The sequence below is a fragment of the Cenococcum geophilum genome (genome assembly GCF_001692895.1).
Source record: "Cenococcum geophilum 1.58 unplaced genomic scaffold K441scaffold_29, whole genome shotgun sequence".
Taxonomy (NCBI): domain Eukaryota; kingdom Fungi; phylum Ascomycota; class Dothideomycetes; order Gloniales; family Gloniaceae; genus Cenococcum; species Cenococcum geophilum.
The window spans coordinates 1207731-1279819 of NW_027137587.1; the positions used below are offsets into that span (position 1 = coordinate 1207731).

General features: G+C 35.5%; 9 protein-coding genes across 9 annotated transcripts; 6 read left to right on the top strand and 3 right to left on the bottom strand.

Annotated features, from left to right (window-relative positions):
• Positions 1-15191: 15191 nt before the first annotated feature.
• K441DRAFT_568299 (uncharacterized protein) lies at positions 15192-15485 on the top strand (the record flags this gene model as incomplete). The annotated part of the gene is made up of 2 exons (XM_067643825.1): positions 15192-15326; positions 15363-15485. Coding segments are annotated over 2 exons (258 nt in total), but the record flags the coding sequence as incomplete, so codon positions are not given.
• Positions 15486-16140: 655 nt separating this feature from the next.
• K441DRAFT_495920 (uncharacterized protein) lies at positions 16141-16893 on the bottom strand (the record flags this gene model as incomplete). Its single annotated transcript, XM_067641998.1, has 2 exons — positions 16141-16456; positions 16721-16893. Coding segments are annotated over 2 exons (489 nt in total), but the record flags the coding sequence as incomplete, so codon positions are not given.
• A 1028-nt stretch (positions 16894-17921) lies between these two features.
• On the top strand, positions 17922-18401 carry K441DRAFT_662233 (uncharacterized protein; the record flags this gene model as incomplete). Its single annotated transcript, XM_067649007.1, has 1 exon — positions 17922-18401. A coding segment is annotated over one exon (174 nt), but the record flags the coding sequence as incomplete, so codon positions are not given.
• Positions 18402-18554: 153 nt separating this feature from the next.
• On the bottom strand, positions 18555-21075 carry K441DRAFT_706407 (uncharacterized protein; the record flags this gene model as incomplete). Its single annotated transcript, XM_067653657.1, has 9 exons — positions 18555-19259; positions 19313-19628; positions 19665-19685; positions 19787-19927; positions 20062-20129; positions 20360-20386; positions 20420-20513; positions 20826-20895; positions 21045-21075. The coding sequence occupies 9 exons, from the start codon at positions 21073-21075 to the stop codon at positions 19002-19004; spliced, it is 1026 nt and encodes a 341-aa protein (XP_067502515.1). The 3' UTR covers positions 18555-19001.
• A 546-nt stretch (positions 21076-21621) lies between these two features.
• K441DRAFT_568065 (uncharacterized protein) lies at positions 21622-21910 on the top strand (the record flags this gene model as incomplete). Its single annotated transcript, XM_067643818.1, has 2 exons — positions 21622-21701; positions 21793-21910. Coding segments are annotated over 2 exons (198 nt in total), but the record flags the coding sequence as incomplete, so codon positions are not given.
• A 1386-nt stretch (positions 21911-23296) lies between these two features.
• Positions 23297-24219, bottom strand: K441DRAFT_662235 (uncharacterized protein). The gene is made up of 4 exons (XM_067649008.1): positions 24155-24219; positions 24084-24086; positions 23473-23690; positions 23297-23442 (listed from the first exon to the last, which is right to left on the bottom strand). The coding sequence occupies exons 2-4, from the start codon at positions 24084-24086 to the stop codon at positions 23370-23372; spliced, it is 294 nt and encodes a 97-aa protein (XP_067502517.1). The 5' UTR covers positions 24155-24219; the 3' UTR covers positions 23297-23369.
• Positions 24220-35712: 11493 nt separating this feature from the next.
• K441DRAFT_567754 (uncharacterized protein) lies at positions 35713-35955 on the top strand (the record flags this gene model as incomplete). The annotated part of the gene is made up of 2 exons (XM_067643807.1): positions 35713-35814; positions 35860-35955. Coding segments are annotated over 2 exons (198 nt in total), but the record flags the coding sequence as incomplete, so codon positions are not given.
• An 11571-nt stretch (positions 35956-47526) lies between these two features.
• K441DRAFT_613750 (uncharacterized protein) lies at positions 47527-49305 on the top strand. The gene is made up of 5 exons (XM_067645651.1): positions 47527-47760; positions 47820-47982; positions 48036-48122; positions 48188-48533; positions 48615-49305. Exons 1-5 carry the CDS (start codon positions 47674-47676, stop codon positions 49021-49023), a joined length of 1092 nt encoding a protein of 363 aa, XP_067502519.1. The 5' UTR covers positions 47527-47673; the 3' UTR covers positions 49024-49305.
• Positions 49306-50473: 1168 nt separating this feature from the next.
• K441DRAFT_568282 (uncharacterized protein) lies at positions 50474-50689 on the top strand (the record flags this gene model as incomplete). Its single annotated transcript, XM_067643823.1, has 1 exon — positions 50474-50689. A coding segment is annotated over one exon (216 nt), but the record flags the coding sequence as incomplete, so codon positions are not given.
• Between the last annotated feature and the right edge of the window lie 21400 nt (positions 50690-72089).

Below are 72089 nucleotides of genomic sequence, written 5' to 3' on the forward strand. Positions count from 1 at the left end.
AGCAGGGCAGCAGCAGGGCAGCAGTAGGGTAGTAGTAGGGCAGTAGTAGGGCAGTAGTAGAGTAGTAGGGCAGTAGTAGGGCAGTAGTAGAGTAGTAGGGCAGTAGTAGGGTAGCTGTAGGGCGGACTGAGTTTAGAAGGCCAAAAGCCCGCCGCAGGCGCGAGAATTCCGTTAAAAATTCCGTTAAATTTACCCAAGGAACCAAATTGCTGGCTATAAGTCAGCAATTTGGAAATTTTCCTTGGAAAATTTAACGGAATTCTCGTAGTTACTAGGTATACTTAAATTATTAAGGTATTAATGCATAATCTATTAGCCCTTAATAATAACTGCTAGAGTAAGTATAACTCTATTACTAAATATAGCCTCTAATACTAACACGAAATTGCAATTTATCTTACTAGCTAAGTGTATCCTCTTAGTATCTAATACACGCATAATTATCTACTAGCTGCTACTAATTCTAATATAAAATCTAGACTTATTAAAATTATATTTATCGTATAGCAGAATACCCTATTACTCCTTTATATCTTTATATAAAGTATACTATTTTTATATTATGGTAGGATTATTTATAGCAGCTTATTTAATCTCTATAGGCTTCTACTTAACCTTATATACTATTAGGTTTTATTTAAGGAATTTCTTAGTCTAGTTGCGTCTAAGAATAGGTAGTTTAGTGCCGTTAGGTGCGTGGAGCTTAAGAATATGCTATATATAATTATAGACTTAGTAGAATAACGCGCCAACTCTAAGATAGTCTATTTAATTAATATAGGATAGAAGCATGGCCTCTTATTACTGCCAGGTCTCTATATTTTACTCTTAATGCCATTAACGCGGTTATAGATACGTTTAAATAGCACGTTATATAGGCGGGCTGCCAGTTAAATATTAGGTGTTTTTATGCGTAATAACTCACAAAGTGCATCTTATACGCATATCTTAATAATTTTAGATTCCATAGGCATAGTTATAGTAATTAAATTATATAAGGAAACAGGTAAGGCTTAATCTCGCGTATACGTTCCGTTAAACCTAGTATTCCATTAAGCTGCGTAGGACTATAAGCGTAAGCGAATAGTCCGTAGGGCGGATACCTGTTTCCATTGAATATTACCAACTAAATAACGACGTTGTTGTCATTCTATTTACTACCTATCTAGTGTATATAGTAAGGCTCTAAAGCCTTCTGTAATAAGACAGAGTTCTTATTCCAAATCGTCCGTTTAATAGTTATAAGCCTGGGTTATTTACTATATTATCTTTAATTTAAAAGCCTTTATTCCTATTAATTTCCATTATTATCTTAATTATAGATATCTATAATAATCTCTTAACAAGAAACCACTCTCGTTATTATATTATCCGTTATCCTAGTAAGCCTAAATAATTAGGATAAATAGATTAAGGTTATTAGGTTAAAAGCTAATAATAATAGTCTCTAGAAATATGTCGTCCTATTAATACCTAAGACCGATCTGCCAATACTTAAAGAACCTATTTAAGCCTTACCGACGGATATTAATAGCCAGAAGATAAAGCTTTTAGAGCTAGATAAAGATAAAATGGAAGAGCTTTAAATACTTTAATCTAACTATAGGAATAACGTAAAGCTATATAGAAAATAGCTATTAGCTCTTAATACGTTACGCAGCCACATCTAAAGCTCCATTTCACGTACCTACCTATAACGTCTTGGTGTCTCTTAAGTAGAGAATTACTTTAACTAATAGCGCCTAAAAGCTTTAAGTAGCTATCTAGTATATAAAGCTTAAGAAAGCACCTTAGAACTAGAACTTTAAGGTCTAGTTATAAGAGTAGGAGAAGATATATACTAAGTATAAGGAGCAAAATCTACCTAAGGTAGATAGTAATTATTTAGTAAAAGACTTCGTGTATATAGTTAATTTAACTATACTAAGCTAGTTAGAATATTGGAAGAACTAGCTTAAAAGGCCTAAGTAGGAGAAGAAGACGCTTCTTAGCTTCTCTAAACTAGTTAAAATATACTAAAATTACCGTTGTATAGAGCTTGCCTAGAAGGGCAAACCCCTATAAGGATCCTTTATATAGTTACCTTTAAGGACAAGTTAAGCAAGTTACTAAATTTAAAGCCTAAGGTAAAGTCTAAATTGTTAGTAGATAAGTAGAAGAAAAAAACATAACCGCTACTAGAGTGCCTGTACGGAAAGCGTTATTACTATAATAAATGCTAGTATATAGTAGAGTTAATTCCTCGCCTATTTTAGTTTAAACTAAGTAACAAAATTTAGAAGAAGGTAGATAAGAAGGTTACTAATATAATACCTAAAATTAAAGCCTAAATTAAGCAAATTAAGAAGGACAATTAAGCTAATAAAAAGTTAAAGGATGGTAGTAATTAGAGCTTATAAGAGCCTATTAGAGTCTTTACGGTTTATTAAAAAGGAATCTATAATATAGCTTTAGACTATAAGCTTCGCGATAATATTTTTCTGAACTTAGGAACTAATATATACATCTTTAACAATTAGGCTAGATTTATTAGCGAGATTAAGCCCTTTTTAGACCAACTCTATACGGGCTTATATATTTAAAAAAAATTATAAGATTTAGTATAGCTATAGTTATAATTAACTACCTTAAGGGTAAGAGGCAGATACTGCTTATAGGAGTATCCTTTATACTTAGCTTTTATACTAACCTAGTATATATCTAAAAGCTTAGTAATAAAGACGTCTATTAAAATAATAAAGAGAATACTCTCTTCTATGGCAATAATAATACGTATACCCGCTATAAATACCACTATAATTAGATTACTATTAAATATAATAATTAGCTAAAGAGAGGCTTACTAGAGACCTTATATACGACTTAATCCTTTAAGCTAATAAAGTATTTATTAAAGCCTCTACTAAATTGAGTAGAAGACTATATATGAAAAGAAGTAATTAAGTAACTATTTTAGTTAGTAATGGGCGCGATTCTAAAAGGCCTAATAATAGTAGAATATAAATTATATAGAGTAAGTAAAGCTTATAACGTAATATTTAATAGTTCCTTTCTATAGAATCTACCTTGATTTAATACTAGGAATAGCTGTATATAATAGCAATAAGTACGCGGTATGCTTCTTTAACGACGCGACGCGAATAAATAAAGTAGATATAATGGCTAAAAAGTTATCCCTTACCTAAGCAGTTATTAAACGATAATACGGCTTTAAGGTAGCTATAATCTATATAAATAAAGAGACGTTTTTTATAGCCGAATCTAAAGAATAGGTAGCTAAATAAGGAATTATTCTTAAAAAATTAGCACCTAATACTTAATCGCAGAACGGTCCAGCGGAGTTTTAGGGGGGTAATTATATAGAAGGCTCGGTATATAAGAATTAAGGCCTATTTTTTATTTTATTTTATATCTATTGTATTATACTACGTACAATACTACGCATGCAGCCTCTAGGCTATAGTGCTATAGTCTTATATATATAAATCCTTTCTAGGTAGCTTAATATATACTAGTAGCTATATCCTAATAGTTTATAAGTCTCTAAACTGGGGGTTTACCACTTCCTGGTAAAATACTAGGTTGGTAACAACTATTATATAGTGAAAAAACGGTAGAAAAATAGTAGAAAAATTGAAAAATCAAGTAACCCTAACGCCTGTCCCTGTCCTATTTATAGTTTATTTCTATCCTTTTGCTTTCTATAGTCTATTTATTAGGAATCTTATAGGAGTTACCTTCTTCTAGAGATCCTTTTGCTGTTAGCCACTTTTTAGTAACTATTTTGGTCCTACTTAGAAATAGAAAAAGTGCCCTTCTTCCTTTCTTTGTGCAAAAAAGCTTCTTTAAGGAGAGAGAAGAGCCTATTTGTTTTTGCATTTCCTTTCTATCTTCCCAATATAGTCTACATTCTAGTAAAAGATACGTAGGGGTTTATATAGCGTTACAGTCCCTAAAGCATCTACCTTCTTTATCCCTTCCTATTATTTTAGAGAAGGATTAAAAAAACCCTTTTCCTAGTTTTAGTTGAAGGAAAGCTGACTATAGCTTTTTAGAATATTTATCCTTAGGAGCTTTAAAAGAAAAGGGGTAGTTTCCCTTACAGATTCTAGTATAGTGTTTTCCTTTGCTTTTATTCTGTTGCTAATTGTTTTTCCATTATTCTAGTATATTTTCTCTTGCTTGTCTCCCTAAGTAGGTTAAAGAGGTATAAGAAGACCGCATTTTTCTTTTAGAAAGGTCCCTTTTTGCTAGTTTATCTGCTATTTTATTTCTATAAATTTCTAGATGGCTAGGAACCCAATAGAAGTTAATAGAGATATTTCTACTAGCCAGGTAGATACAGCTTTGCGTAATTTTAAAGACTAGTTCCCGCCCTCCTATAAGAGAATTAAGCTATATTCTTTTAATAGCTACCTGGCTATTAATTAAGACCTATAAAGTAGCTACCTATTTACTTAATTAGACGCCTAGTAAAAGACTTAGGTAGCCGACACCTTTTAAGAAATTCTAGTTAGCTATAGGGCCTATCCTCTTAAGTATAATATTCTACGCCTAAATAAGCTCGCGTTAAGGACATATATAAAAAATCTAGTAGGGTATAATTGTAATAAAGCCTTGTAGGAAATACTACGGTAGACTTGTTAATGGGCTAGGTATATAGGTATAAAATAGTTAACAACATAAATATAACTAGTAAAGTGGTTACCTAATAGATTAACTCTAATTATATTCTAAGATTTACTATAAAGAAGAGAAACTATCTATAGAGACCGTACCTCCTTAAATATATAACTTCTCCTTATAGTAAAGGGTTTAGTACGTCAGTACGTTAGTACGTTAGTACGTTATATTCCTATATTCTCACGTTCCTACATTCTAAACTTATAACGTAACTCGCTACGTAACTTAGCTACCCCTTATCCTATAGCTTAATTAGTTTTAGCGCCTCCTATACTATCTTAACTAACCCGTTTATATTTATCCTTAGTAGTCGCACTACTACCAATATAAGGTCCATAATACTATCCCCCTCCTCTTTATCTTTGTTCTTAAAGATATCTCCTATCTCTAAGTCGTCTATTAGAGGTATAGCATTCCCGTCTTTAAATTAGTAACCTTTATTATTTTTAATACCTCCTATTAGATCTTCTACGTCTAATTATTATAACTAGCTAGTAACGTTTATTCTTTTACTTAGTAAAGTTATACTATCCTATTCTTATTATATAGAGAAGAAGTTAGTATATATCGCAATTACAGCTCCATTTAGTTGCCAACCTTCCTTTTATACTAAGTGTACGTGAGTAAACATATAATCGTCCTGCAATATTTAATCCGTTTCTAACGCTAAGTATATATATCTTATTATTTTTTATAACCGTTTAGTTCCTTATTTAATCTGCTCTAGGGTTACGCGTATTAGTAGCAGCCGAAAAACTAAAGAGTAAGCTGGCTAAGGCCCTTGCTAAGGTTTAGCGGCGTTTTAATAAGGCGTTTTAGGCTCTAAAAGCTTAACTAGATACTTATACTCGCCTAAGCCGTCTAGTAAAGGTTCGCGAAAAGGTGCGCTTAAAGAAGTTGCGTTTAGTAAAGTAAGGTCTATCTAAGCTTAAGGCTAAGGAGGCTAAAAAGGATTCTGGTTAAGTAGAGGTGGAAATAACTAATACGCTGGTAGTAGATCCCTTAGATAATCTGGCTCGTCTATTACCTTTAACTAATCCTTTTATTATTAGCTTCTTCTTAATATTACCTAACCTATTTTCTTTTAATACTTTTATACCTTTTCTAGAGTATTCTTTAGGTTCTATAGTAGCTCCTAGGTAGTTTTATTATAGACTATCCACTTTGCCTTATACTATATTTTGTTGTTAATGTCCTTATAACTAACGATCTTTAAAACTTATTATTTGTCCTCTTCTTATCCTCTATACGTGTTTTCTTTATAGATTAATAGCTTAATATTCCTATATACTAGCTCTAGCATTATAATATGCTATATAGGGTAGCTTTTTATTTTAGCTAGTAGGTTTAACTTAAACGTAACTAGTAAAATTTTTTATATAATTTTAAATAGTCCTAGTCTAACGTAGTCTAGCTTCTTACTTAGTTGTTAACTTTTAAAAAATTTATATAGTGGCCACACTTTATCTCCCTCCTTAAGATCTAGTCCCTTAGATCTCTTAGTATTATAGTACCTTTTTATTCTCTTTTATACCTTNTTTACTAATTCTATAAGGTCTATATAAAGATTTATTAACGTCTTTATTCTTTCTTTAGCTATGCTACTTATTTTCTTTACTTATTATAGTAATAATAATATTCTTAGCTCGTATCTATAGTTTGCCTTAAATAGTAATATACCTATTCCTTCTTATAGTGTTGTGTTATATATAAACTATATAACTAGTAATAACAATACCCAATTATTCTATATATAATTAATATAATATTTTAGATACTATTCTAGTGTCTAATTTAATCTTTCCGTTTAACCGTCTATTTGCAGATAATATACTATTAATATTGCTGCGCGAACTCCTTATTTTGCTAAGAATACCTCCTAAAATGCTATTATAGATCTTAGATCTTTATCTAATATAATCTTACTTAGTACTCTATATCTTGCGAATACTTCTTTAATATAGATTCTAGCGACATCTTCTACTAAGATTTCTTCTATACATGCTATAAAATAGCCCTATTTAGTTAACTTATCTACTATTACTAAAATTACGTTATATTTTTATCTAGTAATAGGATCTCTTAACTTTAGTAATTTTATAATAAAGTCCTATAATATAACCTCCTATAGTCTCTCTAGTATTTTAATAGGTTATAGCCCTCTGTATAGCTTATACCTTATTAGTTTATTCCTTTAATAATCTAAACACTCTTTTATTACTTTTTTAGCTATACCCCAGATTCCGTTAATAATGTATTCTTCTTAAAGTCTTAATACTAAGCCTATTGCTCTATTATGCCCTTAAGTTATTTCCTTATAGAAATTTTCTATAAAATGCTCTGCTATGCTCTTTAGGATATACTTTACTTTTTAATTTTTGTATATATCTATCTATAGATCTTTTAGCTATACTTCTAGAATTTTTTATACCTAAAAGCTTTCTAGTGTTTCGTAAACTCTTTTTAGTTTATTATCCTCTTAAGTTACTACTAGTTTAGGGTAATTATATCTAATTAATCTGTTTTTATCTCTATGTAGTATTAGTCCTAATAGTTTCTTATTATTCTATAGTTTAGCCTTTTTACTTAGCGCATCCGCTCTTGCATTTTTAGTTCCTTTAGTATACTAAATTTTAAAATAGTATTCTATAAGTATTTCTACCTATTTAACTTATCTATAATTAAGTTCTTTTATTATTAGGAACCCTATTAGGTTCTTATAATCTATTTTAACTATAAATAGTTTCTCTACGCCTTATAAGAATGCTCTCTATTTTTTAAATACTATAACTATACCTAATAATTCCTTATTATAGATGTTATAGTTTAACTCTAGTAGTATTATCTTTTAACTATAGTATGCTATTAGGTGCTATATATTCCTATACTTTTATAGTAAGTATACTCTTAGTATAAAGTCTAATATATCCGTTTTTATAACCGTGTCTAGTCCTAGTTAATAAATTTTAAGGATTAGCTCCTAGGTAAATAACTCCTTAAGTTCTTTAAACAGCTTTCTTTACTTATTTCCCTATGCCTATAGTTCCTTTTTCTTTATAAGCCTAGTAAACGATTTAATATTCTTTAACTATTATGCTATAAACCTTTTATAGTAGTTATAAAACCCTAGGAATAACCTTAACTGCGTTACGTTTTCTGGTTCTTGCTAACTTACTATAGCTTTAATCTTCTTTAGGTCTATACTAATATAACTTAGTTTAATAATAAATTTAATAAAATTAGTCTTCCTTATAAAGAACTTGTATTTCTTAATTGCGACTAGCATCTATTCTTCCTATAGTCTCCTTAAAACCTATTTAACATATTCTTTATATTCTTCTTTAGTTATTAAGTAGATAATAATATTATTAAGGTGTTCTCCTAATATACTATTAATTCGTTTTTAAAATATTACTAGTGTATTTATTAACCTAAATTATATAACTAATAGTTTATATAGTCCTTCCTTTAACCTAAAAGCTACTTTTTATTTATCGCCTTCCTTAATTCTAATCTAATGGTATGCCTATCTTAAATCTATCTTTATAAAGATTTATACATTGCCTATTTAATCCTAGATTTCGCTAATTAAGGGCAAAGGATACCTATTCTTCCGAGTGATACTATTTAAATATTTATAGTTAATATATAGCCTAAGTTTTCCGTTCTTCTTTGGTACGAATAGTACTAGATATCCTACTAATAACTGCAATAGTCTAATATATCCCTTTTGTAAGTTCTCTTAAATAAACTCTTTAAGCGCTCTTAACTCCTCTTAAGTAAGTTTATATATTAAAAAGAACCTTAAACTTATTCCTAGTTTTAACTCTATTTTATAGTTCTATGCTATATAATCTACTAGCTTTTTACTTTTTAGGCTCTATAGTTTCTTGCCATACTTATAGTATCTCTTTAGTATATAAATTAAGCCTCACTTAGTCTCTTTATATATTACTCTAACTTAGTACTATACTAACTTAGTCTATTATTACATTCTACGGCGTTAAGTATCCTTAATATTAACTTATCCTGTAATCTAATTAATCTTTAGATTATATTCTTATAACTAAGGCATACCTAATACTGCCTTATCCTGTCCTAATAGTAGGATATTAAAAGATATCTTAATTTATCTCCCTTTAATAGTTATCTAAATAGGTCCTATTTTAAGATTAATAATTCCTCCTCCGTAGGTTATTAGATCTCCTAAAATTATAACTAATAAGTAAGGTTACTCCTTCTGTCTATAAGGTAATCCCATTTATTTAACTACTACTAGTAAGATATAGTTCCTTATTACTTTACTATCTATTAATGCTTTAAACTATTAATCTTACTAATTAATTTATAAATTTAGGTATTATCCTTAAATTCCTTTAAGGGTTTAAGGCTTTACTACTAGCTCCCTTTGGTTCTATAGGCCTCTACTTTTCCTAACTATTAGCTACTTAATCCTTATATACTTAGCTTATTCTTTAGCTAATGCCTAGTTTATTTCTTATCCTCTATATGCTATAGATATATATTCTCTAGGCATTTCTACTACTATTATCTGTTTAAGCATTCTTCTATAAGGAATCTTCCTAGTTAAAGTATTAAGTCTCCTAACTCCTAAACTTCTATTAGATGCCATCTATATATATACTTAGCATTTCTATACTATTGCTTATTTGGCGCCTAATATATCCTTACTAGGTACTTCCGATTCTTTTCCTTTAGATTTTTATATATTTTATATATATTATCTATATATATAATCCATAATAGCGTATAGTATGCTAGGTGCTTTAGGTTAACTCTTAACTTATCTTTATCTTTAAGTTTAAACCTTTACTGCGTTAATTTAAACGTTGCGACCTTATTTATAGGTACTAAGATTTACCTTTTACTTCTCTAGTCCTCTAATTATTCCTCTAGATCCTTTAACGTTATAATTAAGGCTCCTTTAATATAACTTATAGCCTTTTCTATAATAGGGTGGTCTTAGATAACTCGCTTATCTAACTATATATAGAAATCTTCCTACTTATTATTATATCGCTGTCTATACTACTTTTAGTATAGCTATCAAAGTGTATACGGCTTATCCGTAAGGAAGTATCTTCTTATTACTATATTATAACAGCCTTTTATATGTCGTTCTTTAAACCTAGTAGGGATCCCTAGATCCTCTTTGTTTTTTAATTTAATAAGCCATTTTACTCTTAGTGTGCCTATCTTAGGCTTATTAGTAATTCTTTATAGGGGTGCTCTATCCCTTATACAACTTAGTATACTAGTTCTTTAGTTTAGTTTCTGTTCTTACTATACGAGGATTCTCTATCTAAATTCCGTTATAGTTTCTTTTGGTTTTCGCCTTATAAGTAAATTCTTAAAGTCTTCCTACTTCTTAATTTTAGTTTATTTAATAGTCCTTATTTATGTCTAAAAATCTTAGTCCTATAGGATTCTTAATCCTAAGCTTACTTTTATCTTAAGCTTAGCTCTAGCCTTAGTCCAACTAGGCTTTTACAGTGTTCTTATCTTATCTTAAGAATCTTAAATCTTGCTTATCTCATCTTAAGAGTCTTATGCTTTTAGGAAACTTTGTCCTAAGCTTATTTATATATTACTAAACTAAGCCGTTACTCTGCTTTATTGGTTATCGTCTATTATAGGTCTTTAAGCTTATCTTATCCCGTCTTAGGAATCTTAATTATCTTTTATCTCGTTTTAAGAATCTTAAGCCTTTAGCCTTTTACCTTTATTAAGTGCCAAAGTAGTTTACTATCTTACTTCTCTTACGTCTTATAAAGTAATAGATATTATATCTAGTGGGGTCTTAATCTATACTAATGTTCCTTATTCTATAGTGGAATTATCCTCTACCTCTTTTATAACATCTTTAAGGTCTATATACTCCTAGTAAGCTGCCCTTATTACCTTATTGTTACTAAATATTTCGCCTATATTAAATTTATCGTCCTTAATATCCGATCTATAAGATAGTTTATTAGTTCCTCTAAACTTTAATAATTTTAGCTTTTATAGCTAATAGCTTGCGCCGTACTTAGCGTCCTTATAAATTTAGTATATGTTATTATAATAAAACGTAAAACTTTTAATTAAATATTCTTTTATTCCTCGTAGTATTTTATTATCCCTTTATACGTATATATTGTCTACTAGTCTTATTTCTCTTACTACGTAATAACTTTAACCGCTCTTATAGTCTCTAATAAAATAACTTTATTTTCCACAATTTATATAAGCTCCTTTTTTAACCCATTTTTCTTATTATAGAGTCTACCTAAACGTCTTCTGCTACTAAGATCCTTAGTTTGGCCTCTGCTCCTTAGACCTTTAATTACTTAATCCTTATTCTTTAGGTTTCTATAGTTATTTATTCTATTTCTTACTTTCTTTAGTACTACTTAGGTTTATTAGCTCTGCGCTATACTATAGTTTCTAGTTTTAACTTTATTATTGTATGCCTTATGCCTTATATAACTATAGAACTCTATCCTAACCCTTCTTAGTCTGCTCTCTTTAGTAGATCCTATTATTAATCTTAATTACTTAATTAACTAATTCCCTAAGAGTATCCGCATCTTTTATTAGAATAATTATATCCTAGACTTTCGCTTTAAGTCCCTATTTATATTATACCATAAGCGCCTTATTGTTCTATTTAACCTATATTACTAATATCTAAAACTATATCGTATACTCAATTACTAAAGTTCTCTATACTAGGTTTTAAAGCTTTCTTTCTACTATAGTGGTTACCTCTAGGTCTCTAAATATCTATATTAAGCGTTCCGCAAACCCGCTCTAACTTAAGAATATATACCGCACCTCCTAGTTAGTAGTCGTTATGCTATACTTCTATACCTCTATAAGGTAAGGTTTAAACTACTTAAGTGCCCTTCCTATTAAGAATAATTCTGCGTAAGTAACTTAATCTATAGGCGTTCTTAGCTTTACTCCTTTTTATATAACCTTAAAGTGCATTTATATAAGGAATCCCTTAAGCTTTAACTTCTCCCCTAAGAATCGCTTAATTAAGGGTAACTTAACCTTAGCTACTCTAATTCTACTAAACCTTTTTTTAAGTATCCCATTATTATCTATTAATTAATTAACTATTTCCTATAACTGTCTAGCGGTAACTAGTTAAGAGTTAGTGTTTGCTATATTAGTGTTATTACCTAATCCTAAAGTAGTTGCTGCCGTTAACGGCGTTATAGCTACTGCTTTTAGTAGTATATTATTTAACTTCTTTTACTATAACCTTAGTAGTAAATATATAACGAAGCCTTGTAGGAAACACTATAGTAGACTTATTAATAGGCTAGGTATATAGGTATAAAATAGTTAACAACATAAATATAACTAGTAGAGTGGTTACCTAATAGATTAACTCTAATTATATTCTAAGATTTACTATAAAAAAGAGAAACTATCTATAGAGACCGTACCTCCTTAAATATATAACTCCTCCTTATAGTAAAGGGTTTAGTACGTTAGTACATTAGTACGTCGGTATATCGCGTTTCTATATTCCTATGTTTCCATATTCCGAACTTGTAACATAACTCGCTATATAACTTAGCTACCCCTTATCCCATAGCTCGATCGGTTCTAGCGCCTCCCGTACTATCTTAACCAACCCGTTTATATCTATCCTTAGTAGTCGCACTACTGCCGATATAAGGTCCGTAATAATAATTTAACAAATATCTTCTAAATATATATTCTAAGTTAAAAGAAGGTTATTAGAATAAGAGATATAATATTTAATAAGCGGTTACTCTATAATAACTTATGGCTAAATCTTATAAATATACTCTAAGTAAGAACTAACTAAATATTAGAAATTACTAATGTCCGTTAAATATAGGATCTTTAAAATAAATTAGAATTATTATTTAATAAAAGCGATAAGACTTAAATTAAGATTTGAGTTAATATTAAAAGATAAGAATAGGTAGATTCTTGTAAAAATTAGAAAGAGCCTAATATTAAAAGTAGTAAGTAATAAAATTTAAGCTCTAAAGATAACTTAGCTATAGAGCTTTCTATCCTAGATAAAATACTAAAACCTAACGTACTAGAGCCTCTACTACTGTCTTTAAAAACCTTAATAAAAAAGCCGTACTATATTATAGTTTCAACTAATAAAGCCGAGCTAAAGAAGAAGATTAATAGTAATATAGGAGAGCAAAACGTAGTTAAAGGAAAGAGACTTAAAGGGCAATTAAAGGCCTATAGAGGTTTCCTTGCTAACGTTACTAACTAGAGCCTTTTAGCTTAAAGATTAGCCTTTAATATAGGGCCTATATATTATAAAAAGCTATACCGTAATTAGCTCTTATAGCTACCTAGATATTAAAAGGAGCTTTAAGGACATTAATATGAGGAAGAGTTTATAGCTATTGCTAAGAATAAATATATATACCTTTGAAATTAAGGAACGTTTTAAGTCGTTAATAAGACGATTTAAATTAAAACCGTGCCTATTATCTAAGTATTTACCTATAAACCTAATACTAATGGATATCTAACGAGGATTAAGGCTTATCTTTACACATAAGGTAATCTATAAAAGTTAGTTTATAAGAATATCTACACTATAACTCTAGTAGTAAGATTATTTAGAGCCTTAATGGCTATTATTATAATATTTAACCTAGACTGCTAGTAGAGCGACGCTACTAACGTATTTATAAACAGCGTTATTAATAAGGTTGTTTATATTAACTATCTAAATAGATTTATAATTAAAAGTAAGTACTTACTACTTTAACAAGCGTTCTATGGATTGTAATGATTACCTCTACTATAGTATAATAACTTAACTATAAAATTAAAAAAGGAAGGCTTAAAACTAGTGTGGTGGTGTAGATTGGACGTCGCCTACTGTCTTGGCATTTTCCTATATTTATAGAGCCTTCGGCTTCCTTCCTTCTTCCCTCTATTATATATATCACGACCTTACCAGTTACCGGAAATACACTCTTTTCTTTCTTTCTTACTGACTGTTCTACTGACTGACCGACTAACCGACCGACCGACCGACAGACTGACTGACTGACAGCATCGTGACTTTCCTATCTTAGAGAGGTCGTACCCTCCCACACTAGTAGCGGAGAGCCTTGCCGGTATTATAACAATTAGCTAATAGTCTTTTTTTATATTAACGATATTACAGCTACTTATAGGAAGAAAGACCTACTTAGGCTTTAAATCTTTAAGGAGCACCTTATAAAAAGGTATAAAATTAAGGACTTAGGTAACTTTACCTAGTTCTTAAATTTTTAAATTATCCGTAATAGAAATAATAGGAAGCTTTAGCTTAGCTAGGACTTCTATATTAATAAAATCGCGATAAGCTTTAAAGTATAAGATTATTATAAAATATCTATATCTATAAATATTAAAAAACTTAAGCCTAATTTAGAATAAGCCTTTAAATAGGACATCTATATCTACTAGAGGAAGGCTAAATTTATACTCTATATAGCTAATATTACTTATTTAAATATTATAACAAAGCCTTACAGAAAATACTATAGTAGACTTATTAATGGGCTAGGTATATAGGTTAAGGAATAGTTAATAATGTAAATATAACTAGTAGAGTAGGTTACCTAATAGATTAACTTTAATTATATTCTAAGATTTACTATAAAGAAGAGAACTATCTAGGTAGAAACTATAGTCCTTTAAATATATAATACCGCGCCTAAGAAATGTACTAAGTATATTAGTATATTAGTACGTTAGTACGTTACGTTCCTACGTTCCTATATTTTTACGTTCTAAACTTATAATATAACTAGCTACGTAACTTAGCTACCCCTTATCCTATAGCTTAATTAGTTTTAGCGCCTCCCATACTATCTTAATTAATCCGTTTATATCTCTTCTTAGTAGTTCTACTACTGCTAATATAAGGTCTGTAACACTATCCCTTTCCTTTTTATTTTTATCCTTAAAGATATCTTCTATCTTTAAGTTATTTATTAAAGGTATAACATTCCTATTTTTAATTTAATAACCTTTATTATTCCTAATACCTCCTATTAGATCTTTTATATCTAACTATTATAATTAGCTAGTAACTATAATTCTTTTACTTAGTAAATTTATACTATTCTATTCTTATTATGCGGAAAAGAAGTTAGTATATATTATAATCGCGGCTCCATTTAGTTGCTAACCTTTTTTATACACTAAGTATACGCGAGCGAATATACGATTATCCTATAATATTCGATCCGTTTTTAATACTAAGTATACACATCTTATTATTCTTTATAACCGTCCAGTTCCTTATCTAATTTATTATAGGGTCTTATATATTAGAAGTGGCTAGTAAAGTCTAGGATAGAATAGATAATGCGTAAATCTTTATAAAGATAGATCTAAGATAGGTATACTATTAGATTAGAATTAAGGAAGGTACTAAATAAAAGGCAGCCTTTAGGTTAAAGGAAGGACTATATAAACTATTAGTTATATAATTCGAAATTATAAATATACTAGTAATATTCCAGAAGCGAATTAATAGCGTATTAGGAGAACACCTTAATAAATTTATTATAGTATACTTTAGTGATATTATCTACTTAATAAATAAGGAAGAGTATAGAGAGCACGTTAAATAGGTCTTAAAGAGACTATAAGAAGAATAGATACTAGTAGCAATTAAGAAATATAAGTTCTTTATAAAAAAGACTAATTTTATAGGATTTATTATTGAACTAGGTTATATTAGTATAAACCTAAAGAAAATAAAAGCTATAGTAAGTTGGTAGGAACTAAAGAATATAATATAGTTAAGGTTATTTCTAGGGTTTTATAACTACTATAAAAGTTTTATAGTAGAGTAGTTAAAGAATATTAAACCATTTATAAGGCTTATCTTTGCTGATCTGGGGGTATACCCCTTATATCCAGGATTTTGCCTTTGATGTCGTTGATAGAATCCGATGACTTCACATTTAGGATGATAGTTTTACCCATGAGATCCACGACAGATAGCTGCCCGACCCAATAAGAGTATTCTACGATTTTCAATGTATCACCCTTTGTTGGATTAGGCATTGTAGGTGTTGGAGATCATATTTATAGAAAAACTCACATTCTCAACTCGGTTACTTTCCAAAGTCGATGTACCGCCTACTAAGTCGTTAGGAATAGGCAAATAGCGACAAAAATAGCATGCTGTACTAGCTTACTTCCAAGGAGGGTTGCTTTGGCCTCCGAGAATACGGACCCTTTGGAGTCTTGGAAAGGCGAGGCTCTTCGTCGGTAAGTGGCGAGATGCTCATTTGGTCTGAAGGATAGCTCGAAATCTTCCTGGAGCTTATCCATTAGAGTGGAAAGGGAAGCGCTTTTACTTGTTTGACATGCCAAAGTTTGGGGAGGGGAAGCGTTTGTTTCAATTTTGATCACAATCATGTCATCAACAGGAGTGATCTCGAACTGCAGTCCACCGGTGGCTTCCTCTCCGGTGACTTGCCCTTCCACTGAATATCCAGTTCCAGCCGCCATAGCAACGAACTGTCGAACATTTCCATCTCTAGTGGCAATTCCATCAAGCCAAAGCTGATCTGGAACGACAACGTAGTCTTGGATGGACTTAGACTGGCGGAGTAAATTTTGCCGTCGCAATTTTGTTGCTGCGGTCTCTACTGCAGGTTCTCCAGAAATGGCATTGACTCCACCAACATATATCTTGATGGTATATGTACGTGTAGAGTGAAAGCGTATCCACATAGCTTCTCTTTCTATTCAATCGGTAAGGACAGTGGTAAGAATGATACTAGGGAAGTATATGTCATGGCTTGGAAGAAAAGGGAAATGATATATATCAGGATCACTATCGTAACCGATTTTTAAGGTCTCTCGTCTAGAATGGTCTAACTGGTAGAGGGGCATTCTTTCAAGAACCTAGCCTACGACATATGCTAAGGGGGCAGAACTCGACTGATGCCACTCCAGGAACTACAACTATGCTGCCTAAGTAATGTAGAGTGTAGGAGAAGACTTACGATAGAGTGGCATGAATAATCCTCCTTTCGCACTCATGTTCTCTGGTAACTTGTTGACATAGTTCTTGACCTCGTAAAGAGGAAACTCTCCCAGAGAAGGCGGCAAGGCTGAAGTATCCTTGTTATCCGGGACTCGAACTGTGCGCTGGAACGATATCTGTAGATCATCAAGATGGACAGTGTTGTTTGCCAGTCGAGGACTAGGGTTCCAGACAGAAGTGGAAGCCATTTTGAGAGGAGGTGATTGTGAGGGAAGAGAGTTCACAGCAGCTGACGAAATCCAAGTGGAGAAGGCTGAAAGACAGCCTCGCGACGCCATATTATGGTTTTCTGATCGCTGTTTATATCGTTAGCCACACTGAGGACATTGCCAATCTGTGTATGGACTCCAAATATTTCTACTAAACCTTTAAGAAACGTTCTCTAGAGAAACAACACCAAAAATGTCTCCATAGCAATGCCACTATGGACCTTAAGGACCTCTCTAGCAACTGGAAGAAGCTGCAGAGGACGCTCTAAAAAGACTCCCCCAAACCACATGCTCTAAAACCAACCCCGAACCCGCTAAAGCGCTCGACTAAGCATCACACTGTAGTACCCCAGAACGACGTGAAGCTGGCCAAACCTGCCTCTACCACCCTCCCACCCTCCAAGAAACGCAAAATGGAACCCTCTATAACCCCAATCTCACCATCTGCACTCACTAATGACGACGATACTACCACTAACCCGCTTACTCTCCTAACCCCCTCCCCCCACTACCCCGACATCCCAAATGTGGGCCTCTCCCCTACTACTATAGTAAGCAAATACATCGCGCTTAACTGCGAAATGGTCGGTGTCGGCCTGGCGCCCTCCTTCTCCTCGTAACTCGCGCGCGTCTCGCTGGTGAACTACTATGGCCACCAGCTTTACGACAGCTACGTGCAGCCGGTCCTCCGCGTGACCGACTACCGCACGCCCATCTCTGGCATCATACCGCACCACCTGCGCGCCGGTAGCGGCGCGCGGCCGTTCGCCGTTATCTAGCAAGAGGTCGCCGCGCTGTTGCAGGACAGGGTCCTGGTGGGGCACGCGCTGCGGCACGATCTCGCGGCGCTGCTGCTCGTGCATCCGAAATGGTATGTCCGGGATACGGCGCGGTATCCTGGGTTTCGGGCGCTAAGCGTGGGGAGGACGCCCGCGTTGCGGGAGCTGGCGGAGAGGGTGCTTGGGGTAACGATTTAGTGTGGGATGTATTCGAGTGTGGAGGATGCGAGGGTGGCGATAGCGCTGTTTCGGGGGGAGAAGGAGGGGTTTGAGAGGGAGGTTTTTAAGCGGTTTAGGAGGCCGAGGGAGGAGAAGGGGAAGGGGAGTGGGGAGGAGGAGGGAGGGGAGGGGGATGGGGAGGCAAAGAAGAAAAAGAAGAAGAAGAAGAAGAGGAGGAAGGGAAAGAAGTAAGGGAGGGAGTAAAGTGGATATTGTATGGAGAGCAGAAATGCTATAAGACGGAAGTTAGGGTCGAGTCTAGAACTGGATTTTTCGGGACTTTGAGACCGCTAGAGAAAGTTCTAAGAGAATTGGACAAGCAAACTATACCAGAGTTTACGGAGACTAGGAGAAGCACCACAGATGTCTCCGGCGCAGCACTAGTAAGAAGTCGATATTGGGCTATCTGTAACGTTAAGTAGGAGGAGGGGCGAATCTACGCTAAGAGAACTAGAGCTTTATGTTAATAGGAGAAATGGACGGCCGTAAGGTGGATTGAGATTCTGTCTATGATCATGAATAGGGTTACTACGTACGAGATATTAAGGAGCAAAATCATCTAATTAAATAGAACAATTCAACCGCGAGTTCGCGTAATACGCTCCTAAGATCTACTTCTATAATACCAGTCCTCTTCTTTATAGCCGGATACCCCTAGCATCTCTAGCATTCCATAAATTCTTACCCCTTATAGCACTTATTAAAAACCCTAAAGCAAGTCTTAAGGGTGAAGACAATCTAATTCATCACAACGCTCTCTACTACCTCATTGGTATCATCAACATCACAAAGCACATACTCCAGCCGAACTCCAATTCTCACAAGGCCGTCCCTCCACCACAACCGTGACATCCAGCCGACTTTGGGCAAAATCACCAGGACGCCCCCCTCCCCGTCTCGATAAACAACCTTGACTCGGCCCTACGCCACTAGACTCAGCAAATCGCAAATCGCAAGCGTGGAAAGGGCTCTCAGGCGAGAGCGCGAGCAAGAGCAAAAGTCCCTAGGCACGCTCGGTGGGTGTTTAAATTACAACTGCACATCCTCCATCAACTCCGCCACGCCCTCCCTCGTTACAGTAACCACAACATCGCCCAGTGTCCTTGTCGCGAACCCGGCCTCCGAATACGCAAAACAGCACTCCCACTTCCTCCTGAAAACCTCCATGTCCCGCTCCCCCATCCCCGCATGCTCGTGCCGAAGCGCTGGCCGGACCTCCGCGCCGAACTCGCGCAGGAACGCCTCGCGCCACAGCCGCGTCGCCTTCGCGTAGTGCGAGCCGATATTCTCGACGCCGTCGACGACGGGGCGCCGCGCGAGCCGGCCGCGATGGCGGAGACCAGCCGCGTGACGGCGGGCAGGTGGCCGCCGAGGGAGATGCAGCGGCGGATGAAGTCGTCGGAGCGGGCGTAGGCGGCGTGGCGGGCGTTGGGGATCGTGATGCACTGGAAGACCACCACCCCACCGTCGCGCTTCAGCAGGCGGTCGATGCCGGCGAAGTAGGTTTCTAGGTGTGCCGCGCCGACCGCCTCGAGCATCTCGATGCTGATGATCTTGTCATAGGACCTCGTGGTTGGGGTCTGGAGGTCGCGGTAGTCGGTCTGCTGCACGGTGATTCCATCCGCGAGTCCTGCGGCCCGGATGCGCTGCTCGGGGCTAAGCGTTGTGGTGGCTACGGTGCAGCCAGTCTACTACACGGCTTGGGTGGCGAAGCTGCCCTAGCCAGTGCTAATCTCGAGGACGTGGTTAGTTGGCTTGGTGTGTGTATATTAATAAAGCGCTGCAGTTTGTGCCTCTAAGCGTCTTTAAGCGACTTAGTGGCGGAGCGGGGGTCGGATTTGGGCAGCCATATCGGGCACGAGCATGTTATGTCTGGGGAGAGGAAGGCGGAGAACATGTCGTTGCTGTCGTAGTGGGCGCTGACGTTGAGCTCGGCGTTTTTAAGGCTGTTGCTTCTTTAGGCTATTCCTACAAAGCTGTTGCTTATAGTGGAAGTGAGTGTAAAACCATTGGATAGTTGGAAGCGGTTAAAAACGAAAGGTTATAGGGCTTGTAAGCGGTTGAAGCATTACAGCTAGAGTCACAGGACTTTACTTTAAAGAACTCGGTTAGATCTAGATAGAATACTTCTTTAAGTATATAGCTTTCTAAAAAGACCTGCGTTTTATTAGCCTATAATCCAACCATTACAAGGCCTATGTTAAAAGAATTCGTATACTAGATATGCTTTAAAGAGCAGTTATAATAGCTCTAGAAGCAATAGCCACGTCTAAACGTATACCACTGCCTTAATTCTGGTGTTCTCGATTTCCTTTCCGGAGCTATATAGTAATTGGGTACGATTACCGAAGCATTCTAAACATAGAGATGTAGAGTAGCTAATATACTATATTAGCTAAGAGTACTAGTCGAAACTAGAACTTCTTATTGTGAACGCGTAGAAGTACCACCGGGTAACTAGGCTGCGCTTTTAGATTTCCGTAAATGGCTAAAGCCTCTTCTAAATCGCCGTTGTATATTGCTAGACGGCCGAACTTAATACTTTAGAATAAGATAGCACTGCGGTCCTGGATAATAATACAAGAGGTCCCTATGCTTATGCCTAAGCGGAGTTCCATAGCGTTTAGATACGCTTAAAGAGCGGATTAACGAGAGCCATTAGATTGATGTGGAACTTTTAAGAGTGTCAAAATAAAAGATTATAAGGGATAAGGTATACTGGAACGTGTATAAAAGCAAATTAAAGAGCTAAAGAGCGGTGATAAACAAAGAGATGAAATAAATAACGCTCTCTATAAATTAAAAAAGTTGTTACCGGGACCCTCGCAGGTAGTTCCTGTTACTACTACAAACGTTGTTGACGAGGTAATACCGGAAGAGCATAAGCCAAGCAGTGGCTGCCATGACTGCACTCTCGGGTCGACTTACTTGTGGGCTAGTGGAGCGTGCAAAATGTGTTAAAATTGTTTAAGATGCAGAATTAATAACAGGCTCTTCCCCTTCTAGCCATTTGATGACGTTTTTGCGCCTACTGCGAGTCGGGATAGAATATAGCGCGGTAGATGCACGTACGCCGATCGATATTAATATTAATTAGCGGCATTATTGCTGCCGCTTTATGCGACGATAATAAGGCCTATGGGATCTTCCGTTTTCGATTGCAGGGTCTAATGCTCTGGAGGCAGTCGTCGGGCGTCTTCTCCGGCATCTAAATCCCCCACATGTTGCAGCAGTGCCCATTTGACGTTTTCTATGCCTTAACGAGCCCGGGCAATGCTAATTCGCCCTGATAAAGTCCGATATTAGAGTTACATTCAGCCTACTCCATTACGCCCATTTCAGCCGTTATACGAGCTTCGCATCTATATAAAAAAAAAGCTTAGCACGGCTAAGCGAGATGCATCTAATCTAATCTACATGCATCCCATTAGACGCGAAAAGTCGCGACCTTCCTACAACTCCCGTATCTATTATATTAGCTATACAGCAATCCAACACCAAATCTACCAAATGTGCTCTAAATATTATTCTATATTATCTCAACCATAATAGCTCCGTTAATGCCACCAAAAGATATTAAAACCCTGAAGTCGAGACTAGTGCGTAATATTAAGATATATAACCTATTACCGATAACCTAACTCTGCTAGATGGCATAAATACCGCTTATTTCCGCGGACGTAAGTTAAAAGGAAAGAATCTTAAAATACCGGATGGCTACTGGGGTACGTTTGCCCATTAGACTCTCCTAAAGTCTTAACTAATCTTATATAGGTTCTGTCTTAAATATTACCAATAAAGTCGCTCTATAGATAAACAGTGAGAAAAATAATAGCTCTAATGATAATAAGGAGGATAAGGATGAGGATAAGGATGAGAAGCCTGCCGAGGTTAAACTTGCCGAAGAGGTTGGCTCTTTTGACGAGATAACTATATAGAGTTATGAGTTAATGCCGTTAGAGACAGACAACCCTTACTTAAAAGGAGTATAAGAGTGGATGGCTTTTACCAAAGCGGTATGTTAAGCTGCTCTTATGAACATATTGGTGCTAATTCCGTTAAATACATTGTTCCGATAAAGAAAATTTAAGCACGGGCCCGAGGAGCTCCTAAATTATAGCAGGCGTTTATTTATTAAAGAAAGCGTATTTAAAGTTTATGGTTGTTTAAATTTGGGTATTACTAATCTTGTTGCTTTGCAGGCAATAGATATTAAATTTACATAAAAAGAAGAAAAACTTAGAACGTTCAGATAATAGTATATTAGAAGTTTTATAACGTTATTACGCACCACTAACCCGCCTAAAACAAATATTGGTTCCTATAAGGAACCTAACGCCCCCTCCGAAACCCCTACCCGAAATAGTAAGGCATAAACAGTAGTTAACTTACGCTCTAGAACTTACTTAGCGCCCCTAGCTACGTGGAGAAATTGGTTAGTTTAGTGGCTTGCGTTCTAAAAGGGCCGGGAGGAGAGGTAAATATCCTATTCCGGCGGATTTATTTCTGCACTAGAATCGGCGTTAGTGGAATGTGCCTTTCTGCTCTTTAAAGTACTCAAACAACCTAATACCGCTGCTGCATTAGATCCGCTAGATGGCGATATCTATACAGCGGAGGCAACACTAACTGAATGTAAATCTCGGGTATTAGAAAAAGAGGAAAGAACTATTTATGCTTGTACGGTAGAGTCTCGAGGCGAAGGCCTATTGCGTTCTTAATTTTTAGTTTCCTTTAAAGTACTACTAGTATCCTGTGGTTTTGCTTTAAATCCCTTATCTATACGCAATGAGTTATCGCTTAATAGCCCCTTAGGAATACGCTTTGCTAGTACTGTTTAATGGTATAATTTTAGAAGACTGTCCTAGCAATTACGGACTAAATTTATTAGAAGACTGTGCAGCTGCTCCTTAAATGGTTCCACCTCCTTGTCTATAACTCTTTTAAGTTATATCTTTACAACCTGTGGCAGCTCGCACCTAGAATATTCTTTAAACCTAATAAATTCGGACACTGATATCTTATCCCCGTTGGTAGTCTAATTATATTCAAAATCTGCCGACTTCAATTAGCTAGTTTTATATTTACGCAAATTCTAATATTTTACAGGGTGATGGTATTACCGAGGGGTTGTTATCTAGAAACAGTATTCGATAGACTGCCTTCTACTTATCTTCTTCGGATTGCACGTCCGCCGACCGCTTTTTACTTCTTAATTTTTTCTCCTGCTCTTTATTTATGCCCTACATCCGCGCATTTTCTTAAATCTCGCAACTTGGTGCAGATCTTAAATATGCATTAAGGTCAGATTTAACAGTAAAAGACTTGCTATATCTAGGGTATTAGATCGGCAAAGAATAAGCCCTGTATAAATGCTCCCTGGTGGCTGATTAGCCACTATATAGGAATATGTAATATGAAAACTAACTTTAACCAGTGGATAGTGGTAAATCCTAGGAACCTATAGGATCTCGATCCGAAGGTTGAGCCTTAATATAACCTTAGATTTCGTTTAAAAAACGGGCATGCCAGCCTGGTAGAAATGCTTCGATTGCTGTCTAAAGAAGCTATATTAACCTTACGGATTTTCTCTAAGCTATTGTCTTTATTATATGGCTCGTCTCGGCCTTTGAGACCGCGTTTACGTTTTTTGGATATGCCCTTATTAGATAAGGGACTAGCAGCTAGCGTTTCGGTTTTTTGGAGGCTAGGAGAGCTCTAGCCTTTATATAATGCGCTAAGAGTAGAGACCTGATCTACTATAAGATAAATTCTAAAATGCCTCTTCCGCTTCTTCCCGACGATGTGTAAACCGGCAGAAAATTTCTTTAATAAAAGCCACTTGGTATATGTTTGCTAACTAGAGGGCCACTTATGGAATACGCTGCCTATAATTTTTGTAAGCGAGGGTAGGAATGAATTATTTTATAATAAAGCGTTTACCTTAATAGTTATCGGACCGAAGGCTTCTAAGAGGCTTACAGTGGAATAACTAAGGCCCGTTGAATAGTAGGTCTTGGCAGGTTAAATTTTTGATATAGATGACCGCGAATATTGGGAAAATAGCTGAGCTGAGGACCTGGTGTGAAGAAAGGCAAGAGAAATGCGAACCATGACCGCGAATATTGGGGGAATAGCTGAGCTGAGGACCTGGTGTGAAGAAAGGCAAGAGAAATGCGAACCATGCGCAAGGCGAAAAGGCGAAAAGGCGGCGGATGCCTAGATATACGTGGCGACCCTGTGAGGGCGAAAAAAGCGCGCTGTGCGTAATGCGCCGGGGTTTCGTGCGTAAGGTAGAAATGCGCGAATGCGTAAAACTGTAGCGTTGCTTTCGTTTACCAATTTAACCAACTAGTCGCGTTTATATGACAAAAAAACTATAAGTCCTATTTATTTTAGCCAGATACCTTACTAATAGCTATAGAAAGTATACTACCATAAATACTCTATACATTCACTAAAAGATAACTATAATATAATCTAGGATTATGCGGTATATGAGATAGGTCCACCTAGGCACACTGCCTAGAATTCCGGTTATTCTGCGGCGTTAGAAGATTAACAGCTGCTGATTGCTCCTAACTTTCTATGGAGTGTATAGAACGCAGATATATTGCTATAACTCTTTGTCCACCGGTATATCCGGTTCCCCTACTTTAGGAGATTACTTCCTAAGCTCTGAAACCACAATTGTTGTTAATCCACAATTTAAATCCTAGTGAGTAAAAAGGAGCTCGATATATCCTCTCGCACCGTTTTTAGGCGGTATTCCGCTGTAGGATCGTCCTATCGTTATAACCTTGGTGCTGTTTTGGCACAATAGGAGAACAAGGGGGAGCCTAAGGGAAGTTAACGGATAAACAGGTCACCGAGTACAAACCACTTCTTATAGTGTTGGTCCTTCGTATATCCCAATATTGATGCGTTTCTTTCTTCACGGCGCCTCTCGGAATAATCGAAATAGAAATTAATTTCGTGGGTATTATAGAACACCAAAATTTAAGTCGGAAAATTTCTCTCTAATGTTGTTACGCTATATCTACGATAGCCCAAATGTCTATAAGCGATTGTTAAACGGGATACCGCCGCCTTTTCTGTAGTTACGAGAGGCGGAGCTGTAGGAGATTATAAAAAGCTTGGATTAACTATATAGAGATTCTTTATAACGGATACCAGCTTGGCGCTTAAGAGATTACGAGGCCGCTAAAGGCTTATACTCGGAGCTGATATTAGATATACTTTAGAAAGGTTGCCTACCGCTTAGTGCCAGTAGTTACGTGAAGGAATTAATAATCTGTACTATATTGGGACTGATGCTCACATGCTAAGCAAGTTGCTGTAGAATACATTATCTCGGTTATAAGCCACAACATAGATTAAGCCTCCCCCGCCAATGCTGAGAAACCAGTATAATGTCTTCAGCGACATTATGCCTTTGTTTCCCTCAATAACTCTATAATAGTGACTATGCGATAACCTCGACGCCGAATCTTGGGGAGCGCTCTACGCAGCATGGGAGCCGTCCATATCCTACGGTTATGGCAGATAATTATTCCACCGGGTCATAACATGCTTAGTATGTCTCGCATTAATACGCCAGTAAGGAATCTGCGGATTGTGTGGATATATGCTGCCAAGAACTATTCGGTAGTCCAGTCTGCCCAGCATCTGGCGCATCCTTTCGCTAAACAAGCCTGAACCCAGTCGAAAGTATTTAGAGGGAGGCTCTATATTAACGGCAGCGTATGTCTTATTAAGCAATCCTTCCACGGAGTAAATCTACTTAACAAGAGTAGTGTTACTAAGGGGTCGCGAAGGCTTATTGTGCATTGCATGATTTCCTAGCTCGTTTCCGTTGGGTATTAGGTCTTATAATATCTGCTCATATCCTGCAACTTGTGATTTAATAATAAAAAAGGTAGCCGTTGCGTTGTTGGCTTTGAGGATCTATATTATCTCTCCGGTATATTCGGACGGCCTATTATCAATTATAAGCGCCATAATCTTTAAAGATGTCAAGGCTCGCTAAAGGGCATCTGGCCACCGGTGCTGGAAATACCGTATCAGAAAAGTAGGTAGCTTATATATCGCGTAGAAAGGTGCAATAAAAATGCAAATGGCACTTAGAAGGATGGGCATTACCGTAATCCTAGAGCGCCAAGTTCTCCTACGGAGTTTGGGGAGCAATCGAAAAATTCGGGAGACATAAGACATGAAAAATTAGTGATTTATAACTCATGTGGATAGGGAGAAGGTATTGCAAACAATAGCTAGGATTAGAGCAAGCTCGGTAATAAGCGAACGCATTGTTATAAAAGGATTACCTCAGCGAGCTCAGACGTGATTTTGGTTGGCGCGGATATTCTATTAGTCCGCTGTGCTAACTAACCCTTTATGGACGCGCCGCCAAAATCACGTCTAAGCCTATTTATTAAGACTTATTAAACTTAGGCCACTACTAGTCATACGGGGTGCAGCTCGGGGGGGTCACGGAAAAACTTGGCAAGGTTAGAAAGTTCAATAGGGTCAGAACCTTTCTGACCCCACTTAGCTTCTAAGCCCGCTAAGTTTTTGCATTTGCAGCGCATATATAACCCAAAATACTTTATTTTATAGAATTTAAAATATTTAATAAATTATAAATTATATGCCAGGTATATGCAGGGCATATGCAATAATAAAATTAATAATCTAAGTTGTTAAAATATACCTACATACGCATTATATAGTCTTTATATATACTTTGCATATGCTTACTCTATATACTTTACCTATTCTATTTTTATCTTACAGAGATCTTACTCCCTTATATACTACCCTCTAAAGTATTGCCTTTATATTCTATATAAGATAGGCTATATTATAGTATTTATTTAATATATATAATATAAAATAATATTCTAGAATGCTTAAGGTATATATACTTAGTATATACTTCCTATTAACTATAGCATTAAATAAATAAGCTAAGTTATTATAGTATAGACTATGTATATATGCTGCATATACTAAGCCTATATATTTACTAGTTTTATATAAGGTAGGCTGCGCTATAATATCTCTTTATATATACTTAATATATTATTACGGCACTGGTAAAAACTGGTAGATTGCGGCTAGTAGATATTAGTAGATTATAGCGGATAGTTATAGATAGTTGCAAACAGTTATAGATAGTCGCAGACAGTTTTATACAGTTCTAAATAGTTACTATTACGTAACCAACGGATTATATATAACGTTAAGCGGCGCTACCCCCCATCTTCTTTCCTTTTTTTAGCTTTAGATCTTTGTTTATAGACTACCATTCGTACAGGCTTGCGCGTCCCTCTTGCTGTGCTTGTACCTCAAATTAACTAAGTCGCTAATATTATCTAAAGCTTAACTACCTCTTCTTTCTAAGAAGGAACTTAAAAATATTTATAAACTATAAATAAGAACAGAACACAGAAATAGACCTAAAGACTATTATTAGAACTTAAAGAATAAAATAAAACTAGAAGAATAGAAAAGAATAATAAGATCTATAGAATACGCATAGACTAAAACCCCTATAGAATCCTACTAGAAGTTACCCTAATAACTATACCATAATACTAAGAAATATAGTAGCTGGTAAAGTAGCCGTAGGACCCTTAAATACCTCTAATAGTAAAATAGCAACTAACTCAAACTCCTAGGTAGAGCTTATAGTAGCTAATACTAAAATTAAACAACTTTAAGAGCTACTTAAAGCTAGAGAACCCCCTATACCTAATAAAGAATTATTAAACACCTAGTGTTAGACCTTGCGCTACCTATACGGCGGTATAAGCTGTAGAGCTTATAAGGCATTCCAACCGGCAGCCCGTCCAGTCGCGAGACACTGCTGCTATCTTTTTAGTTTGCATGGCCGAGTGGGTTGGGCTTGGGCATGACACCTAGAGACTTGCTATAGTCCTTAAGGCTCTAGCCCAATATATAGTATTAGTATTATCGCAGTCCGTAAAGGTTGCGGACCCCCTATTACTTACAGACGGAACCAACCCTATATTTAATAATTAAAAGCTTTAATTATAGGATAAGCTTAAAGTTAATGCAGACTACTTCCCTACTACTTAGGCTAAAATAGCCTATGTCTTTAGCCGTACTAGTAGGGACGTATAAACGCACCTACGTCCGCGGTATATACAGGACTTAATAAATCCCTTCCTTTCTAAAGAAGAGATAATTATCTACCTATTTTTTTATTTATAAGGACCCCTTTAAAGTATAAAACGCCTAATTTAATTATAAAAGCCTAAATATAAAAATAACAGAGACCTTCTTAGCCTTTTAGACCCGCTTTTTATACCTAGCTAGCCAGGCTTAAATTCCCCAGAAAGATTTAATGCTAGACCTATTTAATAAGCTTACCCTAGACCTACAGCGAGCTATATTACTAGTTTTTACTACTATATAGACGCTAAAGGAACTTACGGACTAGCGCTTAGCTATTAACTAAGGCCTTTACTAAATTAAGGCACGCGCCAAACGGTATAAAGCTAGAAACCCTTTAAATTAGACTATAAGCAATATAAAAACGGCCCACAATGCCCTAGCACAATCGGCAACCCCTATAGCACCACCCGTATAGCCCGCCGCCAATTTAGCAGCTAGCTATACGGCTAGTCCTGCCATAAGTCCAGCAAATGCTCGGCCTACGTACAGTAACCCCTATATATAGGCCCTTAGTAATTAAGAAGCTTACTTCTCTTATAGTTAGAAAGGTTACCGTATAAAGAATTATTTAACGGGCGTAAAAGCAGATAAGGTTTTATTAATCTAGGAGAATAGCGCAGAGTTAGAAAAAGAGGAACCCTAGAAAAAAACTCCTCTCTAGGGTCAAAAGGAATCGATATATTAGATATTAATTTAGGTTAGCTAGTTAGTAAAAGAAGCTGCACTATCCCTTATACTTTATTCCGTAATAAATACCAAGTTTTAACCTCTGCTTTAGTTAACTCTAGAGTAAATACCCTTACCTTAATAGATACCTAGTATACCGTAAAGCTGGCTGACTTTTTAAATGCACTTATTAAAGAACTGCCTAAACTAATTCTTATCCGCGGGTATAACGGGCGGATAGGGCCACCTATTATAACTATCTTATAAACTTACCTCCGTGTTAACAGATAAAGGTAGTATAATATCCCCTTCCTTATTATAGACCTAGGTAGCTATAATATAATTTTAAGGCGAAAATAGCTAGCCTATTTAGGCTTATAGCTTAATATACGGAGTAGACGGCTTATCTAGCCTAAAACCTTACCCCTAACCCCTTCCTTTATAAAAGAAATCAGCATTATAATAGAAAACCTTATACAGCCCTAGATTAATACTATTTATTAGGCCGATGATATGCATAAAAACTAGGCCTTTAAGAAAGATATATAGCTTAATTTGCAACGGATCTATATACTACTTCGCCCCTAGACTACCTATATCTCGCCACCCGCATTAAAGACCTAGAAAGTTAGTAGTGACCTAAAAAAGCCCCTTATAGAAAGCTTAGGCCCTATATAGCCATAAAAAACAGTAAGGGACGTTAGACGTTATACTAAACTAATAGATTAGAGGGATAACCTACGGAAGATAGAATAGGAGCTAAGAAAGATTATAAACCCTAAACCATAAAATACGGTTTAGAAAACAGCTATAAGGAAACTAGTAGACCTCCCACCAGTTAATATATACTATATTAGTGCCGTAGGATTTTAATAGAACTTAGTTTAGCCTAATACTATCGCCTTTATAATAAGCTTATACAAAATTAATTAAATAATTAAGGAAAAGGGAAGTAAGCTTAGTGGATAAAAAGCGAGCTTATAGATAAGGAACTAGTAAAACAAAAGCTACCCTATTAATACTAGAAATTTAAGAATATATTCTTTAAAGTAGCGTCTAATATACTTCTACCTTACTGACCATATAACTATAAAATTAAGATTAAGCAGGGTAAAGAAAATACCCTTAGCTTTAGCCCCCTCTACGAGCAGTTTATTACTAAATTATAGGCTATAAAGTAATATCTTATTAATAACCTAAATAAGGGCTTTATTAAGCCTAGCTAAGCCCCTTTTACATTACCTATTTTTTTAATTAAAAAGCTAAATAAAGGACTCCGCTTCTGTATTAACTACTATAAGCTAAATAATATAACCCGTAAGGACCGCTATCCGCTACCCCTACTTAATAAAACTCTAGCCCAAATAAGTAAAGCTAAGGTCTTTATAAAGCTTAATATCCGCTAGGCCTTTTACTAAATTAGGATAAACCCTAAGTCTAAAGATTTTATTATATTTTAGACCTATTACAAAACATATAAATATAAGATATTCCCTTTTAGACTAACTAACGGACTAGCTATATATTAGCGGTATTTCTAAGGGACCAACAGGCAAAGGAACGAGCCGTAAGGGCAGGGGACAGGCTAGGAGAACGTATTGGCATAAAAGTGCTCCGCGAAGATTACCCAGTTGAAGTCTCAGCGGTTCCCCTAAGCCTTAGGGTAGAAAAGGGACGCTAGGCGGACAATACAGCAACCATATATAAGATAGTAAAATAAACGGAACGCCTTATACTAGGACTCGAGATTACCCGAATCTAATGGCTACGATAGGAAAATGCAAACTAAGCATACGATAAGAATAATAAAAGAATATAAGGGTCGCCAGAGACTCGCTAGGGAGGCGCCGGTTAAACGCATAGCTCCCTTATCGTTAGCATATATATACCAGGAATGCAAAAACTCCTTATCCAAAAAGGTATTATTATAAATGGCCTTATATACGACATAAGGCTTTATAACCACAGACTCCGCCTAGAACGATGCTATCGCTATATATAATAGGGACACACCTAATCCACATACACAGCACAGGTGTGCTGCGGCCACTATATAGGCCCCTATAATACAAGATATTACTTAAATTAAGACTAAACAAAATATATAAACTGCTACTAAAGCATATACAAGGCGTGGGAGAGAGAAGACTATATTAAATATAGGAGACGGAAGGTAAGGGCTTAACAGCTACGGGAATAACTATACGCTAGGTTATACGAATGGAAATAATAGGCGATAAGCTAGGGGGGCGTAGGTGCCTTTCTAGCGTTTCCTACCTTTAACACTAGGGGGCTAGGCTAGCCATCCCAAGCCTTAACGGGTTAGAAGCGACGCCGCGCGATATTACTAGACCGTATAGGGACATAAGGGTTACAGGGAATATAAGGGAGAGGACGCCCTATAGGAAGACCCTTATAAACAGCTATAGCAAGCTTAAAACTAGGATAATTAAGAATTAGACTTAACGCGGCAAATATAATATTCGCAGCTAACTCTTAAAGGGTATATAGCTAATTAGTAAGAACAGGGGAAGAACCGGAGATAATAATAGATTTAGACATAAAAGCGCTAGTAGGAACATAAGATACAGGAATAGAAAGCTCCACATAAAATAAGTAGTAACTAGGGTGTAGATATAAGAGATAGAAGTTCTAAATATCCTAGAGAAAGTGGAAACAGAAGAAGTAAGGAACGAAGGAGAGGCGAAGGACCCTCGCTAGGAGTCTGCCACCTATCCATTATATAGTATAACTACGGCAATACAAACCACTATCTCATAAGGCCCTTACTAGACAGCCTAGACCCAGAAAAACACTATATCCTTACTATACAAGAGCTATATTACAATGCCTACACATAATTAACATACTGCCCCTAAGAATTCTAGCTCCTATACAAACCAAAAGCAGCTATACGCGTATGCTTTATAATTAGCAAGGCTATTAGCCTGTCCTTATAGTTATAGCAGGTAGTTAACCTAGATATTATAGTAATAATAATCCAGATATATAGGGGACCGGTATAGATTATTAATGTATATAACCCTAGGGTTAAAGGGGTCCTATAAACAGAGAACATTATATTAGTAATAAGCTTACTAGAAACCAAAGGTATAGAGTTTATCCTATTAGGAGACATGAACCTCTACCACCTACAGTAGGGGGGTATCTATATTGCTGCTGAATAATAGGTAGAGTGCCTACTAAAAGCTATAGACACTGGGGGCCTTAAGCTAGCCACCCCCTTAGGAGCAATTATATAGCAATAAGGCACCACTAGAAGTATAATTAACCTTATATTTATGGACAAAGGCCTATACTAAAGACTTAAAAGGTGCAANCCTAAAAAAGAATAGGCACTCGCCTTAGACTATATCCCTATTTAGATATAGCTAGATCTGGATATTAAGGCGCAACTAAATAGTAAAAAATATGTAATAAGAAAGCTTAAGATAAACAGCTTCCTTAACATAGTTAAATAATAACTTTAAGACCTAGAAGAAATCTACCCGATACTAAATAAGCGAGGCTTATTAGCTACCCCTAAGGAAATCAACTAAAGACTAGAAAGGATCTAGGTAGCAATTAAAAACGGGCTAAAAGAGTACTGCCCGGTCTTAAAACCGGGCCCCTACGCGCGATACACATAGTCCGCATAATGCGCAATTCTTATCACCAGCTAACGACGAGCAAGAAGAAAATATATAAGCAGCTATAATCCTAAAGACGAGAGACAATATAAAGACATAAGAAACTAGCTAAAGAATACCCTAAAAAAAGAAGTAAGGAATAGCTGGAGACAGTTTATAAATAAGTATACTATTAACCCGAGCCTCCCCTATAATAAAGGTCTTTAGAGGATAGCAAAATAAGTAAAAAAAAAGGTGGGACGTCTAGTAGAAGACCTACACCTTCCGCCCCTATAAAGACTAGGTAAATTACTAGCCATAAGCAACAATAATAAGAAGGCAAAGATCCTTATAGAAAGATTTTTCCCTTAACCAGCTTTAGTAGACCTCAGCGATATTATAGGCGAAGCACTAATAACTCGCCTAAGGGTTAACAGTAATATAACAACCGAAGAAATGGCTAAAACTATTAGCCGCCTTTTAAATAATATAGCACTAGGACCAGATAGGATCCTAAATAAAGCCCTAAAGACCTACGGACCACTAATAGCACCTTAGCTTACGGATATAGCTAAAGTATACTTTATAATAGGCTACTACCCAAGACTTAGAAGAGCTATAACAACGTTTATCCTACGTAAAGAAGGTAAAATAGACTACTTACTCCTAGGAAGCTACCGCCCTATTGCCTTAGAGAATACCCTTAGCAAGATCTTAGAAAGGGTAATAGTAGACCGTATAGTAGATATAGCTAAGGAACACGCCCTATTACCACAAAGCTAAATAGGGGCAAGAAAGAACCGCTTAACACTATTAGCACTTACGCTACTTACTACTACTATTAAATCTGCATAGGCGATGCAAAGGGACTTTATAGTATTAATGCTTAGCCTAGATATTAGTGGCGCCTATAATAATATACCCTATAAGCGTCTCCTATATATCCTTAGGGTAAAAGGCTTCCTAGAATAGATTATATAATTTGTTTAAGGGTTTACGGGTTAAAAAGAAATATTACTAGTCTTTAGCGGATACTAAAGCCCCCCTATTATAGTTGCAACAGGAATACTATAAGGATTACCCCTCTTGCCTATACTCTTCCTTTTCTTTATAAGCAACCTACTTAACTCCTTTAAGGAAGGGGCGACCTAGGGGATAGGCTTTATTAATAATATAAACCTAATTATATATAGGCCAACAGCCGTAGAGAATTGTAGAACACTAGAGAAAGTATATAATACCTATATAAAATAGGTAAGACGATATAGAGTCCAATTCTTACTAGAGAAATACCAGCTAATCTATTTTATAAGAAAACGTAACTAATCTGCAGATTTTTAGCATATAATTCGCATCTGAGGCTTTAGGGGTTAACCAGTTTAGGGCCTAAGAGTATTAGGAGTATAGGTAGATAGTAAGCTCCGGTAGAGCGTATATGCGGCGTAAGCGGCCTATAAGGGCTAAGTATAGTATATTACATTATCTAGGATTGTTAATTTTATATAGGGTTTATACTTCTAGAGGTCACGCCTACTATATATAGTAGTTATCCGGCTAACTATAATGTATAGGTCTAGTATCTAGGCCATTAGAGAATCTAAGAAAGGCCCCCCTAAATCGCTCCTTAAACCACTCTAAAAGGTCTAAACAGCCTGCCTTTAGAGTATAATAGGCGGATATAAGCGAACGGCCACAGCTCTACTTAAGAAGGAAGCTAATATTCCCCCCCTATAACTATATATTAAAGCCGCTATAATATAAAGGATATAAAAGGAACGTAACTCTAATATTATAAAGTATATTAAGACATGCCTAAATAAACTATGGAGGGATCTTAGGGCGCCTTATAGGAGAATAAACTAATAACCCTAAAGTAGGGAAGATATATTAAAGAAATAGGTAAAGAAAGTAGAAGAAAAATAGTGCTGCTTTAGGGCCTAAGCCTATATAGAGGAGAAAGGGAGACGCGTAAGAGGCTAGTAAGAACAATAGTAAAAGAGAGAAAGGAGCTAAAGTAGAGCATAAAAGAACGCTAGGGGACTATCTACTGTAATATAATACTGGCTGAACCAATGCTAAAGAGGCGTATAGGAGTTAAAGGTACAGAGGCTAACTAAGGCAAGAGAAACCCAAGCCGTAGTATAGTTAACGCTATAGGGGGTAAACACCCTAGGGCTCCAAGAAGGCCTAACGAAGGCAGAAAATATAATAGCAACGCTTTTAAAAACAGGAATAATAGGACTAAAAGACTGGCTCTACTAGGTGGGTGTCCTAGTAGGTAGCCTAAGATGCGAATATGGCTAGCTAAGATAGAAACTAAAACATATAATACTATTATGCCCCTTACGCACTAACTAAGAAGTAATACTCTTAGTAGCTAGTATAGAGAACTATAAGATACTGCTCTTAATATAAAAAGGCCTTAAGGCGGTTACCTAGTAGCTTATTAGCTAAAATATACTAAACTAGTTCTAGGTTACAAAGGAAATAATAATAAAGGGTGGGGGGGCGAGTAACGGGCGCCCCTTAATGACTCTATAGTAGCAGAGTAAAGTATATAATACTAGCGCGTCCGTAAGCTAGTTACGGCAGCAGTGGTTCTCAAGGAGGTCAAAAAGTAAAATAGTAGGAGCACTATAGGTGACTCGTAGGCGCCTCGCAGGCGCCTTATAGGCGAGTCCCAAGAGGCGGGGAGATAGATTACGGGGTTTTCTCAAGTTAAGTCTTTCTTAAGTTAAGTTTTCTCCCTATATATAAATAAGGAGTAATCCGCGTGGGCCTAATAGGGATCCAAATCGGATGTTAAGCAATGAATTATTATTATTATATATTAGCGGTATATAAATAATATACTCTTTAACTACCTTAACGACTTTTATACAGCTTATTTAAATAATATTATAATCTACTCTAAGAATAAGCTAGAATATAAGAAGCACGTCTATAAAGTCCTATAACAGCTCCGCAAGGCTAGCCTCTAGGTTAACATTAAGAAGTTAAAGTTTAGTATTAAGCGTATAAAGTACCTAGGTTTTATTATTAGTATAAACGGAATTAAAACTAACCTAAAGAAGACGGCCGTAATTAACTAGTAGGCACCCCCACGGACCGTAAAGGGGGTATAATTATTTTTAGGGTTTTATAACTTCTACTAACACTTTATTAAAAACTATAGTAGAATCACCCGGCCTCTTAACCGTCTTACTAGAAAAGACTAACCCTTTTACTTTAACGCTATATATAGGCAGGCCTTTAATAAGCTTAAGAAACGGCTAGTATCGGCTCCCCTATTTACTTATTTTAACCTAAAACAGCCCTTAATACTAGAAACTAATGCCTTAAATAGCGTAATAGCTAGTATTTTTTCCTAGAAGCAACTAGACAGAGAATAGCACCCTATTATATACTATTTAAAGACTATAATAAATGCTAAGCTAAACTACCATATCTATAATAAAGAAATGCTGGCTATTATCTCTAGCTTTTAGCACTAGCGTATATAGCTAAAGGGGACCTATAACGGAACCTTGTAGTAAGAACTACGGTGGGCTCGTTATTGGGCTAGGTGTATAGGTATTGCAAGTAAGTTAACAACGTAATAATAACTGGTAGAGTGGTTGCCTAATAGATTAACTTTAATTATATTCTGAGAATCACTATAAGGAAAGAACTATCTAGAGTAGGGACTGTGGTTCTTTAAATATATAACCGTACTCCTAGGAAACCCTCCTTATATATAAAGTACGTGTGCTCTATCTACTTTATTATAGATTATATAGATTATATAGATTATATAGATTATATTACATAACTTAGTTACTATTTCTTATTATATAGTTTTACCAGATCTATTCTAGACTATACCTATATTAACCAACTAGCTTCTTCTAACTGCTCTTTAAGTAGTTATAATATTATACTTAAAGCGTCTATAACACCATCTCCCTCCTCTTTATCTTTATCCTTAAAGATTCTAAATATCTCTAAGTTATTTACTAGAGGTATAATATTTATCTAATTAATTTGGTTAATATTGTTACTTATTATACCTAAAGTAATTTCTCTTTCTTTTATAGTTTAATGTGCTCGCACTATTGCTGCTATACTATCGCTGGGTGAAATAATATTATCTTTATGTTCTCGTTATGCAAAAAAGGGGTTAGTTTACGTTGCGCTAGCGAGTCCTTTATTTTAGTAACCTTCCTTTTATTTAAAGTGCACTAAAGCGAATATTTATTTGTCCTGTAACGTTCGCTCTGTTTCTAACGCTAAGTATATATATCCTATAACTCTTAATAGTCTCTAAGTTCCCTAAGTAATTTATTATAGGGTTTTATATTTAATCTACTACTGCGAAGCTTAATAGTAAGCTCTTAAGCGCTTTTAATAAATTATATTAATCGCAAGAGGTAGAATAGGAGGCTGCGGCTGCTTAATAGCGTGCCCTTAAGACTTGTCTCCTAGCCTCTACTTATCTTTTACGTCTTAAACAGGTTTATAAGAAGGTTCGTTTTAAGAAGTAAAAGCTTATAAAATAAGGTCTATAGGAACTTAGTAATAAGAGAACTAACTCTCTACCTATAAAGGGAATAGCTTTAAGTAGTTTAGTAGTTGCTCTTCCTAGGTCCCCCTTAGGTAACTTATTCTTTGGCGATTCTTCCTTATTAATGTTGCCTAACCTATTCTCTTCTAATACTCCTATACCTTTCCTATAGCGTTCTTTAAATTTTCTAGTGGTTCCTAGGTAGTCTTATCGTAGCCTATTTACTTTATTTTGTACTATATTTTATTATCTACGTCCTTATAACTAACAATCTTTAAAACTTACTATTTGTCTTCTTCTCGCCTTCTATATATATTTACTTCGTAAATTAGTGGCTTAATATCTCTATATACTGGCTCTAGTATTGCGATATACTATATAGGGTAGATTTTTATTTTGGCTAGTAGGTTTAACTTAAATATAACTAGTAAAATCCTTTACGTAATTTTAAAAGGTCCTAGTCTAACATAGTTTAACTTCTTACTTAGTTATCGACTCTTAAAATTTTTATATAGTAGCTATACTTTATCTCCCTCCTTAAGATCTAGTCCCTTAGATCTCTTAGCATTATAGTACCTTTTTATCCTTTATTATACTACTTTTGCTATTTCCGTAAGGTTCTTATAAAGATTTATTAATATCTCCATTCTTTACTTTACTATACTATTTATCTTCTTTACTTAATATGGTAATAATAATGTCCTTAGCTTATATCTATAATTCGCCTTAAATAGTAAAGTGCCTATTCCTTCTTAAGGTATTATATTATATATAAACTATATAACTAGTAATAATAATACCTAATTATTCTATGCGTAATTAATATAGTATCTTAAATACTGCTCTAGTGTCTAATTTAATCTTTCTATTTAACCGTCTGTTTGCCAATAATATATAGTAGAAGTTACTGCTCTAACTCCTTGCTCTACTAAGAATACCTCCTAAAATACTACTATAAATCTTAGATCTCTATCTAATATAATTTTGCTTAGTGCTCTATGTCTTATAAATACTTCTTTAATATAGATTTTAGCGACATCTTTCGCTAAGATTTCTTCTATATACGCTATAAAGTATCCCTACTTTATAAGCTTATTTACTATTACTAAGATTACGTTATAATCTTATCCGGTAATAGAATCTCTTAACTTTAGCAACTTAATAATAAAGTCCTATAATATGACCTCCTATAGTCTCTCTGGTATTTTAATAGGTTATAGCCCTCTATATAGCTTATGCCTTATTAGTTTATTTCTCTAATAATCTAGATACTCTCTAGTAACCTTCCTAGCTATTTTTTAGATTCCGTTAATAATATACTCCTCTTAGAGTCTTAACACTAATCCCGTGGCTTTATTATGTCCTTAAGTTAATCCCTTATAGAAATCTTCTATAAAGTGCTCTGCTATACTTTTTAGGATATACTTTACTTCTTAGTTTTTATATATATCCGTTTATAGGTCTTCTAGCTATACTTCTAGAATTCTTTATACCTAAAAGCTTTTTAGTAACTTATAAACTTTCTCTAACTTATTTTCTTAAGTTACTATAATTTTTAGATAATTGTATCTAATTAACCTATCTATATCTCTTCGCAGTAAAGCCCTTAATAGCTTTTTATTATTTTATAGTTTAGCCTTTTAACTTAACGTATCAGCCCGCGTGTTATTTATACCCTTAGTATACTAAATCTCGAAATAGTATTCTATAAGTATCTCTACCTATTTAACCTATCTTTAATTAAGTTCCTTTATTATTAGGAATCCTGTTAGGTTCTTATAATCTATCTTAACTATAAATAGTTTTTCTATGCCTTATAAGAATGCCCTCTATTTCTTTAATGCTATAACTATCCCTAATAACTCCTTGTTATAGATATTATAGTTTAACTCTAGTAGTGTTATTTTTTAACTATAGTATGCTACTAGGTGCCATCTATCTAAATATTTCTATATAAAGTATACCCCTAGTGCAAAGTCTAATACATCTATTTTTATAACCGTCTTTAGACCTAGTTAATAGATTTTAAGAACTAGTTCCTAGGTAAATAACCTTTTAACTTTCTTAAACAGTTCTTATTACTCTTCTCCCTATACCTATAGTTTTTCTTTCTTTATTAACCGTATAAATAGCTTAATATCCTTTAACTATTGCGCTATAAACCTTCTATAGTAATTGCAAAACCCTAAAAACAATCTTAACTGCGTAACGTTCTCTAGTTCTTACTAATTTACTATAGCCTCAATCTTCTTTAGATCTATACTAAGTTAGCCTAGTTTAATAATAAATCTAATGAAATTAGTCTTCCTAGTAAAGAACTTGCATTTCTTAATTGCTACTAGCATCTATTCTTCTTATAGTCTCTTTAAAACCCATTTAACGTACTCTCTATATTCTTCCTTAGTTATTAAATAGATAATAATATCGTTAAGATATACTATAACAAATTTATCTAAGTGTTCTCCTAATATATTATTAATTCACTTCTAGAATATTACTAGTACGTTTATAAGCCTAAATTGTATAACTAATGGTTTATATAGTCCTTTCTTTAACCTAAAGGCTGCCTTCTATTTATTACCTTCCTTAATTCTAATCTAATGGTACGCCTATCTTAGATCTATCTTTATAAAGATTTACGCATTACCTATCCTATCTTAGATTTTGCTAATTAAGGGTAAAGGATACCTATCCTTTCTAGTAATGCTATTTAACTATCTATAGTTAATATACAGCCTTAATTTATTATTCTGCTTTAGTACAAACAGTATTAGATAACCCGCTAATAATTACAATAGTCTAATATATCCCTTTTATAAGTTCTCTTAGATAAACTCTTTTAATGCTCTACCTTCTTCTTTAATAAGCTTATAGATTGGAAAGAACCTTAGACTTATTTCTAGTTCTAATTCTATCCTATAGTCCTATACTGTATACTCTAATAGCTTTTTACTTTCTAATAACTATAGTTTCTTGCTATACTTGTGGTATCTCTTTAGTACATAGCTTAGCCCTTTTTCTATTTTCTCGTAGGTCGCTCCTACTTAGTACCATACTATTTTGGCTTATTATTACATCTTACGGCGTTAAGTATCCTTAATATTGACCTAACCTATAACCCAATTAATCTTTAAATTATATTCCTATAACTAAGGCATTCCTAATACTACCTTATTATTCCCTAATAGTAATATATTAAAAGACATCTCAATTTATCTCCCTTTAATAGTTAACTAAATAGGTCCTGTTTTAAGATTAATAATACCTCCTCCATAGGCTATTAGATCTCCTAAAATTATTACTAATAAATAAGGACATTCCTTTTTCCTATGCGGTAACCCTATTCTTTTAACTGCTACTAGTAAGATATAGTTCCTTATTGCTTTACTATCTATTAATACCTCAAACTGTTAATCTTGCCATTTAACTCGTAAATTTAGGTATTTTCCTTAAATTCCTTTAAGGGTTTAAGGCTTTACTACTAGTTCCCTCTGGTTTTATAGGCCTCTACTTTTCCTAACTACTAGCCACTAGATCCTATTTATACTTAGTCTAACTTAGGCCAATACTTAGTTCGCTTTTTATCTTTAATATGCTATAGATACGTATTCTTAGGACATTTATACCACTATTATCCGTCTAGGTATTCTTCTATAAGGAATCTTTCTAGTTAAAGTATTAAGTCCCCTTATTCTTAAACTTCTACTAGGTGCTAACTATGCATATACTTAGCGTTTTAGTATTTCGCCTTATCTGCTAACTACTATATCCTTACTAGATATTTCCAATTCTTATCTTTTAGTGCTCTATGCATATTACACGCATTATCTATATATACGATCTATGCTAACGTGTAATGTGCTTAGTGTCTTAGGTTAACTCTTAGCTTGTCTTTATCCTTAAGTTTAAACCTTTCTTATATTAATCTAAGTGTTGCAACTTCGTTTGCAGGTACTAAGATTTACCTTTTACTTCTCTAGTCCTCTAATTGCTCCTTTAGATCTTTTAACGTTATAATTAAGGCTCCTTTAATATAAGTTATAGCCTTTTCCGTGATCGGGTGGTCCTAGACAACTTTTTTATCCAACTATATATAGAAATCTTCCCACTTATCGTTATGTCGTTATCTATACTACTTTTAGTACAGCCCTTTAAGTGTGTACGACTCGTCTATAAGGAAGTATCTTCCCATTACTGCGTCGTAATAGCTTTTTATATGTTATTCCTTAAACCTAGTTAAAATCCCTAGATCCTCTTCTTATTTTAGTTTAGTAAGCCATTTAGCTCTTAGTGTGCCTGTCTTAGGCCTATTAGTAACCTTCCGTACGGGTACTCTGTCCCTTATACGTCCTAATATACTAGATCTCTTATCTAGTTTCTATTCTTACTATATAGCAATTCTTGCTCTAAATTCTGCTATAGTTTCTTTTTTTTCACGTCTTATAAGTAGATCCTCAAAGTCTTCCTGCTTCTTAATCTTGGTATTAAACTTTCGATCTTTAAGCTAAACCCCTAGTTTACTTAATAAATCCTCTAAGTCTATATATTTATCTCCTAGTCTAACTGCTGTTTATATTATAGATTCTCTAATCTATAATAAAGCTTCGCGCTTCTTATTTATAGGTGTCCTTATTTATACTCTAAATTCTTAGTCCCTTAGATTCTTTAATCCTAAGCTCGCTTTTATCTTAAGCTTTACTCCCGCCTTAATCTAACTAGGCGTCTATAGTATTCTTATCTCGTCTTAAGAGTCTTAAATCTTACTTATTTCGTCTTAAGAATCTTATGTCTCTAGGAATCTCTATCCCAAGCTTGTTTATATATCTTTAAACTAAGCTACTGCTCTGCTTTATCGGTTGTTGTCTATTATAGGTCCTTAAGCTATTCTTATCCTATCTTTAGAATCTTGGATCTCTCTTATCTTGTTTTAAAAATCTTAAGCCTTTGGCCTTTTGCCTTTATTAAGTAGTAAGCTAGCACTAGCAGTTGTCTGCTTGCTTAATCTCTTTTAGATACTACTCCTTCCGTCTTATAAAGTAATAGATGCTGTATTTAACGGTATTATAATGCCCGTTACTAAACCTTGCTCTATAGCGGTCTTAGTCTCTACTTCTATAATTGCGTTATTAAGGTTTAGATACCCCTAGTTAATTCCTTTATTGTCCTTATTGCTATTAATTAATAAATACTCTAATTCCATTATTATTATTACTAATTATTGTCCGTATATTACTATAATATCTTAATCTAGCTTATAGAGTTAATTTTATTCTTTATTTAACTCTCTAGTTCCTCTAAGTCCTTTTAACTCTAGCTCTTATAGCTAATAGCTTACGCTATACTTAGCGTTTTTATAAATTTAGCATGCGTTATTATAACAAAACGCAAAACTTTTAATTAAATATTCTTTTGTTCCTTATAGTATACTATTATTCCTTTATACATATATGTCTTCTACTAATTAGGTTCCCTTTATTATATAGTAACTCTAACTATCTTTATAATCCCTTATAGAGTAACCTTATTTTCCGCAATTTATATAAGCTCCGTCTTTAAACTATTAACTTTACTATAGAGTCCGCCTAAACGTCTTCTGCTACTAAAATCCCTGGTTTAGCCTTTACTCCTTAGTCCTATAATTACTAGATCCTTAACCTCTAGGTTTTTATAATTTCTTACTCCATCTCTTATAGGTTTCTTTAGTGCTACTTAGGTCTATTAGGTCTACGCTATACTATAGTTTCTAACTTAGCTTTAGTTATTACGTACTCTGCGCCTTATATAACTGTAGAACTCTATTCTAACCTTTCTTAGTCTATTCCCTTTAGTAAATCCTATTATTAATCTTTATTGCTTAATTTATTAACTCCCTTAGGGTGTTCGTATCTTTTATTAGAATAATTACGTCCTGGACTTTAGCCTTAAGTCCCTATTTATACTGTGCCATAAACGCCTTATTATTCTACTTAACTTATATAGCTAGCGTTTAGAACTATATTATGTACTTAATTACTAAGGTTCGCTATATAATGTTTTAGAGTTTTCTTTCCGCTATAGTTACTGCCTCCAGATCTCTGAATATTTGTATAAGTTGCTCTATAAATTCCTCCTAACTTAAGAATATGAACCGCACCTCTTAGTTAGTAGTTGTTATTCCATTTACCTATATTTCTATAAGGTAAGGCTTAAACTATTTAAGTGCTCTTCCTAATAGGAATAATCCCGCATAAGCTATTCAATCTATAGGTATTGCCGGCTTTGCTCCTTCCTATATAACCTTAAAGTGCATTTGCGTAAGGAATCCTTTAAGCTTTAATCTCTCCCCTAAGAATCTTTTAATTAATAGTAACTTAACCTTTACTGCTCCTATCCCATTAATCCTTTATTTAAGCGTTATATTATTCTCTATTAACTAGTTAACTATTTCTTATAGTTATTTAACCGTTATAGGTTGTTACGAGTTAGTATTTGCTATACTAGTGTCGCCTCCTGACCTTAAAGTAGTTGCCGCCGTTAATGGCGTTATAGTGGCTGCTTTTGGTGGCATATTGTTTAACTTATTAAAACCATAACTAGGTAGTAATTGTGTAACGGAACCTTATAGTAAGAACTACGGTGGGCTCGTTATTGGGCTAGGTGTATAGGTATTATAAGTAAGTTAACAACGTAATAATAACTAGTAGAGTGGTTACCTAATAGATTAACTCTAATTGTATTCTAAGAATTACTATAAGGAGAGAACTATCTAGAGTAGGGACTGTGGTCCTTTAAATACATAACCGTACTCCTAGGAAACCCTCTTTATACGTGAGGTACGCGTGCTCTATCTGCTCTATTACAGATTATATAGATCGTACAGATTATATAGATTACATTACGTGACTTAGTTACTATTCCTCGTTATATAGTTCTACCGGATCCATTCTAAACCATACCTATATTAACCAACTAGCTTCTTCTAACTCCTCTCTAAATAGTCGTAATATTGTACTTAAAGCGTCCGTAACAGGACCCCTAATCTAATTAAGGTAGTTTTAGATTATAAGGCCCTTATAGCCCGGCAGGCACACTAGGCGGATACCCTATCTTAGTTTAACTTCTTAATTATATATAAACTAGGCGCTATAAACCGTATAAACGCTCTTATAAGGCGTAAGTAAGACCTAGATAACTAAACGGCTGTAAAGATCTTATTATAGACCTAGACGCTACTATAACTAGAATACCTTAACCCCTAAATATGGGCAGAACTAAGCATAGACTTTTTAAGCGCCAAGATATATCCTATTAACTCCTCTAAACTTAACCTTATTAATAAACTACTATAGGCTAACTAAATAACCCCCTCTCTATAGAAGTACCGTAAAAAGGCAAAGAACGTTACTAGCTTATAGTCCCTTAAAAATAGACTACTTAAGCACTAGGAACGGCTAGTAGTAGCTAAGAAATAAAACTTACGGACCTAGCTTATTGCTAAAGCTTATATCTAGGTCTTTATAGCTTACCTTAGAAAAAATAAGTCCCGTAAGATTATTAGTAACCGCTACTACTAGCCTAGAATAGTTATAGATATTAACCGCTATATACGGAACTGCAATAGCTGCCGTAGATTTATAATCATATAAAATAAGACCCTAGGACTATTAAAACTACTTCTAATACTAGAACGCCCTTAGTAATATATCTTTATAGACTTTTATAAGCTATCTACAAACCATAACAGATACGATATAGTTATAATTTTAGTTAACTACTTTAGCAAGCGCCTTAATCCTATATTATAAAAATATTAATACTAAAGAAGCGGCCCAACTATATATCTACTACATTTACTAAATCTACGGACTACTAGATACTATTATATCCGATTACAAACCGCAATTTATATTAGCATTCTGGAATAAGTTTACCTAGATTTTAGGTATTAAGCTAAAGCTTTCTACCATATATTACCCCTAGATAGATAGTTAGACGGAAATTATAAATCAATACTTAGATTAGAGACTTCGGCCCTTTATTAACTACTTTTAAGATAACTAGGCTAAACTACTACCCCTAATAAACTATACCCAAGCAAACCTACCCCACAACTCCACAGGATTTGCCCCTATTTAACTGGAAATAGGTTACTTACCCTATATAAGCTTTAACTAGGAAAGACTAAAAGGACCCCAGACCGTACACAAAAAACTATCTTATAAGGAAGCACAGCAGTACACTAAGCGCTTAGAAGAAGCCTAGACGGTAGCCCGTATAAATCTAGAAAAGGCCTAAAAGTTAATATAATAATAGGCGAATAAGCATAGGCGAGAGCCTAACTTTGCCGTAGAAGATATAGTCTAGGTTATAATAAAGAACTAAAAAATAGAACGACCTAGCCGTAAGCTAGACTATTAGATAGTAGGACTATATAAGGTTCTTAAAAAGATAGGCAACGCGTATAAAGTAAAGCTTCTAAATTTAATTAAAGTTTACCCTATTTTCTCTCTAGATAAACTATAGAAAGCTATAAATAACCTATTACCTAAATAAAAGAATAAACCTCCCCTACCGATTTAAATTAATGGCGACAATAAATAGGAAATTAAAGAAATACTAGCCTGTAAGCTTATAAGGGGAATATTAAAATATTATATTAGTTAGAAAGGGTACGACCTAAACCCTACTTAGTACCCTATATAGAACTTTATAGGTAGTCTCCATAAGCTTTAAAAATTCTATAGTTGTTACCCTAATAAACCCAGACCCCTAAAGTACCTTAACGAGTAGATAAAATACTAGAATAGTAAAGATAATAAGCTGCCTATTAAGTATAAAGATAAGAATACTTTATAGATATAATATGGACGTATAAAGCCTGAGGGTAGGCTTTTTTAGAGGGGGGGGGTAATATTACGGCACTAGTAGAAACTGGTGGATTGCGGCTAGTAGATAATAGTGGATTATAGCGGACAGTTGCAGATAGTTATAGATAGTTGTAGATAGTTATAGACAGTTTTACACAGTTTTAAATAGTTGCTATTATATAACTAACGGATTGTATATAACATTAAGCGGCGCCACCCTCCGTCTCCTCTTCTTTCTCTAGCTTTAAATCCTTATTTATAGACTACCATTTGTATAGGCTTGCGCGTCCCTCTTACCGTGCTCGTGCCTTGAATTAACTAAGTCGCTAACACATATACTAAGTATATACACCACTAATATATTATATATACTTCCTAAAAAGCTATTTAACTACTATAATATATTCTTATAGGTATATATATAAACTTAGCATATATAATATATAGACTTACTATTCTAAAAAGGTAGGGTATACTATATTATCTATATATGCTAAGCATATACTTAATATATACGTCCACTAATAAGCCGTTTAATATATGTATTTTATAGTTATATATATGCATATACTTAGTATATACACTATATATTTAGTGCATACGGTCGCTAAGGTAAATTATAGCTACTAATGCGCGTTCTATATGGCTAAAAGTGTAGTACCGCCGACCTTTTCCGGCGCTCCATCGGTGACCCCATTTAGCTTTCGCCGACCCCCATTGGTGACCCCGTTTAACTTTTCTGTAACCCCCGCGAACTGTAAGCCCCTAGTCATACATCCCCCACCTAAACAGGCTTAGATCCTTCCTCTTCACGTTAGAACGTCATGTATGTCCGCGCGCAACTATCGCACGCCCATACCCAATCAACACCTCGCGTTAGGGGTTTAGCTAAGGGCTTAGCTCTATATATATAGATATATCCTTTTTTCTACCTTCTTCTACTTTTTATCTTAATATCTTAGTCTATAAACTACTAATTATATAGGCGTATGCGCGTTATATTACCGTACTAGTACCTTAATTAACTAAATTGCTACAACAACTAGGTGGCCTTATACCATAGTTACTCTCTATATAGCAATTGCCTCTATTTATATATCTAGTAGTAGTTCTACTACTTCGCGTTCTAGTATAGTAGATAATGTCCTTTTATAGGCCCTTATAATCCTACGTAAGTATTAGTTTTATAGCTTCTCTAATAGCGCTAGGGAACCTTTTACTATTAGTTTGCCGTTTAGTCCTATACTCCAGATCTAGGCGCCGTATAGTATTGTTGGCCTTACTACTACTATGTATAGTAGTCGTGTGCGTCTAAATAAGGGTCCTTAGGTCGAGACTGCGATTCGTAATACCGCTGCAAATGCCGCTGCTCCCCTGTAAGTCGCCTGCGTAATATACGCATTCCAGTTTAATTTAGTGTCTGTTACGGCTCGAACAAATACCTCTAAGTCAAAGCTTGAACGAATGCTGTATTACGAAAATTCTAAGCTAAGGAGAAGGAAAAGGGGTCGCCAGGACCGATGTAAAAAATACTTAAGGTTGGTAGATCCTGATTGGTTAAAAGAAAGTGGCGTTTTTGGGATGGAGACTAGTAATACTTTAGTATTAGTGAGTGCGCCTTTAGTTTGCCCTTGCCGTCAGAGTCGCTTACTGAGATAAAACTGCATCGCGGAACGCGCCCCGCTGAATCCGAGGTGCTTGGAGCTCCGTCACATAAGTAATGACCTTTTCCTTCTTCCATTTCAACTTTCTCAAGGGCTCCAATCCTCATCATCTCTCTTACTGCTCTCCTGTTCTCTCTAGCAAATTGGTAGTATATGAACTCCATTCTTTCACGTGTCCGACTGGTTGGCAATCATCTGTTTATCCCCACTACAATTCCTAGAGCTTTCACTGCGAGCATGGTTTGTTTTTCTGGTCCAGTATATCAGTTCAGATGGTTAATTGAGCATTTTGTATTTAGGACAAGAAAAGTATTCTCCATTGGGTAGATCCTAAAGATAAAACTGGCGAGTTCAAGCGCCAGCAGTCCGTCTTCAGAAGTTTCATTTCGAAAGAGCCAGGAGCAGAGTTCCCAGCCGAAAAAGACCGATACCACCTCTATGTTTCTTACGCATGTCCATGGGGTATTTATCTCCGCTACCTGATATACCATTAATTTAGTTCCTGACGGTTTCAGCACATCGCACACTCATTGTAAGGAAGTTGAAGGGTCTTGAGGACATTGTCCCCTTCACTGCAGTGCATTGGCATATGGAGGATAAAGGTCTGGTTTACCTCCTCTATTCAATGCCTTCTCCAAGATGCCAAAATTGACTGGAATAACATTAGGCTGGCGTTTCGCAACCCCTGACGAGCACATTCCGGGCGAAAGTGTCACGCCGGATCCGGTTCACCAAAACTTCACGCATCTTCGCGACATTTACTTTGAGCAGAATCCAGACTTCACTGGCCGTTTTACTGTCCCAACTCTCTATGATAAGAGAACGAATCGAATTGTGAACAATGAAAGTAGTGAAATCATCCGGATGCTCTACCACGAATTCGATGACCTGCTCGAGGAACCCTACAAAAGCGTTGACCTACTTCCCAAGAAGCTCGAGAAAGATATCGACGAGCTGAATGAGTGGGTCTATAATGACATCAATAACGGCGTCTATAAATCTGGTTTTGCAACGTACGTCCCCCCCCCCCGGCCATCCGGCCCCCGCCCTCCACTCTTACCCGCAACTAAACTAACCGCTCCCTAACTCTGCAGGACGCAAGAAGCCTACGAAAAAGCCGTGCACCAGCTCTTCAAATCTCTCGACCGCATTGAGAACGCCCTTGTCACCTCGTCAACGCCTTACCTACTCTCGTCGCCTACCATCACCGAAGCCGATGTGCGCCTCTACACGACCATCGCACGATTCGACCCCGTCTACGTCCAGCACTTCAAGTGCAACATCCGCGACATCCGCTCGGGGTACCCAGCACTGCACAAATGGCTGCGGCACTTATATTGGGATATACCAGCGTTCAAGGAGACTACGCAGTGGGAGCATATCAAGAAGCATTATACGAAGAGCCACGGGCAGATTAACCCGCTTGGTATCACGCCTGTAGGGCCGCTGCCGGATATTCTGGGGAAGGAAGATGAGGTTGTCGCAGTTAAGGCCGCGAAGTAGCTAGAGTCACGAAAAGGTGGTGAGGGAAGAGACATTTCTTTAGTCGTTACGAATAAAAATGTACTCACATAACGTGTTTCACCATTCATCCGGCCACCCCAGTCATCCAGCTACCCCAGTCATCCGGCCACCCACCAGCGTCTTCGTACAGTTATTCCACCATAACGCCTTGAATTTAATTCAAAAACCTATATAACTACTCTTTAAATCCCGGGATATTAACGAATTATATAGCCTTATATATAATAATTTAGTACTATACGTCGTTATATAGCTGTAGCCTCTTCCTCTCTATTTTCTATCCCTTAAACTAAGAACTACCCCTATTAAGCTTATAGAACATCTCCCTATACGAAGGCGCGCGGCATTGAATTTGACCCATATTTTGCCGAGGTATTTTATTAGCGAAATTTTTTCTTAGCAAACCCCACCAAGATAATTACTGAGACGGAACTTATGGCTCCACCACCTACGGAAGGCCAGAAGATTGAATATTTGACCCACCTACAATACGTGCATTCTGCAGAGGCTGCTCGACGAGCTGGAATTAATATAAACACAGCTAAAAAGATTAGAGCGCGCGTTGGTGCCTTCCTGGTAGAGTGTGAAGAAGCTGGTCTCCCTACCCCTACGATTAAAGAGCAAGTTGCTAGGAAGCCTGGATTAGGTGCGAAGCCTCAAACCTTAGTTTAAGAGATTACCAACTTAGTTGAAAGTTATACGTTAAATAAGAAACAACGGAAGAAGCTTTGGCACGTCGTCGTAAAGGAGGATAGATTCTTCGACTACCACCGCCGTATGATTGAGAAGAAGCTCCGCGAAAGAGGCCTTCGCAGAGCTAAAAGCATAAAGAAGTTAGGTCTTACGGACATTTAGGAGGTATAAAGATATAAGGTAGCACTCTCGCGAAAGGATTGGGGTCTAGTAGAGTAGAGAATGGTTATCTTCTTGGACGAAGCTTCTATTATTGTCTTCGTAAAGTAAGGATACTAGAATATATCACGATTTCCTAATAAACGCTATCATCCTGATTGCATTAAACGCCAGTATAATAACTACTTAGAAGTAATGTTTTGGGGATGCTTTACGTACGATTAAAAAGGCCCTTATTATATATATTACCCCAAAACTGCTAACTAAAAGCAGACCTATAAAGATGCGATTGAGACACTTAATACGGAGGAGCTAGAAGTTAAATGTTAGGTAGAGTTTGCACAATAAGAGAAGGATAAGGAGGCTAAGTGGACAGCTAAAGGGCAGAGATTTCCGTTAAAAAGGGCCAGTTGGGAGATATATTGGAAGAATCATCAGTAGAGGAGGCGTAGACAATATACGCTACTTATACGAGGTGATTATACCATACTTAATTCCTTTTTATAAAGAGATTATGTTATAACGGCATAATCTGGATATATTTAAGTGTAATTAACCTAGCTACGTCTTTTAGTAAGATAACGCTCCCTTATACTCTAGTAAGTGGACTTTACGCCTCCTTAAGAAAGAAGGTATCCCGTTATTAGAGTATATAGGCAACTCCCCTAATATAAACGCTATTGAGGGAGCTTGGATGCCTATGAGGATTCAAATAACTCAGCAATGGGGTGCCCCTTATACTCTAGAATGGACGGATAGAGCGTGGAGAGGTGCGTGGGATGACCTCCCATAGGCAAAGATTAGGGCTCTCGTTGCCAGAATGGCAGCTATTAATACCCTTATTATAGAACACAAAGGTAGAAATAATTTTCACGGGTAGTACTTAGATTTTGGTGGGGTTGAATCGCGATTTAAGGTGTTTTTCGTGATGCGCATTTCTACTTTGGTGAGGCTCGCTTAAATATAGGTCAAATTTAATGCCGCGCGCCTTTGTATAATATACCTCTAACGGTACTATTACTTTTATTTTTTAAATTTTTTAAATTTTAAATTTTAAAATTTTATATCTATTGTATTATACTACGTACAATACTACGTATGCAGCCTCTGGGCTATGGCGCTATAGTTCTATATATATAAATCCTTTCTAGGCAGCTTAATATATACTAGTAGCTATATCCTAGTAGTTTATAAACCTCTAGACTAGAGGTTTACCGCTCCCTAGTAAAATACTAGGTTACGATAACTATTAGGTAGTATTAAAACAGTAGAAAAATAGTAAAAGAAATGGTAAATAAATCCTAATACCTGCCCCTATACATTTTATAGTTTATTTCTATCCTTTTACTTACTACTATCTATTTACTAAAAGTTTAGTAGAAGTTACCTCCTTCTAAAGCTTTTACTTCTATTAGCCACTTTCTAGTAGCTATTTCTGTTTTACTTAGAAATAGGAAGAGCGCCCTTTTTCCTTTCTCTGTACAAAAGAGCTTCTCTAGGGAGAGAGAAGAGCTTAGTTGTCTTTACATTTCTTTTCTCTCTCCCCTATATAGTCTGCATTTTAGTAATAGGTGCTTAGGAGTCTATATAGCTCTATAGTCCTTAAAGCATCTACCTTCTTTATCCTTCCCTATTGTCTTAGAGAAGGATTTAAAGAAGCCTTTTNNTAGTTTTAGTTNNNANAAAGCTNATTNTAACCTTTTANGATATTTATCCTTANGGGNTTTAAGAGATAAAGAGTAGTTTCTTCTAGAGATCCTAGTATAGTATTTTCCTTTATTTTTTTTCTGTTGCTAGTTGCTTTTCCACTATTCTAGTATTTTTTCTCTTGCTGCTCTCCCTATATAGGCTAGGGATGTATAAGAAGATTATATTTTTCTTTTAGAGAGGCCCTTTTTAGCTAGCTTATNTGNTATTTNNTTTNNNTAGATTTCTAGGTGGCTAGGAACCCAATAAAAGTTAATAGAGATATTCTTACTAGCTAGATAAGAGCAGCTTTGCGTAATTTTAAAGACTAGTTCTTGTCCCCCTATAAGAGAATTAAGCTGTAATCTTTTAATAGCTGCTTAGCTATCTATAAAGATATAAACTTGTTTCTCTTCTAGTCTTTATTGTTTTAGATATTCTAGGGCCCTATAGACTGCATAAAGTTCTGCGTCTATAATTTCCATATAAGGCCCTAAATTCCAATTTATTGCGTATTTAATCCTATTTCTCTCCCCTATTTTACATACGGCCGCTACACTTAATTTACTATCTTTAGAGCCGTCTATATAGTATATATCTACTAGGTCCCATTCTAGGAATTCTTATAGATTTTCTACTAGTCTTAAATGTTCTTATACAGCTTCTTCTTTACTACCCCTAGAGATAGAAAAGAATGCAGAAATAGGGGGAGACNACGGTTTTTGCCAATCTANAGAGATTCTCTCTATTTTCCAATTTTNAATTAGTTNCTNGACTCTAGAAGCTAGAGATAGTAGTTAAGTTTTTGGCTATAGAAGGTGTCTTATAGTAGAGTTTCTAGGGCTAGGACTAGAACTAGAACTAGTTACTAGTTCCTCCCTATCCTTATTAATCTCTTTTATATAGGCCTTCTTAATTATGTGGTTTTCTTTAAATTTTAGGATTCTTAATATATAGCTATTGCAAAGCTTTTTAAATCTAATTCTAGGAGGAGGGATAAAGGCCTCAATTTCTATAGCTTGCGTAGGAGGTCCTTTAAACGCTCCTAAGACTAGTTTTAGGGCCTTATTTTATAGAGATTAGTACCTAGCTAGTAGGTAGTTTCTAGATTTGCTTTTCTACTAGCATTATATTCTATAGTCTGCTATAGTAGTAACGCAAGCTATATAGAGCTGTCGTAGAGCTTATAGAGATAGACCTCTTTATATATTACCTAGTCTTCTAATTAAATAAAAGGCTGTTTTTGCTTTAGAGATTTTTATTTTTATATATTGTTTAAAAGTAAGCTTAGAGTTTAGAAATACCCCTAGCCACCTAACTAGGGGTTTAGGGGATATTTCTATATCTCCTAGCTTTAGCCCTTCTTCTATAGTAGTACGCTTACTATAGAAGTGTATAAGCTCTATTTTACTAATATTAAAACTAATAGCAGCTTCTTTAGCTCTAGACATTAGCTCTAGCGCTATTCCCTCTAGCTTTTTACAATTAGATTTAGCTGAGTTCAAAGTAACGTAATCTATAAGCTAGTAGCCCACATAAGCAAGTAGCCTACCCTACTAAACACGCGATCGCAAAACAGGACAATTATTTAACCATAAATAACTGTATTTAGTGTAGCTATCTACACGCTAGTTGCCTACCGTCTAGGGCACGTACGTGCTATATATTCTGCTAATTTACACATACTATACTTGCGCACTACCTATTACGGTCACTCCGCCACTACCGCTGCCCCCTCTACTACCCCCTTCTATTATATGCCCTCTCGACACCTCGTAAGGATATAATTTAGCCTAGCTTATAGGCTTAAACACCTAGGTCAACCCTCTCGAAAAAGGGCCTCTTGCTATTGTAGTGCCATTTAGGTGGTTGTTAAATAACGCGTCGCGTATTAGGTGGGGTGGGCCACTTACTTATATAGGCCACTGGCTTATAAATCACGTTAACCGTAATTACAAAATCGTCCATATAGCTAAGGGAATAGGCTCCTTCTATCTATAGGCTGCAGATATTATGTATATATAATAGAAATAAAATAGGGGATATAGGCAAACCCTATAGTATCCCTGTTTCTATTTCTACTGTCACGGCACTAACCTAACGCATACTATTTCATACTATCTCGTACTATTTCCTACTGTTAACTAGCCCACTACTAGTGACTTAGCGGCCAGCCCTACTATTTGTATACAATACCCCCTTTCCACCTTCTTCCCCTCTTTATACCACAATGTAGTTATTTAGTCTACTTTATTACAGCACTATAACAGTTTATAGTATCTTTAATTTACGCCCCATCGCGATCACTAATTCCTTATACCCTAGCCAATTAACCTCTACTCTAGAGCAATCGCGACCTATACGCGCCTCTGCTAAAACTAATACGTCCCCAGCATAGTCTTAAAACGATCCTTAGTTTTTACCTAATGCCTATATAGGCGACACTAATGATGCTAAAATAGCCAAAACCTAAAACTCCTGTGACGTTTTTATAGACCTCTTTATAGAGACATACCCCAATATTACATAGACAATCCGCTGCTCCCTACTATACCCTAAAACCTTTAAGCCTAGCAAAGCTTACCTTACCCTTATTAACTATACCAACGAGTTCCTTAATAATATTAAAATAGGACTATAGTATATATATAATACAAACACCGCCAATAAAAAAGCTAACGAAAACCTTAGTGCCCTTATCGCTTTTTAAATAGGAACTATTAACTCCCAGGCAGAGACTATCGCCGTTTTAAAATAATCAACCCTTATAATAACGGTAGTAACCTAGCAGAAAAAACGGAGATCTAAAGACCTACTAATATTTAGCGGAAAAGGCACCCCGCTAGAATGATAAGCTAATTTTAAAACCTGGCATATTAAGATTAAGGGAGTCTTTAACTGGGACTGGGACTACTTTAATATAGTTTAGTCCCAGATCCTTTATATCTCGGATATACTAAAGGACAAGGCCTATAAGTTTATTAAGTAGGGCCTAGAGCTTATATATAAGAACCCAAACAATATATCTGCATGGAAATGGCCTACTAAGGAAGATATGCTTAAAGACCTTACTACCTACTACGAGGTCCTTAATACGACCTAGGTCGCAAAAAATAAGCTTAACCATTTCCCCTAGGGCGAGCGTAATTACTAGTCCTGGAAGGGAGAGCTTAATAAGCTAATAGTCCGCGCCAAAAAAATAGATAAATAGAAGGTAGACCTACTCTAAAAGTTTATTTCTCTAAAGATAGAAGAGCTAGTACTTAGACTTACCTATAAAATCAATAACAGTAACTATATAGGTTAGAATAAGCAGATAGATATATTTACTAAGAACCTCGCGAACTATGCACACTAAGCTAACCTTAAGAAGAACGCTAACTACCGCCTACCTACCTAAGCCTCTGCCCCTATATTAACCCTAACCCTAGTAATAACTAAAGAACCTATAGACCTTAATGGAATCTCAGATACGGAATATAAGCGCCGCGTTAATAATAGACTATACCTTACCTATAGCCTACCTAGCTACTAGAAGGACGCCTATAACTTTACTAAGACAGTAAACCTAGTCCTAATACTACCCCGCTAAATAACGCAAACTAATAACCGCAGACATGGCGACCGTAGAGTTTATTATAGACGCGGCAACTATAGAGCCTATTATAGCCGCAGCGGATAACCCCCCCCTTTAACCCTACGGCTTAGTTACTCCAAACTATACCCTATATAGGAGCTTAACCCGTTAACAACGCCTAGTATTAGCGACTCCGCGCTAGTAAATATAAGCATAGCTATATCGTCGGCGAGGTATTGTCTTCCTATACTCTGACTAAGACTAATACCGACACTACTAGCCAGACGGACACTAAACCGCCCCGCTAAGATAGCCCTATACCCTAGTTATTAAAAGGCAAACCCTTAGACTAAGTCGCGTCTAAGGGTCTAAACTATATAAAGAGGAAGATAAGAAGATTAGGTCCCTATTACTAGATTAATTAGTTTTTTTTATTAGTAAGCTGCCACTTAATCTTAGATTAGCAAACAGTAATAAGAAATTAATCCTTATTTAAACCTAACTCTCCTTATTATATAACCTATACCCCTAAGTTTATATTAATATAGTAAGCCTAATAGACTCCGGTAGTACTGTAATGGCATTTATTAATATAGAGTCTATTATAAGAAAGTATAACGTTATAACTAAGAAGCTGCTAGCACCTAGGCCACTACGCCTCGCAGATAGTATCCTAACTTCGCTTATTACAGACTACTTTACCACCTAAATATTAATTGGCCTTTATACTAAAGCCATGCTCTTTTTTATTACTAAACTCTCGCTTACTACCCTAATTATCTTAGGTATGCTTTAGCTTTAGAAATATAAGCCCCGTCCTAGCTTTAGGAAACTTAAGATCCGCTTTAACTTAGACTACTGCTTTAGGCACTACCTCCTATAGGGGATAACTAATGGTAGTAGGGACGCCCTATATAGATACTTAGCACTACTAAGCTTAGTGCCTAGAACTATATATAAAGCCCTAATAGTAAAAGACGTTTCTAATAAAGGGGAGCCTATATAGCTGCAAAGAAATAAAATAGCGGAAGACTGGACTACCTTAGTACTTAAGACTAAAACGACGGGCTAGCCAGCCCTGCCGAGACCTAGAAAGAAGGTCCGCTTTATGCCGCCACTACTAAGAATCTAACCCCAATTTAGGTACTATTTAAACCCTAGCCGCCTAGCCTAATACCTAGAACTAAGCTATATGCTATATACGCATACTACAGCTCGCGTTATAATAAGGACTGGCTATGGAACTACTAAGACCCGAATAAGAGAAACCGCGCCACTATAATACCTAACCTTATACCCGTTTCCCGCGCGTACTATATAGGGCCGCCGCCTCGTTTCCGCCCCCCTAGGCTGACTAAGCTATACTAGCCCAGCCGTAGCACCGGAGAACTAGATACGCCCTAACCTAGATAATATTAAATATACTTATACTATTAATTTTACCTAGTTCTATAAATAAAAAGATATAAAGGTAATAAGGATCTATATAGCGAAGCTAGTAGAACTAGTTAAATAAGATAAGCACTAATAGCTGCTTAAAGAGCTGCCTATAGGCCTAATAGAAGTACCAAACCTATTAGAAAGGTCTTTCCGCTGGCTAGTAAAAGGCAACTATATAATAAAGGAAGCCCGTAAAGTACTCCCCCCCTATTTTTATAACTTCCTTAAGATAAATCTAAAAACTAAACCCAAGCTTCTACGTTGGAAGATAGTTAATATTAATGTTAAAAAATTCCTAAAAAGCAAACTAGGATTAACCTGCGAAGACATTCTATAACGCCTACTAAAGGAGTTTTATAAATATATTAAGCACTTCCTCCCTAAGAACGCAGATAAGCTACCCCCTTACCAACTATGGGACCATAAAATTAAGATTATCCCCGGAAACTAGGCCCTATACTATAAAAATAGACTACTCTTACCTGCTGAACTTAGGTGTGTAAAGAAGTGGATTAATAAGATGCTAGATAAGGGTTTTATCCGCAAATTAACCTCACTAGCTACCGCACTACTTTTCCTCGCTGCTAAGCCCGGCGGTAGTATATAAATCTACTATAACTACTAAGGCCTAAACACAGTTACTATTAAAAATTGGTACCCACTACTACTAATCGGCAAGATACTTAACGTACTTTATAGTGCTAAGTACTTTACTAAACTTAATATAATTACTGCGTTTAACCGGATCTAGATTATAAAGGGCTATAAGTAGCTTATAGCATTTATTACCCGGTTCGGACTCTATAAAATACTAGTTATACTATTTGGCCTCTATAACGCACCCGCTATATTTTAGAATTATATTAACTATATTCTATATAACGCCCTTAATAACTACTGCACTGTCTACCTTAATAACATCCTTATCTTTTCTAAAATACGCGCCGAGCATACTAAGTATATAAATGAAGTTATCCAAAGACTTGGTAATGCTAGACTTTAGATTAATATTAATAAGTCTAAGTTTTACTCTACTAAAACAAAATACCTCGGCTTAATTATCTTAACTAATAGCATAACTATAGACCCTAAGAAGGTATAGGCCTTATAAAAATAGAAGGACCCGACATTAATTAAAGAACTATAATAATTTCTCGGCTTTGCGAACTTCTACTAACAATTTATCCAAAGCTACTCTGCTATCGCTATACCTATAACAAAACTCCTAAAGAAGGATATTGGATAGCTATAGGGACTAGAATAAGCTAAATCGTTTAAGGCCCTTAAGGGAGCCTTTACTTTAGCACTAGTACTAGCATACTATAACTATATAAAGAAAACAGTAGTAGAGATAGATGTATTAAATTAGGCTTCCGACAGAGTCCTTTCCCAGTATAATAATAACAGAAAATTAAGACCGGTCGTATTCTTCTCCGTAAAGTACTTTACGCTAAAGTATAACTACAAAATCTATAATAAAAAACTCTTAGCTATTATTAAGGCTTTAAAGGAATAGCGTCCTAAGCTGCAAGGGACTAAGGAGCCGTTTAAAATTATTACTAACTATAAGAACCTATAGACGTTTATAACTACTAAGTAGCTAAATTAGCGCCAAGTCCAGTAGGCAGAGTTCCTTTTATAGTTTAACTTTATAATTATATATAGACCTAGTAGCAAAGCTACGCTCCCTAACGCCCTAAGCCGGCTACTAAAAATAAGGCCTAAGGACGCCAATAATAAACGCCTCCGCTACTAAGCCTAAGTCGTTATACCGCCCCAGAAAGTTAACCCTATAATCTTAGAAGAATTATTATATAAGTCCCGTAATTCTAATAACGTAAAGTTTATAGCCGCTCTAGACCCTAAAATAGCCAAAAAGTCACTAAATAAGTTAATCTGGCTAGGATACTAGGAGAATAAACTTGTAAGAGATATAGTAGCGGCCCTATATAATTAGAAAGCTCGCTATTAGCTAAAGAAGATTAGGAAATTACTCCATTATAATAAGTTAGAATATAATATTATTAACGGACAGATCTACTTCCGCTAATATCTCTTCGTCCCTAATACCCTAGACCTCCCGCCGTCGCCTCCCTTTCGTCTCTGCCGTCGCCTCCCTTTGCTCCTCCGCCGTCGTCGCAGGGGCGCCGCCGATTATATACCCCCTGAGGACGCGTCACACGACGCGTCACCACAACAACTAACCACCTCCACTACAACCAGTCTGCCATAAGGCAGACGACCCCCTCTACAATCAGTCTGCTACAGAACAGACGACCCCCTCTACAATCAGTCTGCTACAGAGCAGACGACCCCCTCTACAATCAGTCTGCTATAGAGCAGACAACCTCCTCCCCTACAACCAGTCTGCCATAGAGCAGACGACCCTGTCTACAATTAGTCTGCTACAGAGCAGACAACCTCCTCCCCTACAACCAGTCTGCCATAGAGCAGACGACCTCCTCTATAATGAATCTGCCACAGAGCAGACGACCTCCTCTATAACGAATCTGCTATAGAGTAGACGACCTCCTCCCCTATAACGAATCTGCTATAGAGTAGACGACCTCCTCCCCTATAACGAATCTGCCACAGAGTAGACGACCTCCTCCCCTACAATAAGTCTGCCACAGAGTAGACGACCTCCTCCCCTATAACCAGTCTGCCATAGAGCAGACGACCTCATCCCCTATAACTAGTCTATAGCTGTCGCGCTGTAGGCAATTACTATACTATAAGCGTATGGCAGAGGCACCGCAGGCGCATAGCAGAGGCACCGCAGACGATGCACTGCTAGGGTAGCTATAGTAGGGGGAAAGGGGCCGGCCTGTGTTACTTTAGCACGTAAAATATAAGGTGTATAGGCGAATTGGTGTTTATAACCTATACAAGACAACCTTGTGAAAAATTTTCCTTTTAGGGTGGGTTTATATAGCAAGGTTCGCCCTTATAAAATACCCGTTTTCTAGAACGTAAATCTAGGATTAATAGCCTACTTTTGGGAAGAGTAGCTATTAATTACTAATTCCCTACCTATTCTTAAGCAAGGAGAAGAAATAGGTCACATTACCAAAAAAAGTTGTATAGGAATAACTGGTAGTTGTCTCTAAGCTGGCAAACTATATAGAGCCCTTTGTTTTTATATGCAAAAATATTACTAAATCTATCTTTTAGAGCGCTTTTTCTACTCTAGGAACGGCAGAATACGGCAGAAATAGATAAAAGAGCCAGGATTTCTTTATTTCCTTAGTGCAAACTAAATATTAGAGAGCAAAATACTAGGATAAAACTCCCCTAGCATCTAAAACGGGCCAGAGTGTTTACTTAGTTACTAGTATATGTTAAGCTGCCCTAAGGGATTTATGTATATAGAACTATAGCGCCATAGCCTAGAGGCTGCATACGCAGTATTGTATGTAGTATAATACAATCGGATATAAAAAAAAAAAAAAAAAAAAAAACCCTAGACCTCCACCTAGAAGTTACCCATCATTCTTATAGTAGCGGCCCCGCTAGTTACCCTAGCCGGGTTAAAACTTTTAACCTCTTAAACTAAATATATTAGTAGCTAGGAATCTCCCAGTTTATAGCTACCTTCGTTAAAGACTATACCCTATACTTTCGCACTAAGACCCCCTATTCTACCCCACCCGGTTTCCTAAAGCTACTAAAATTACCCGCCCGCCTATAGACTAATATCTTAATTAACTATATTATAACGCTGCTAGTATACTAACGCCACGGTAAGGCATATAAATATATCCTTATTATTATAGACCGCCTAACTAAAATATAATACCTTATTTTAGTAACAGGACTCTTAATAGAGGAGCTAGTTAATAGCTTTATTAATAATATATATAAGCTCTATAGTATACCAAGCACGATTATCTCTAATCGCGGTATATAATTTGTTAGCGACTTCTAGCAACGACTAAGTAAACGCCTTAAGACAACCTTATAACTAAGCTTAGCCTAGTACCTAGAAACGGACGGCTAAACTAAAATTATTAACGCTGCCGTAAATAAATACCTTTATACTTTTGTTAGCTTTATATAGGATAACTAGGTTAACTACCTGCCGCTTACTAAGTTTACTACAAATAACCAAGTCAATAAGAGCACAGGCATCTTCCCATTTTTTGTAAACTATAGCTTTAACCCTCGCCTTGGAATTAAGCCTGCTGGCCCCTACCTACTAATACTATTAGTATAAGTAAAGAGGGAGTTCTTCCGCGCAGACTCTATGGCTAACCGCTTTAAGTAGATATTAACATAGCTTAAGGCCCTAGCCCGGATTTTATAGTAACGCTATAAAGATAATGCTAATACCCGTAGGGATAAGAGCGCGTTATTCTACGAAGGCGATATAGTTATAGTTAGCTTAGAAAATATAAAGATAAATAGACCTAAGAAGAAATAGGACGATAAATGGGACGGCCTATACCCCGTACTCGCAGTATACTAAAGGGTAGTCGTAGTAGACCTCCCAGACTATATCTAAGTAAATAAATCCTTTTATATATCTAAGGTCCGCCTCTAGGCTACTAAAAAGATCCCTAGCTAAGTAAATATTAATACTATAGAGCGCCGTAATATACAAGGATAAGTAGTAGAGAGAAATAATAATGGTAACATAGAAGACAAATGGGAGTTTAAGAAAATCCTTAATATATACAACAAAGACCCCTAGGGCCTAACTTATAAGATTAAATGGAAATATTATAAGGACATAACCTAGCAGCTAGAGGAAGACCTAAGGGGTTATAAATAAGCCATATAGCGCTTTTATAAGTAACACCCTAAGAAGCCAAGACCCTTAGACTAAGTATAAGATAAGGAAAAGTTACGCTAAGGTCACAGCCAACCACCGTATTAAAATTTGTGGTGGTTAAGATGTTATAGAACTTTAACTAGCAGTTAAAGTTATTTAATTAGCCAAATTCTTGCCAAGAAACGCCACGCGGATTAATTTAGGTGGCGGTATAGAGTTCTACCAACCTTACTCACTAAACTAACTAATTAGGATTTTCCATGCCCGGTATAGAAAATCGCCATTAGCTCGGTTAAGGGCGGTAAGCGGAATTAACATCTTTACAGTAAAAAAAAAAAAAATAGGTAACCCTATACACTGCCTATTTTTAAGTTATCTATTTAATTTAGGGACCAAACCATCTAGGGGAGAGGAGTACTATTACGGCACTGACCTAATACATACTGTTTTATACTATCTTATACTATTTCCTACTATTAGCTAGCCCACCACTAGTGACTTAGCGGCTAGCCCTACTATTTGTATACAATACCCCCTTTCCACCTTCTTCCCCTCTTTATACCACAACGTAGCTATTTAGTCTACTTCATTACAGCACTGTAACATCTACCTTTTTTTATATTTGTCCATTAAAGCAAAGCTATAGCTTTCTATTACTAAGGAAGGTAGCTACCTATTACGTAAACACTATAGGTAGCCCTAGTTCCTTACAAATAGATAAAAGCTAATTTATAGTAGGTAGTTATATATTAGCTAGTAATATAGTAAAGTTTAATATACCTATTTATTTAGGCCTCTACCCTAGTTTTCTAATACTTTAGTCCTAGTCTATAAGCAGTTAGCTACCACTACCTAATATAGGGATTCTCACTAGTTCTTTTAGATATCTTATAACGGGATTAGCCCAAGTACTAATCTACCCCCCAGCGGTCTATATAAGAGTTTCCTCCTAAAGTTAGTACACTTTTATACGGCTTAGGAGCCTTCTATAGCCTCTAGTTTTACGCTTTTCTTTATTATTTCCACTAGCGCGGGCATAAGCTACCATTTATAGGGGTCGCAACTCCTATCTTACGCGCCTACTAGTGTAGTCCTATAAGGGCGTTATAGCTACATCCTGTAATATAGCTAGGTATACCTTCTACGATCAAGGCCTAGCCAAAACCTCTCCCGCCCAAGTAACTCCTATTTACTCCTTAAGTATACCTTACTAGCGTACTACCCTAGTAAGCAGTCCCGTCTGTTAGTATACCAATACGCGTATCTATTCTCTTAAGCCGTATAGTAGTCTCTCCAGCTAGGACGTAATCCTACCTACCTACTAGGTATACTAGGGGTTAGAGCCTAGCTAAGGGGTAAGGTCCCTAAAGCTAGCAGTGGCTACTATATACTACGCCCTACGGGAGGTTTTAATTCCTATTTCGCGTTGCCTATAAGAGTCTCCTTATAATAGGCCGACCGTGCCTTACAGAATAGGTTATAGACTAGGTCCTATACTAGGCAACCTACCCTACCCTATTCTACTAATTAAGCTTATATCCCCCCTTTATATAAGCTGGCCTATATCTCTAACTATCGAGTCCTTATATAACTAGCCTATATTTCCTTAGAGCCTCCCCTATATATATACGCAGGTTACGTGCACCACGCCTATTAAGGCCCTCCTGTAAGTCACCTATAGGTTAACCGTATGTCGAACGCTATAGGGCCGTCAAAGCTGGCCTGTGTTTCCGCTGCCTAGAGCTTTGCCTATATTTCCACCTCGTTAAGCCGTCTAATCGCCGTCGCGTCGCTATTATATCATTATCGCGTCTCTAGGTCGCGCGCACCACGCCTATTAAGACCCTCTTCTAAGTTACCTAGGAGTACCAAATACCAAATAGGCCCTCGTAGAGGGGCCTTAATAAGTTCTCTAGGCAGGGCCTTAATAAGTTCTTCGCGGTAGCCTTAGGGCCTTAATAAGTTTCGTACGAGGTTTATCTGTAACGCGTTAACCTTAACAAGTTCTTATAAAAAAGGGTTTCCCTACGCCCTCGTCTTGCGATCTCAGAGCTAGTACAAGCCTAAGGGTGTCCTGTTATGCGACTAGGACGCGTCTATATTAACTAGCTAATAATAAGGCCAGTTTCGGGCCTGGCTATAAGCCAGGTAGTCGTACATTAGGTGGTTTTCGTATCCCAGTATCCCTTAATAGGCCTCCCTAGGTGGTAAAGCAGGAGCCTTAAATGGAGGCAGTAAGGCTCTAGTGTTGTTAAGGGCGATACTTTAATAGTACGCGTCGCGAGCTCAACACCACAAAACCACAACGACAGCGCGCTGCATGCGCTGCGGCGGCTCTCTACCATCGCCTCTGCACTTAACCATCAAAAGGTAAGGTTTCCTGATGATATTTCCACCCGCGGCAACGTGGACGCGTACAGTAGGGCTTCGCGGGCTTTTATTTTTAATATTAATTAGCTATATAAAGTCCCAAGTCCCCTTTATAAGTATAATAGCTAAATATATTACTATTTAATACCCTTTAATAAGCTAATTAACTCCTTAAATTATTAGGCTTTAGGATTAATACTAAATAAGATCTTATATAAGTTTAGCCTACTACCCTAGCTAGGTAAGAGTATATAGTGCTCTTAACGCCTATAAAAGTATATACCTATTAGATATACCTAGTAGAGAGGGTATTTTAGTAATAGTAAGTAATAATAAAACACGTTATATATTATATAGTATAAGCTATATAGCTTAGAATCTGCTTTTAATATTTTAATATATAAAGACTAATAGTTATACCTATTACGAGACTGCCGTTCCATGCGCTACGCCGTGCGCGTAGCTGGTTTTCTTTCCTTATTTAATATCGCTTAGCAAATAGTTTATCCACCCTAATTGTCCCTATATAAATTTGGGCGCAGCTGCATTTCTCTCAAGCTCTCTAGTAATCCTCTTAAGTCTCTATAACAGCCGTATATAGCTATTAATTCTTTAAATCTGATGCCTGTTTATCTAGCGTTCGTATATAATACTTCGTTATTATAATAATACCTTTAAATATATTATAAAAAAGTATAAAGTAAGGATATAGATAGGGAGTCCAATTAAGAGAACAATAGGATATATTATATAGATAGATAAATCCTTAAGGGAAAAGGAGGAGTCTATATACAAGGTAAGGAAGGGTGTTCTCTAAGTATATATAGCGCATATACCTTATAGGTAAGTTACCCCTAGGTTGCCCCTAGGTCGCCTATACCTTATATCTATATAACTATTTACTTAGTTTTACCTAATAATGCCCCCCCTTAAAAAGGATTATCTATAAGGGATATTATTACAGTTGTATTGAGTTTCCCTTGGGGTAACCCCCAGACGCCCCTTAGATAGTTGCCGGTTATATACTAAAGGTACGTGCCTATAGTATATAGTCTCTATAATTTTAAAGGCCTTACCTTTTTAAGAATTTATCTCCTTTATAATTTATTTATTCCTATAATTATGCCTTATAGCTCCCTATCTATAAAGTTCCCTTATATAAATTCTTTATACTCTATTTAAAAAGGCAGCCAGCTCTAAGAATAAGAGTGTTTATTTATATCTTTTATTTATATCTACTATCCCTCCTTTAAAATTTTATAATAACTAAATAGAAACTTTATAGATACCTTATAGAAAGCTATTACGTTAAGGTAGAAAGATTACTCTAATAGTAAGAGATTATAATAATATAAACCTCTAAGTAAGATAGCTAAATAAGCCCTAATACCTAGATATACTAGGAGCCTAAAAACTCTTATATACCTATAGTTACCACTAAGAAAAATATAGATACCTTTTATAACAGCTATAACGCTACTAAAAAGTAGCTACAGTAGAACACCTCTAGCCCTACTTAGGCTAATTAGAAAATTAAGCGCTAGAGGTAACCTTAAGAGTCATTAGGAAAAAATTTACCAGCATTTTTGCAGTATTTGGCAGCATATTGCGGCTAAATGCGCATTTCGCGCATTGTAACGTGTAGCGTATAGTATCAACTAAGGTATAGTATACTACCGCATTTAACAGAAACTAATAACGCGGTGTAGCTAATTACGTATTTACAGCTACCTGGGTAAGTAATACCTTTATTCTATTAAGCTTTTTTTATACTTAATACGCAATTAATATATAATACCCTCCTTACGCATTCTGTATATCTTGCTTACTTTAAGTAATAGATAATCATTACTCTTCCCGCGTGGTTATTATTAAGTGCTTATTTTACGCACTTAATAGTATTTACTTAGTCTACGCGGTTAATATTTACCTATTCCGCGTAATTAGTATACTTTACTCACTTTAAGTAATATATAGGTATTACTCTTTCTACGTAGTTGTTATTAAGTGCTTATCCTACGCACTTAATAGTATTTACTTAGTCTACGCGGTTAGTAGTATTTACCTATTCTATGTAATTAGTATACTTTACATAGTCTACGCAGTTAGTACCCTTTACTTATTCTATACAGTTAGTATTTTTTACTTATTCTATATACCTAGTATATATTATATAAAGAATATATTTTAACCTAATAGTAGTATAGTATAACCTTAATACGCCTAATAACGCCCTTTAATTAACCTACTATTTTAAGTTTAATATTTATATTAGTTCTACCGTAATAATAGCACCGTACTACTAAACCCCTAATTATCTTTATTCTTGCCGTTATTTTTCCTATCTATTTTACTACCTTTTTTACTTTTATCCTCTTTATTAGCAAATTCCAGTTTATTAGTAAATTCTACTAACCTTTAAACAAATCTATAACCTATAACCGCTTATTAAAGCCAATGGTATTACTAGCCTTAAACGTACTGTAGAGTAGAAATGCTATATTTAGCATAGACGCGTTCTTATTAATTATAGCATAGTTATTCTATTCCTTAAAATACTTAGGAAAAGTATTAATGCCTACCGCTATTTGCTATATAACGGTATTTTACTTATAGACCTTATTTTCTATTAAGCGTATATAGCGGCGAAGGATAATAGGAAATTTAGCGGGATAGCTTTACGTAATTAGTGCCTTATGGTCCTCTATAAGCGTATTATTAATTGTCTTAGCTAGTATATTTAGTTAGTAATTAAGCGGTAATAGGACCTAGATTCTAGTAGGATCCTACTAAGGCGACCTAAGTTAATACTAGTATTATACTAAAATGGTTAAAAAGGTTAATTTCCTAATACTACTAGGGCCGTAGATTAGTAAAATACTGCCTATTATATATTTAAGCGCAGTATAGGTACCTATTTACTCTTTATTAAGTAGCGGCAAGATGGCCTTAAGGGTATTATTAACTAAGTTCTTCCTATACTTAGCAATATTGTAGTTAAAGTAATTAATACGTGGGAGATCTGTAAAGTTATTAAATAGCGTAATTTAGCGCTTAATATAGAAACTATTACCTCCTTACTATAGGTAGTATAGAGTATTAACCTCTTAGGAGATTCTAACCTTAGGGACACGCTTAGTTATAAGACATTTAATGCCCTATACCGTAATTAGGGCCTTACTTAAGTTACTAACTATTATGAAGTTGTTACTGTTTAGGATATACTCTAGAGCGAATATAGGGTTTAGTATAAACTTATAACCCACCTATAGTTAAAAGATAAAAGTATAGTAGTTATAGCTGGAGCTAAAGGGAGTAGTATTAATAATAACTCCTTTTTAGCTGGCTAAGCTATTTACGTCTTTACCTAGAAATAAGATATCGATAATAGAGTTAGTGTAAAGGGTAAGACGATTAACTATCTAGATAGTAGCGTAGTAGACTTAGTTTACGCTACTTAGGAAGGTAATAAAATAAATAATAGTAAGTACCTAGGGGTTCTGGTTAACGGCCTTAAGGCTTATAATTGCGATATAGAACTAGACCGTAAAATACTTAAGAACGCTATTAAACTAATACCTTACGGGGATTTTATATAATAGTTGGTCCTTTACTAAGAGCTATATACTAAGCTAGATATTTATATTATAGTCCTTCTACTAGCGACCTAAAGGATTATTAACGCTCTGCTATTTTAGGCTCGCGTTTAGGCTCGCGATATAACTATTAAGCTATTTAGTATCTAGTATAAAAAAGTAGATAATAACTATAGGACTATTTAATAGCATATTTTAAGCTTTATAAATTTACGGCGTAAATAGGCTAAAGTCCCTATTAACGAAGAAGTGCTTACTAAGTAATGTACACGTACCTAATATAAGTTTATTAAAGGCGACAATAAACCTAATATAGTAAAGTTATAGGGTTATAGCATCTCGCGGGAGAATATAAGTAAGATACTTAAGCGTAGTTAGATATAATAGTTATTAAGTAACCGGAGAAGTAGTATTAGTAGTATTAACCCTAACGTTACTGGTAATATTAGCATCCATAAATTAGATAAACGCTATCTTATATAAATAATAAATAGGTATTCTACTGGTTTTATAAGATACTTAAAATATAATGCTATATACTATAATATACTCTTTAATAATTTGCATAATAAACTAAATTATAAGGTAGTTATTATTTAAAAGCTGGAGTATATCTAGAGGTTTAGCTATTATAGAATCGCTATCCTCTATATAGGTGTCTAAATTATTTACTAGGCTATCCACTACCGGATAGAAGCCAGCTATATTAAGAGGTTTAGGCGATAGAGAGGTAGTAGCTATACTTAAAGCGGTAGTATTTAGTATATCTACCTTACCTAGAGCAGTTACGGCGTCTATTACCCAAATTAAAGTAGGTCTACTTATATAATTATTAATATTATGCCCTATAACTCTGTAGTTCTTATATACCTAACTATAAAAAACAGTTTAATAATCTAGGGAGTTATAGTTTAGGTAAGTCTATTTCTTCTTATTTAATAGCTAGGGATAGTCTTGCTTTCTATAGCCTATAGTACTATATTAGTTACACGTTATATAAGAATAGTTACTCTTAAGATAACTAGCTTCCCTCTTATTATTATATATAGGGTTAAAGTAGTTAGCTTTAAGATAACCGGCCTTACTGTAGCCGTAATAAAGTTAAGAAGCTTTTTTAAGAAGATAATTAGCGCGTATATAGCCGGTAGATAGACAGAGAAAGTATTTTAAAGCGTTATTGGCTAAGAGGTATAGACTACTAAGCTCTAAAAGAAGAGGCTTATTAAGTATAGGGCTTTTACTATTATATTAGGAAAACTTTTTTTGGGTATGTTATTGCAAGCGAAAATTAGGGTCTGCAAAACCGGCGTAAGTCGCGATTTTGGCGATTTGTGGCGATTTTGGCGATTTGCTAGGCTACTTATATAGATTTCTGTAAATTGCTGCGAATTATTAAAATTACGACTTAAGCAGACCCTAATTTTAGCTGTAATAAAAATACTATAAGGCTGTATAAAGCTCTATATAAAGCTTTATATATAAAGGCTTTGTACAAGGTTCTATATAAAGCTTTACAGAAGGCTTTATATAAAGCTCTATATATAGAGGCTCTGCATAAGGCTCTATATAAAGCTTTGCATAAGGCTTTATATAAAGCTCTACGTATAGAGGCTCTATATAAGGCTCTATATAAAGCTCTATATAAAGCTCTATATAAAGCTCTATATAAAGCTCTGTATAAAGCTCTATATAAAGCTCTATATAAAGCTTTACGCGAGGCTCTATATAAGGCTCTATATATAGCTTTACGTATAGAGGCTTTATATAAGGCTTTATACAAAGCTCTATACAAAGCTCTATATAAAGCTTTATATATAGAGGCTCTGTATAAGGCTCTATATAAAGTTCTGCGTACGGAGGCTTTATACGAAGCTCTGTATTGGGTCCCCGCTATATTCCTAATAGCCTTTATACGTGCCTCTGCTAAGTATACCCCTTATATTTACCTAGGTATGGTTTCTCTATAAGTGTTAAAAGACTTCTTTTCCCGTTTTAGTGGGTAAGCGTTACTGCCTTAAGCTCGCGCGAGCCGAGGTAAGTGTTAGGTGAGTAAGGGTGATTTTTTACCCCGCTCGCGCCTGTCTCTTTAGGGCTTAAAAAGGCTTTTTTGACCCAGCTTTATAACGTGATATACTTTCCCCTTTTTATCTTAAGCTGCTAGGCTATAACTTTGTCCATTTTCCCCTATTAAACTAACTTTAAGCCTCTATATAAAGCCAAATTCTACCCCCCTATATTTTCTACCGTTTTTTTAAACCCTAGGGCTAATTAAAAAGTTGATAGATTATTATTTTATGGCTTAGGAGCTCGGCTATAATTAACTTAAAATTTGCTTTACCTGCCTAAATACTTAATATAAAGGCAACCAATCTACTCTATTATAGAGCTATTAAATACCTAGATAAGCGGATATAACAATAATCCTAGCCTATAAACCCCACTACGCCCAGTAAGAAACTATGCTTAAGGCCTAAGAGAAGAAATAATAGCTAGCGATATATATAAAGATTCTAATCTGCTTGGTGGCTTAATAAGATATAGCTAAAACTACCTATATACACTATCCTCTTAAGCTTTTTTTAAAGACATTAGTTTGGGGAGATTAGTGGAAGTTAAGAGAGTACCTTAGGTCTTAATCGCGAAGTAATAAATAGGACCTAATTAGCTTATATAATGTCCCACATTCTATTTAAAACAATAGAGCCCTTAACTTATTTAAGCTGGAAGGTCTAGCTATATAGTAAACCTACTTAGATTACTTACTTGCTTTAGGGGCCTAACAAAACTAAGATTATATTAGGGTGGTTAGAATAGAGCTAGGCTAAGTAATACTAATCCTCTTTATAGCTTAGGCTAGACGGTAAAAGCAACTAAGCCTACCTATATAGAAATTTATATGCAGTTAAATAGTTACTTAAACCCCTGGTGATATATATAACTTTAACAATTAGAGTAGACCTTAGTTGCCTAGCGGATCCTATTTAGCCTACTAGCCTATATATCTCTAAGATGTCTATATATGGACATTGCCTAAAGGGATTACCCCGCTTTACCTGCTAATTAACTACCCCTTAGAGGGGTGGTAAGGATATAGCTAGTAGTGGATATAAAGCCTTACTGCCTTACACGAGTTTGGTTAAGCGGCTTATAGTAGTTTTAGTAAAAGCTCTAAAGGAGAGGAAGGGAGTGTAGTTTTTAGATAAGAATGCTAAGGAAGTTATCTAGGCATAACTTGGCTAAAGAAAAAGGGGTAGTACTAGGCAGCCTTAATATTCTACTGTTTATTAATGCGTGTGTTTTAGGGTAGTGGGATAGTAAAGTAGGCTTAGGTGGGCGGACTTGGTAAACACTTATTCCTCCGCTAAAGTATTATGTAAATTAGCTTAGTAAACTGGAGATTACTAAACGTTAAAGTAAAATAGAACTTAAGATTTAGAAATAGAACTTAAATAAGGAGGAGAGCTGCTTCTATAGATTAATTTAATGGAATATAGCGGAATAGTATCTTATATACGTAATTTGGAAGTAAATAGCATTAATAAATAGTTTAGGCTTAGCTCCTAAAACTGGTCCTATTAGGGTACTGGAAATGGACCCTATATAGAACGTAATATAAATAAGATATGCTTAAATACCAACAGTTCTGCCTTTATATTTGCTGTAAGTAATTTAAATAGCCTTATATTTTAGTATTCCATATATTATATATTTACTTCTTTAACTCCTTTTAATAGCCCTTTTATACGGCTAAGGTTTTACCTATACTTAGAATAAACAGCTTATAGTTATTAAAAACGGGATCTTTATAGGGACTATAACGGAACCTTATAGTAAGAACTACGATGGGCTCGTTATTAGGCTAGGTGTGTAGGTATTACAAGTAAGTCAACAACGTAATAATAACTAGTGGAGTGGTTGCCTAATAGATTAACTCTAATTATATTCTGAAAATTACTATAAGGAAAGAACTATTTAGAGTAAGGATTATGGTCCTTTAAATATATAACCGTACTCCTAGGAAACCCTCCTTATACGTAAGGTATGTATACTTTATTTACTTTATTACGGATTATATAGATTATACAGATTATATAGATTATATTATATAACTTAGTTACTATTCCTTATTATATAGTTCTACCGGCTCTATCTTAGACTGTGCCTATATTAACTAACTAGCTTCTTTTAACTCTTCTCTAAGTAGTTATAATATTATATTTAAAGCGTCCGTAATACTATCTCCCTCCTCTCTATCTTTATCCTTAAAGATTTTAAATATCTCTAAGTTGTTAACTAAAGGTGTAATATCCGTCTAATTAATTTAGTTAATATTATTACTTATTATACCTAAAGCAATTTCTCTTTCTTCTACAGTTTAATATGCTCGCACTATTGCTGCTATACTATTACTAGGTAAAATAATGCCATCTCCGTATTCTTATTATACGAAAAAGAGGTTAGTTTATATTACGCTAGTAAGTCCCTTATCTTGGCAACCTTCCTCTTATTTAGAGTGTACTAAAGTAAATATTTATTTATCTTATAATATTTACTTTATTTCTAACGCTAAATATACACGTCCTATAACTTTTAATAATTTTTAAGTTCCCTAAGTAATTTATTATAGGGTCTCGTGTTTAATTTACTGCTATAAAGCTTAATAGTAAGCTCTTAAGCGCCTTTAATAAGTTATATTAATCGCGAGAGGCGGAGTAAAAGGCTGCGGCTACTTAACAGCGTGCCCTTAAGA

Bases quoted from the DNA above. Each gene is read 5' to 3' on its own strand.
- K441DRAFT_662235 (XM_067649008.1), bottom strand. The intron at 23,443-23,472 runs GTTATATTAAGG...CTTCGGATCGAG, and splicing joins TTTTTTAAACGAAATCTAAG to ATCCTATAGGTTCCTAGGAT.
- K441DRAFT_613750 (XM_067645651.1), top strand. From the start codon at position 47,674: ATGAACTCCATTCTTTCACGTGTCCGACTGGTTGGCAATCATCTGTTT. The intron at 47,761-47,819 runs GTTTGTTTTTCT...TTTTGTATTTAG, and splicing joins GAGCTTTCACTGCGAGCATG to GACAAGAAAAGTATTCTCCA. The intron at 48,123-48,187 runs GTCTGGTTTACC...GAATAACATTAG, and splicing joins TTGGCATATGGAGGATAAAG to GCTGGCGTTTCGCAACCCCT.